The sequence below is a fragment of the Phalacrocorax aristotelis genome, chromosome 5 (assembly GCF_949628215.1).
Source record: "Phalacrocorax aristotelis chromosome 5, bGulAri2.1, whole genome shotgun sequence".
Lineage (NCBI taxonomy): Eukaryota > Metazoa > Chordata > Aves > Suliformes > Phalacrocoracidae > Phalacrocorax > Phalacrocorax aristotelis.
The window spans coordinates 68,593,794-68,663,893 of record NC_134280.1 but is presented as its reverse complement, the minus strand read 5'-3'; the positions used below and the strand labels follow the sequence as shown (position 1 = coordinate 68,663,893).

General features: G+C 43.9%; 3 protein-coding genes and 2 long non-coding RNA genes across 11 annotated transcripts; 4 read left to right on the top strand and 1 right to left on the bottom strand.

The window, feature by feature from the left end:
- Positions 1-10,864: 10,864 nt before the first annotated feature.
- LOC142058002 (uncharacterized) lies at positions 10,865-17,043 on the bottom strand. Of its 6 annotated transcripts, none has more exons than XR_012660835.1 (4): positions 14,972-17,043; positions 14,617-14,767; positions 12,418-12,477; positions 10,865-12,130 (listed from the first exon to the last, which is right to left on the bottom strand). It is a non-coding gene; the product is annotated as an uncharacterized LOC142058002 (long non-coding RNA). The 6 variants fall into 6 exon arrangements; XR_012660833.1 differs by lacking the exon at positions 12,418-12,477 and having other exon boundaries at positions 14,972-15,033; positions 15,237-17,043; XR_012660836.1 differs by lacking the exon at positions 12,418-12,477 and having other exon boundaries at positions 14,972-15,300; positions 15,402-17,043.
- On the top strand, positions 12,806-20,951 carry LMO2 (LIM domain only 2). The gene is made up of 4 exons (XM_075095026.1): positions 12,806-13,100; positions 13,224-13,401; positions 17,037-17,252; positions 19,949-20,951. Exons 1-4 carry the CDS (start codon positions 13,094-13,096, stop codon positions 20,166-20,168), a joined length of 621 nt encoding a protein of 206 aa, XP_074951127.1. The 5' UTR covers positions 12,806-13,093; the 3' UTR covers positions 20,169-20,951.
- A 1,118-nt stretch (positions 20,952-22,069) lies between these two features.
- Positions 22,070-26,171, top strand: LOC142058003 (uncharacterized). Its single transcript, XR_012660837.1, has 3 exons — positions 22,070-23,330; positions 23,947-24,040; positions 24,447-26,171. It is a non-coding gene; the product is annotated as an uncharacterized LOC142058003 (long non-coding RNA).
- A 9,077-nt stretch (positions 26,172-35,248) lies between these two features.
- On the top strand, positions 35,249-56,551 carry FBXO3 (F-box protein 3). The gene is made up of 11 exons (XM_075095025.1): positions 35,249-35,446; positions 38,722-38,811; positions 42,021-42,184; positions 44,638-44,752; positions 47,372-47,576; positions 49,181-49,226; positions 51,417-51,501; positions 52,357-52,479; positions 52,928-53,043; positions 53,433-53,623; positions 55,431-56,551. Exons 1-11 carry the CDS (start codon positions 35,340-35,342, stop codon positions 55,554-55,556), a joined length of 1,368 nt encoding a protein of 455 aa, XP_074951126.1. The 5' UTR covers positions 35,249-35,339; the 3' UTR covers positions 55,557-56,551.
- A 1,331-nt stretch (positions 56,552-57,882) lies between these two features.
- Positions 57,883-65,390, top strand: CD59 (CD59 molecule (CD59 blood group)). Of its 2 annotated transcripts, none has more exons than XM_075095029.1 (4): positions 57,883-58,577; positions 60,926-60,998; positions 61,692-61,793; positions 63,775-65,390. In XM_075095029.1, the coding sequence occupies exons 2-4, from the start codon at positions 60,935-60,937 to the stop codon at positions 63,966-63,968; spliced, it is 360 nt and encodes a 119-aa protein (XP_074951130.1). In that variant the 5' UTR covers positions 57,883-58,577; positions 60,926-60,934; the 3' UTR covers positions 63,969-65,390. The 2 variants fall into 2 exon arrangements, with proteins under 2 accessions (XP_074951130.1, XP_074951128.1); XM_075095027.1 differs by having other exon boundaries at positions 57,885-58,577; positions 60,923-60,998.
- The last annotated feature ends 4,710 nt before the right edge of the window (positions 65,391-70,100 follow it).

Below are 70,100 nucleotides of genomic sequence, written 5' to 3'. Positions count from 1 at the left end.
TAGCTCTACATTCAGTGCTTATCTATTTCAGTTCTCAACTGGGGGTGGTCATCCTACTGTAATCATTCCTCTTTGTGATTTTCTACATCCATCTGTACTGCCACATTCTCCTGGGATGTATGCATTCATAGAATCACAGAATGGTTTGGGTTGGAAGGGACCTTTAGAGGCCATCTAGGCCAACCCCCCTGCAGTGAGCAGGGACACCTTCAGCTAGACCAGGTTGCTCAGAGCCCCGTCCAGCCTGAACTTGAGTGTTTCCAGGGTTGGGGCATCTACAGTCAGTCTCTCCCACTTCACTGCAGCTGAGGTGAAAAGCAGCCTGGGAATCTTAAACCTGGTCAGGTCACTGATGCTGGGAAGCAAATGGTCAAGCTCTCACCCAGAGCAGAAACAGAACTGTGTCTTCTACATTTACATTTTATTTCAGCAAATAAAATCTTTGTGGGAAGACTAATCATGTAAAAATTCAATGGGAGCAAAAGACTTGTAGCCCTAAACATCTACGGTCAGGTATTAAGCAAGTTTCCACGCCCTGCCTATGTGCCCTGTTCACCCTCCTTTGGCCACAGCAGGAAGCCTGTACCTTACCTCAATCTGCAGGATATCAAGACCAGGTATTGCTTGCAGCATTTAGAAACCTGATTTCCCCACCTGGAGAGTGGTTGATGAAGCTGGAGGCTGGGAAGGGTCCGTAGAAGAAACAGCAGAAGCATTGACAAGGAAACCCAGGTATCTAGATCTGAGCAGCACAGCATGGACTGCGTGGCATGGAAAGGTGGTTTTACAATCTCCGCTGCATTTTGTGTTGCTGTGGGGTCCAAACTTGCCCTCGTTATAATTTTAGTCGTCTTCATATTTTGTGATAGAGACATTTTTCCTGCTTCCAGCCCGTCCCAGGAGTAGTGCAGAACAGCTCGTGTTGTTGCAAAGAGAGAGTTTGTACTGTTAAGTGATGAAGGAATTGCCTTATGTCTGATTGTGATGCTTATGTTACAACAGCAAACAGGTCCCACTCTGCATTTCCTTGGGCTTGGAAAGCAACAGGAACATGAGGAGGGAAGAAACTCAGGGAGTAAAGATATGAAGACTTGTGACACCTGAAATGGTAAAGGTAAGGGGCTGTGTTTTGCCAGGAAAGCAGTGGAAATTAAAAATATAAGCTGTTGGCTACCACATCACACTGAGTCACATAGTTCACAGCCCACCTCTGCTCATACAGCCCCTGGGACAAAGTACTCAGGTGCTCCATACCTCAGTTTACTGCTTTGTATCCATCCTGTGTAAATACAGAAGACTGAGGTTTAAACCATTAACCCTTCTTTGCTGCAAGAAATCAAGGAAAGGCACGGGCAAATATTTCATCCATTTTCTGATACGGGTCCAAGAAGCCTGAATGACCCAACCGCAGCCCTAGCCCGCAGATGTTTTAGAGCCATCAAACCTTCGCTGCTGATATATGTGAGCACCCAGCAAGCTGTGGTGCCCGGGAAGAGCTATCGCAGGAAGCCATCTGTGCAAAGGCAGCCTTTGCAGGAAACCCAGCCAGACCAGCAGCCATTTTTTATTATTATTTGTCTCCCTGACAGCTTTCTCCTTGACACTTTCCCTAAACGACACCGGGGAGGAAGTAAGTTGTCAATTGAAAATCATCACTTATTATTAGCCGCGAATGCAAAGTACTTTAGTTAAGAAACTGATGCGTAACAGATTTGCATTTATTTCCTGTAGGCGTAGTTAACAGGAAATCTATCTGAAATAGAAATAATTAGAAAACTACAGTGGGCGCTTTTAGAATTGTAGAATCACTGAGGTTGGAAAAGACCTTTAAGATCACAGAGTCCAGCTGTCCGACTTTTCCTGAGAAGAGTAATTTTTGTCTGGCCAGAAATTCATGCTCATTGTTTTGGTGAATTCTTGAAAACACAGAAGGGTTAGCAAAAGGGCTGTAAAGAATAGGAAAAAAAAAATAAATTAGTGGACAAAGTCTGATAAAAACTAAACAAGTCATGGAAAAGCAATAGAGCAGAATGCACCTGTAGGATCTCAGCGGATGCTCTCCTAAGAAAGCAAAGCCGATCCCACCTTCCAAATTAAAATTATGTCTTTCCCATGGCTAAATAATGACTGAAATGGCCATTAATTCTCCAACACCCACAGGGTGGTGGGAAGAAAATACAGAAAATTATGCTGATCCCACAAACTATCATATTGTTCGTAACCGTCGTTGAAATATTATGGGGGTTATCCTGCCTTGGAAATATTTTCCCTCTGCCCAGGCCACTGGCTACGTAATTGTTATATTTCCTATTATGTAAAATAACCAAAATGTCTTTTGGATATTCCCTGAGCCATCGCTATTCATAAAAATCTTCCTAGATTGAAACTGTAAATCTCTAAAACAAATCAAAATCTAAAAAAACCCTAAATCTATAAAATCAGGTGTATCAGTTACAGCCTACGTTACAAGTTTTGGCTGGCTCAGACAGAGGTGGAGGCAGAAATGATGCCTGATCAACATAGAAGTGTTGGCAAAAGCTCCTAGCACAGAATAATCCATCGCAGCAAAATGGCACTTTCGCCAACAGAGCGTGTTTCACCCAAGTAAGGCTGGAGGAAGCTCCTCCAGAAGACGCTTAAGGTTTAAGCTATGGCTACAAAACCAGTATTTTGCTGGTATGGTATAATAGCGTAGGCGAATAGTCCCCATTTAGGTCTGTCCCAGGTTTCCTACTCAGCAGGTAGTAAAGGAAATAGGAAATGAGATGTCAGGAAGGCAGTGAAGAAATCTCTGAGTCTAAAGGGGAATCTCCCAAAGCAGTGATCCCTCCAGTAAACAGGAACGTTGGGTCCCTTCCTGCCCTGCAACAGCACCCACAGCCCTTGCAGGCTGCAAAATAACCCAGCTGCAGGGCAGGGGGGGGAGAAATTGTGCAATAAGCTCAATTGGCACTGAAATGAGGAAGGAAATAATGTGTTAAATGATTTAATTTTCTAAGTTTACTTTGTTCCTTACAGATAGACCTAGAATCGGAGCTGATTACAGTGCCTTGTTTTGATTAACGGAGAGAGATATAAGACGGAGACATTTCTATCAGTTTCAAAGCGTTTCCACATCTTGTATTTCATTTTCATGGTGCGGTCAGGAATCCAAAGGAGACTTATCTGTTATTCTTTATAGCTAAAAAATGATTCTCAACGATGCTAGTTTAATGCTAGTCAACTCCACTGACCTTACATTTCCTATACTTCGGTGGAATTACTCCAGATTTACACCGGTGGAAGTAGGTACACTTCGTCTGACGCTAAGTGAATTTACAAGCTTTAAGTAGTCTGTACATGCTTATGCCACTTCTTGGGGAGTTAGATGGAATTTATAGGTAATCAATTATTTTAGTGGCGTTTCAGCTCTACATATTCCATCAGTCAGGTTTACTGGGTAATGCAGCCAGAATTTGGAAGTTAATGGGCCAAGTGCAGTCTCAGAGGCACCCTGGGATGCTGTCGAGATCTGGTCCCCCCCAGACCATCACTCCTTCTGCCAGTGCCTGACAAATCCCAGCACCTCTGTACTGCCACAGGAGATTAAAGCAACATTTCTTTTGTACTACCCAGTAATCTTTATGCTTGGTGGTAAAGTTAATGTACGGGATTGTCATTCAACTCATTTCACACTGGCTGCCAAAGAGCCTTCAGAGCACAATGAGGTTCTGCTGCTGCCAGCCTGGAGCAGATCTGAGCCAGCGATCTAGAGGTAAAAGCGTCGCACACCCATCCGTTCCTCAGTTTCAGAGGATACGCACTGCAGAAAACAATCACTGGAGAGCGAATGCAATCGTGATCCCTTCCAAATGAGTCATTAAAAAGAATCTAGGATTCCTGGTGCTCAGCCTTGTTGTAACTACTAGAAAGGACCTCCACCCTCCGAAGTCTCTAATTCTCAGGAACTGCAACTCTCTTGAGGCTTGGTGAAAGGGGAAACGGGAGAGAAATGTGTATTAGACAGCTCTGTTCGTTAGAGAGTGTGTTCCTTTCCTTTTAATAAGGAATGAAGACAGGCTTACAGAGCCTATTAGTTGTTGCACATACACATTCACTGGGAAGGGGAATTAGTTTCTGGCTAGCACACAGCCGCTGGTAATACAAAGGCAAGACTCCTTTAATCTTCTGCAGTAGTATAGCGGTGTCCAGGCTTGTCAGAAACTGCAGGAGGAGTGATGGCCTTGTCACTGACAGCCTTCTAATTGGGTAGTAGAAAGCAGCTCTAAAGGAGGTGTTTGTGCCAACAAGTGTGGCTCGACACCAAGAGAGATCTGATGAGGAACGGAGAGGGGGAGTACAGCGGTACCGCAGTGCTGGATGCTGTCCGAGCCTCGCAGGGCTTGGGTTTCACAGCCAGAACAGCTTGATCATGCTGAGGTTACCTCTAGCTGGTGGAAAGCTATGGCAGAGAAGTTGTTTGACTGGAACCAGAAGCAATTGGATGTGGATGGCATGGCTGTTCGGCCAAAAAGAGGCCTCGGTGTCTTGGCAATGGGACTTGAGCTCACAAATTGCTTAGAAGATGGGAGATGCAAGAGCTGCAAGCACTGGAAAGCTAATGCCCTCCACGGGTTTGTCCACTGGTCCTCCAGTCCTCTTGCTCCATCCCACATAGCCACCAGCACTCCCACTGCTACCTGCTGCATCGCTGGGATCCAACCACCTACATTCACCCGGACCTCCTGTGTTGGCCCCTGCTCTCCAAAGACACTACAAAGCAGCAGCAGAGCTGACAGAAACTTCACGCTGGAAAACACAGGCAACTTTCTAATACTGCTTTCACTTAACTAGTAACAGGAGATGCTGAATAATTCCACCCTGACACCTTGGTGGAAGTTGTCAAGCTGACCAAGTCGGTCAAGGCCAGCTGATACGTATGTGGTGTGCGCTTAGTTGCTTCACCTACACATTGCTGAGCTTAGTTAACTCTAGAACTGAGTCAATAAGGAATTGAAACCACAGTTCAATCTGAAAATGCTCAGCCCCTGTGGTTGTGGAATGAAATGACTGCTCTAAATATAAATAAAGGCTGAAGAACTCACTGCCTAAAATATCTGGAGTAGAGTGCTGTAGCGCAGGCAGGACGAGAGAGGCACCTGGCCTCAGGTGGAGCCTCTGGCTGGAGCAGAAAACACAGGCAAGCATGCCCAGACTTTGTCAGGCTTTGCTGTTGTTCCTGCTGACCAAGAAGAGGAGCCGCAGCTTCATGGTGATGATTTGAGTAGGTGACATCAGAGTCTAAAGTTTCCAAAAGGAGCTAAGAAACTCGAAAAGGGCGCTCCAGGGAAGGGCGCACTCCAGAGCAGAACATCTATTGTTCTTCTTCTGGGCATATTTCCAAACTGAGGGCGGCCCTGACCGTGCTTCCAGGTGCACCAAGTCCATACAGAGCTGCTGTCGGTAACAGCAGAGAGGCAAAAATCCGCAGCGGATGGTGGTGGCCAGGCGGGGTGGGAAAGGGCCGAAGAGTCTGCCAGCAAGCCTCTCAGCATCCCAGCTCTCCTCCTTTGGCATGCACCTGACTTCTCCACGTCCTGTCAGAGCAAGGAGGTGGCACTGCTAATCGCTCCAGGGACGGGCCAGGAGCTTCAGAGCTGTAGCCGGTGCAGAGGGCGAGGAGGCAGGACGACGGGCAGCTGCCGGCAGCTGATTCCCCCATGGGTCACACGCTGCAACCCAGCGAAGGCAAAAGGGTCGCACCAGGATAACTTCAACCCTCATGGGCAAGATCACAAAGGGCTGTGAGGGCCATGTATTTTAAAAAAGGGTCAGGATTGATGAATACTCCGACAAATAGGAGAGTCTGATAGGGCCACTGTAAACAGGAGATGTAGCAACAGCATGGAAAGGTACCAGTTGTGCTGCAACCAACGCTGTTTTCTCATTTAAAAGATGCTTACCCACAGACTTGTGCGCGTGGAGGGAAAGCCAGACAATTCATACGCATAGCATTTAGAGGTAGCTAATAATTTGGTCCATGGTGGAGTGCAGCACGTTTTACTAACATCTGTGGTAACTGGAAATTTACCCATCCAATTTTCTCTTCTACCCCAGCCACAAAGGGAGATCACTCCAATTATTTTTCAGACAGAATTAAGGCTGATGTTTACCATTATCTCCCTGGTAACCCTCTTCTCATGACTACATTATGCAATGTAATTGTAAAGCTGCCTCAGCTTGCTGGGGTTGTTATTAAATGCTTCTTTTTTTCCCAAGGTCTAGGTTAATAATTAGGTGGCTGGTATGCCTGTGACAGAGCCTTGTCATGTAGGGAAAAAAGAAGCCGTTTAAAGGATGCAGCAGACATTCCCAAGTGATGAAATTTCTGCGGAGTGTTAGAAGATGTGCTGAAGGTGGGCCGGTGAAGTGGGGTGAATTAGCAAGTATGAAGTGGTCCGGCACGCCGGCCTATGGATGAAGCTCAGACAGACTCGCAGTATGAAGCGCGTTAGATGAATTTCTGTAGGGAACGTGGGAAAGTGAGTGATGAGATTTGAAGATGATCTCCAGCTTCTGAAATGAAGAGGTGAACTTGGCTCCTCTACGCTGCAGTTTTTATTTGAGCTGGTGTAACAATATTGAATTGAGCTGTTTGTATTTCTTCCAGCCATTTTTTTGCCCAAGGTCCATGGTACTTGCACACAGCGTGTAAGCGCACCATGCAGCTCCCAGGCCATGTATTTTTGGGGGTATGCACATGCATTGGGGTGGGACAGCCACTGAGCAGGAGGTGGCTGTTTCCACGGCCAGTCAACGGTACATCCAGCAATGCCAGACAAATGCGGTGATTTGCCTGGTTGAAGTTTAGAGGCTGGAAAAGGAGGACGCAGCCAGGAACAGAGAAACTGAGGCACAGAGTCTTGCCCAAGTGAGTTCTCTACTTGGTGGCAGAGCGAGAAGCAAAACTCACCTCTCCTACCTGCTACCTGCTGCCCATTAGACCATCCTGCCTCCCTGGTGGCACCAGGTGAACTAGATGATGCCAGACCTACTCATTAGAACTGCCTCCTATTACACTTAATTTGAGAAGATGGCTTTGTCGCATGTTAAAGCCCCAGATGGAATTAAAAGCAGAAATAATAACATTACATAGGGGAACAAAAGGACTGATACATTCCTGGAATGATGTTAGGCTTTCTGCTGTATTGCCAGCTCATGCCAAGGTTCCTACATCTACGCGGCGACTCTCTGAGACGATAACATCAAGTAGTGTGTCGGCTAGAGCCCGCAGTAATCTTGAAAAGCCACTTTTGTTTGGGAAACAGCTTGGAAAGCAGCAAACGACGAAACTACAGGACATGTAAGTCTATGTGTCTCTGTGTGGTTACATATACATGCACACGCACACAAATGTTTAATTATATACACATTACATAGACACGCACGTACAAATGTGTATGTACATATAAATACATAAACATAAATATATAACACGTATGTGTATGTATAAACAGGGGAGCCTGAGCTGCAGTTTCTGGTTGGTCCCTCTGAAGGTTTCCCTGAGGGAATTGCTTTCCCAGTCACCGGTTATTTTCTAAACTAAAAGCATTTGCGGGTCCGACTGAAAGCCCATTTCGGTTCAGATGTGTCTCTCCTCTGATGTGTATGGGTTGGGATGAGATATTTAATACCAAAGTAAAATCTATCCCCAGATCCCTACTGGGGTGATTCCCATGCAGAAGCACAGGAGAGTACTTACCACCGAAAAAGGTTGAAAGGACTATGCTGTAGAGCAGTAGCCTTATGAACACCACGTCAGGGTAATTGGATCTGGCTTGTGTGCAAGGCAGCAAGGGCTTGATGGGAGCAAGAGGAATCAATAAAAGAAGAGAGAGGGGAAATGGGGAGGGGGAACCTTTCACATTTTGTAGTGAAATATCCCTTCATCTGACTGCCTGTAACTTACTTTTCATCATCTGTGGTGTGACCTGCAGTCGAAGATATCTCTCAGCTATAAACACAGACTTGGCAGGGTTTGGGGTTTTTCTTTTTTTCATCTTTGTTGCTTGATGAAGAAAGTAAGGCAAAACAAAACAAAACTTTGTAACTGCTCAAACTTCTTTATGTGCCAGGCTTCTTATCTAACGTCTGGACCTCACAATCCCAGGGCAAACCTCACCCTGAGTGTGGTTTTTATTGTTCTGGTTTGTTTTCTTCCAGTTCAAAGGAAAGGTTAACCCCCAAAAAGAGAAGTGTGCCCTTGGTCGGGAGTCTTTAAGTCCTCTGAATCACACTTTACCAAAAGCCTCCAAAGTACATTCAAGTTACTGCATGTGGTCATCACTCAAGGATAAGTCCTTAGCCTTGCTATTATCACTTCTATCCCCAGGGAAGTTAGGAAATATGCTAGCTATGGGAATGATGTGGAGTCTTCAGTATGGAAAAAAAAAAAAACCCAAAACCAGTACTTGTGGAGACTGCACAGACCGGAATGGAAATTACTGGCTAAAAAAAGACATTTCCAGATATATGAAATGGCAACACCTATTTTTTTATTTGAATTATGTGGTGGGTGCCTTTCATGCTGTTAATATTTCATAGTGGTGATATGAGTAACTATTGACACGGCACTGATTCTCCAGTGGCGTAGTCAAATGTCCTTAGCAATAGCTGGTCTATAGTTCTCCTCAAGTATTCTGTGTTCTTTAACAGAGACCAAAACCCCAACTTGTTCTGCAGTGTCAAAGCAGTGTTTAAAAAACCCAGACTAACCCAAATTTTCCATTTCTTTAGAGCATCATCCAAAGGGCTGGCGTGTCAAAGCTTCAGTCCAGCGTGCGGTGGGAAGGAGGATCCTTCCATTTGCAAATAGGTAAACTGAGGAACGGAGCGGAGCCGTGATTATTCTAACATCAAGGTGGGTCAGTGGCAGAACACAGCCCTGGTTACAGAAATCCTTATTCCTCTTTGCCACCTTTCACGTTAATCATTCAACTTTACTCATGGTCTTGACTTTTGTATCCCACAGAAAGCGTTACGAGAAAATCTAGGCCACGGTCACCAAGATTTAATTCTTGTATCTATGCAGAGACTTCAGTCTTCATAAAATGCATTTTAGGCAACCAGCATTTCTGGCTATTAAGGGCAGCAAAGTTAATCATGCTGAACACAGACTCCTCTAAATGAAGGTGATCTGAAACAGTTCAATAGTATCCATAAGCTCTAGGGGGAATAAAGCTAGGAAATACTAAAGAAATAAAGGTAGGATCAACCTGAGATTGAATGGTGGTGATGATGATGATGATCCTGTGGCCTTCCAAAACCAAGCTGAAAATACTCACTGAGTCCCAAAGAGCCTGTTCATTTGGAAACAGGCACGTTGAGCTAATTCTTTAGATGACCCCACTCATCGAAACAATGCAGTTTTACATCAAATGTTCTATTAAGAAACATCTAGAAAAGTGCAGCCGACTTATTCATGGCACGTTATTCCAAGCACTGAATCCTAATTGCAGTTACTAAGATCGGATTTGATCTCAGCCATGCTCCAAGAATTAGTCTGTAGCGCGATCTTTATTAATAAAAGTTATTTGAAACCAAAACTCATCCCTCAGGATTTTCAATCAATGAACACAAAAAAAGCCGCACTAAAAAGCACTGGAAAATACAGCTTCACAGAGAAAGGGACAATGGAAAGAAAAGCCCTCGCTAAAAATAGTGCTAGTCTTTTTGTCCCTGCGCAGGAAATGTCGGCACCACCAATTCTAGCACTGAATAACGCTTTGTCTTTGGGAACGTTATTCAGCGGGAGGCAAAAGTAAATCAACAGCCAATTCTGCTGAGGGAAGTAAACATTTGCAGATGGGAAAATTGAGGCAAAGAGGTATTAAGGGACTTGCTCAAGGTGAAAAAAAGAAGTCGCTCTTGATTACCAGTCATCTGTTCTGGTGGGACACAAGAGTCCTCAGCTGCAAATGCTGAATTTCACTGTCCAGAGCAAGAGTTTATTATATGAAAATTGAATTGTCCCCCAAAAAAGTACATGTCTTTGTTCCTCAAAGGTATTAGAAGATGCAACTCCTGGCTGGCGTACTGAGGACCTTCCTGCTGGGTGTTTCGCTGCAAATCCAGTGGAAACTGGCACTAAACGCCAGCACAAATGTGAAGAAAAGGGGCTTCCAGAAATGCCACTGGGACAAAACACCCCCAGGTTTTTGGCAGACACCTATCAGGCCACAACGCTGCTTCTCGGCAGCTTCTGCTTACCTCCTGCCACCCTTGCTCCTGCAAAGCCATGGTTTGGTTTAGTTTGAAACCCAACCTGATGCATCGTGTTGCCTGGTGCCTTCGCTGTGCGATTTATTCAAGATACCCTGACAAACTTCAACCCTCACCCCGCATTTTCTGATCACTCTTTGTCTAAGCAGATCGAGTCCCATTAAACACGGTGGAGCAACACGTTTATTATGTTACGTCCCAGCCAACTGACTGCTTTTTTCACGTCTCTTAGCTCACAGCTTTGCCTAGCATCTCTCCTTCACAGGAAAGAGAGAAAACAAGAAATAACCTCGCGGGTTTGATTACAATTCTTTTTAGACAAGGAGACAGGTGGCGTCTGCAGGACCATGGAGCGATGCCAGCGCTATCACAAGTACTGTGCTTCAAGATCTGCCTTTTTCTAAGAAGTTTGTTCTGGATCTGACTGAAAAAGATGACAATTAAACGCATACGAACCGTCCTCTTCGGCGCCTTCACTGCACGCCGTTTCACTGGTTTCATGCAGAAGAAGCTTTCTGCAGGTTAAGGGATTGCTCTTGCAAAGCGGAGAGTGTTCTTGGTCCGCCCAGCAATGCAGGTGCTCAACTATGAACATGAGAAACCTCTCATTAGCTTCAGGGAGGGTATCTGCTAGACCTGTGGCAGTCTGAGCAAAGCAAGGAACACAGGCGTTGCAAAAGCTTACAAACTGGGTTTTCCAATAATCACTGGCCACTGTTGCCTCATTTTAATGTTGCTTTTCTAAGGAATGAAGTAACTCCTTACATGCCGATGTCGATGTTTTTGTCGCTCACCAAAACCTTTGAACCAGCTGATCTCTTTTAGATAGACGAAGGGACAGAGGTCTTAAAGTTCTTCATTTCCTGTGAATTTTGGGCCAATAAATAGAAGAGAGGCAGCATGCCAGTATGTCCGTAGTGTATGCACAACTTGTCATCTGAAACCAGAACATTTGCCTGGCGTTGTGGAATTGTTCACATTATTGCGTCAGGAGCTATTCACAGTCTGAATACCCCAATCGTCAGGGAAAGTTTGACTCAGAGTTTATACTTTTTCAAACTGCGAGACACAGAGCCAGGAGAAACCAAGCTTATAGAAATGTCTTAAATAACGTGTTTGAAGTCCTTATGCATGTTTTTGATCCACCTTTAAATTCAATTTCTGATTATTTTAAACCAACATAATAAAGTTCTGAGAAGATTGGGGGGGGGGGTGTCTTGCAATAGTTTAATTATTCAGCCTTCTGGAGAGGTTTACATTTTACTTTTCTGATCACAGTGTAAATAAGTCAGAAATTAAATAGCCATCACATAATTCGGTCCTGTCTATGAAAACCTAACAAAAGAGCCTTTTCCTTTAACAGAAATAAGAGTGACTGTCGTACTGTAGTAGCTTAAAATACATCAGAGATAATGTTTTTAAAGAATAAGAAAGATGTGTTCTAATGACTAGTGACGGCTCTGAAGCGTTGCGAGAGCGTGGTTCAAAGCCCCTTGAAATGAATAACAGTCCTTCTGCTGACATCACTAATCTTTGAATCGGGATCATTAATGTATTGCAGATATTATATCCCCAGCTGCCAAAAAGCTGGAAAAATTGGAATGTCGTCATAAAAATAGACATCAAACGCATTTCTCTTCTGGGGTTTAATATAGAAGCGAAGTATTTCTACTAGTATTCACTAGAGCTTGATTACAGATATTTTCTTCCTGTTTTTAAAGGAATTAACAGGGCAAGCAGTTCGTCTCCTCCAGAACTCTGCCTCCAGCAACGGCCAGTATCTACCGCCACGGAGACTGGGAAACGCTCGAATTGCTGTAATAGTTTTCTCCCTGGTGCTGTAAATCAGTCCTTTCCGGGATGTGCTGTGCTGATGGAGAGGAGGAAGGGTGGGAGGGGAAGTAGAGATATTCAGGCAAGACTTTCCCATCTTTAGCTTCTCTGTGATTAATTACAGATCGATACTTTGTACTCTCTGGCTTTTATAGCTCATTAACATCAAACGGTGTCAAGGTATAAATTTGTTATATTGCTTGCCAAGAACTAGAGCATGTCTAGAAGCAGACACTGTAAATGTTCACCAGGGGATATAAATGAGACAGAATTTAGTCGGCCAATTTGAATCGTAGGTAGAAAAATAATACGAGGGTTCTTTACCTGTGGGTCTCAAAGTACGGTGGAAAAAATATGTGTGTGTGTGGGCACGGGCATATATATCTGTAAGGGAAGGAGAGGGAGAGGAGGAGAGAGAGGGTGACACTCGCTTTGGTCCTGTCTGGAGCAGAGGAGACGCCAGTGATACGGAACCAGGTGCTTATTTTTTTCCAGCCCTTGGGATCGTTTGCAGGTCGCCCACCTCCCCGAGCACCCCTTCTCCGCCCAGAAAGTGTTATTAAATACCCTTGTAAGGTGAAGCTGCGACGTCGGTTCCCAGCCCCGGCTCTGGGGAGCCCCGGCTCTGTCTCTTTAAGAAACCCAGCGAGTCGTGATGCTGCTGGTCGTATTGCTAAATCCCCAGGAGTCCAGTTAAGAAATGGGCAGCTGTCTCTTTAAGTGTGATTTCCTTCTATTGTATTTGAATCGTGATCAGGAAAAAGGAAATGAAACCAGAGACCCGGGGCTGAGCCACGGAGTAATAATAATAATCCTAGCGATGCCGATCTGCCTCTTTGCAGCGCAGCCAGCCGGCTCCGGAGCATGGTCGGAGGGGGCCGGGCAGACAGCCTGAGCCGAGCCCGGGGAGCTCCGGGCTGAGGCAGGGGTGGCAGCCGAGGCAGCCGCTGCGCCCCCCCCGCCGCCCCGGCCCCGGCCCCGCAGGAGGAGCGCGGCGGGGATGGGAGGTTAGAGGCGGCCGTGGTGCGGGGCGGCCGTGCGGGGCGGCCGTGCGGGGGCACAGCCCGGCGGCCCCAGCCCATATTTCTCTCTCTCTCTCTCTCTCTCTCTCTTTCTCTTTGGTGTTGCAGGAGGAAATCCTGTGAATGTCATTGGGGGGCGGAGGGGGAACTCAGCTGGTGAAAAGGCTCCGAGAGCAGACAGCCTCTGCGGGGGCAGCGGGGGCAGATCCCACCACAGGCACGCTACAAAGGAACAATCCCTGCCAATGTCATCGGCCATCGAGAGGAAAAGCCTCGATCCTTCCGAGTAAGTGGCCTCTTTTTCTCCCCCCCCCCCCTCCCCGGGAGCCCTCCGGTGGCCACCCGTCCTCCCCACCGGGGCGGCTTGGCCGGCCCCGCCGCCACCGGCATTGTGTGGCCGGCAGAGCCCTTCCCGGCGGCGGGCAGGGGGCTCACCGGCACCCCCCCTCCCCATGCCACACACACCCCCCCCCCGCCCCGCCTGGCCGTGCCGGCGGAGCCACCGGGGGCAGCGGGCACCGGCGGGCGGGCTGCCCCGGCCCCCGCGCCTCCCCCTGCTGCGGGGGCAGGTTGCGGGGTGTGGTGGAGGTCGGTGAGAGCCCCCCCGAGTTCTGGGACAGACCAGCCGGGAGCAGCTTGCGGGGGCAGAGAGGCGGCAGCCCCCCCCGTCCACACAACCCCCCCCCCCGACCACCCCGCTCATCCCAGCCCAGGGTGCTGGGACCGGCTCGGGGGGACGCAGAGCATCACGCTTTGCAAATCAGAAGGTGTTTTTTCCCTTTGGAGGGACCCTCTGTGCCCCATCTTTGATCTGCCCAGCTCGCTGTAGCCGATTGTAGTGAAAAGGTCAGAGCTGTTATCTGTGGGTGCTCGACTTCCACATTTTCATAATGCAACTTTCGAGAGCTTCTATAAACTGCTTGGGTGGGGGCAGGGTGTTTTGCAAAGGGCACGCAGAAAGACTTGATTGAGGGGATGTAGAAGATGAGAATTTCCCTGCCTGGGTTTCCCACTCCGGTGTCCCAATCCAGGCTTTCGGGCTGCGCTCCGCAGCTGTCCCGTCCCTCCCGCGCACACCGGCATCCCGCTGGCCACAGGCACGGAAACCCCGCAGAAAAACAGAGTCATCTCAGCCCCGTACATGCTAATAACTGCAGTTACGCTTGTCTGGAATCACGATAAGAGAGAAGAAGAAGAAAAAAATTATAAAACCTCCCTTTTCAGATAACGCTTAAAACATTGCTCTCAGTAAACTTGAGTCATTTGTGGCTTGTTTCCTGTGAGATACTAAAAATGCCATTGCTTGAAGCCCAGAGTGAACGCATGGGAACTGCTTCTTTTGGGGATAAAATCCATTTCTTCCGTGTCACATCTGATGTTTTATGTGTTACGTTTTCTCCCATTTTATACTGGTTTTTAAGAAACGATACTCCAACCTCCGAGGTATATGTTGTCCAGGTTTCAATTACAAAGTTTTAGTAATCTTTATTTATTTACCTACCTTGTGTTTTAGCGACTTAGTGCCAGCTTAGAAATCTATGGACATCAGAAAGCTAATGCATAAACCAGCAGTTCTGTTCTGAGTAAACATCCGCCGGGCTGTTCCGGAGTTTAAGGCTTTCAGAGAGACCTGGCTTGTGATTCCTGAACACCTGTAAGATGAAATATTTCGGGGTACATCTGAAGTTTCAAATAATGGGTGATAAAGGATAATAATGCGCATTTCCTTCTATTGGAAGGCTCTCAGACCCTGTCAGAGTGGAGCCCATGAGTTAGGAAAGGGAGTAGGGGGCCCAAAAGAATAAACTGGGGCCTAATCACATACAGAGTTCCCCATGATTTTAACAAAAACTCACAGGACGGAGAGCTGGTAGGAGAGCGATGTTATGACACAACTTGCAGGGTGCAGCAGTTTGAACTTAGAAGAGTAAAAACCAGAAGAGAATATGATCAGATAATATCTTAGGGCTCAGCTTGCCTAAATAAAAAACTGCAGGATCAGTTTCTCAGCATAGAAGTTGTTGACCAGTGGTCACTTCTCCCTGCTGAAGAAAGTAATTTTTGCCCAGAAATCTGCTGACCCAGTAAATAAGCAGTAGTAATATAATTTTTAGCTCTTGCCTGCTGGAAACCGGGAGCAGCCTGATCCTTCTCCATCAGTGTCAGTCTCCTCTGCCCCACCAGCCTAAGGGAGGACAGGCCAGCGACAGAAACAAAGCGTTGAGGGACTCGGAGCTAAAGAAAGAAACCCAATAATGTATGAAAAAATGTGGGGTTCCACTCTACCAGATATTGAGCACCTCGGTCACGATCCAGCGAAGCATAAATGTGCGGATACACACCTTCCTTGCCGCTAGCCACAAGTTTAAAATTAAGCAAGTGCTTAAAGGATGGATCCAATAGTTTTTTATTAACTCCCCTGGGATGTGGATGAGGCCCTCAGTGGCAGCACCGGGTTGCTGCAAACCTTGCAGAACTGAGCTTTCTTTTCATTTTTTTTGCCTTTTTTTTTTTTTTTTGGCAGAACTTGTAAAATTACACAAAAGGGCAAAGAAAATAATTCCTTACGAAAGTAGCTTTGAAGAAAATTCTTGCTTTATCCCCAGAACCATCCTGGATTTGAGAGCTTTTTTAAAAGGGAAAAAACATTGTGCGTGAGTAGTCAGCGCTGCTACACAATAAAGATTTGTGCCTGTTTTCACAGCGGGATGTGTAAATCCCAAATAATTGTTTGAGCTATGTTGGCATAGGCCCATCCCAGGGGATTCATGTCCTTAGCTGAAGGAAGAAACAGAAGTCCTGCAGTCATATCAGGTAAAATTCTGGCTCTCTTAAAACCAGCAGCAAAATGTAAACCAGTTGGGCAACATCCTCCTCTCTTGTATGTATTCATTTCATGCTGTTCCGAGAAATGACATCCCCAGTCTTCGTCTTCAAATTTACGTTTCCCAACGGAAAGCTGACTGCATGCAAAATCCCTCAGGTGCCTTTTCTAGTCCTTCTTGCCCTTGGCGAGACAGAAATTCCCTTTGCCTCTGGCGACACTAACAGTCAAAGTTTGCAAGCTCAGGGTTACATCATGGGCTCATATATTTTTGGGTTCATGTGCAGATGCTTTATGGTATTGCTGGGATTGTTTGGTAAGTTAAAGGTAAATCCAGAGGTTATCTGTGTTGGTGAGGTCACTTAGAGTTGTTTATAGGTAATTCTTTAAAAATCTTGTTGGGAAAAAAGGCATTTTTTAAATGCAAATGAAAGCATTGCTGTGTGTTGTGGACAAACCATAATTATTTGAAAATGAGCAGAATTCAGTAAGAACCCTTTGGACTTTGGGGTTGTTGGCACCCGTCAGTCTGCACAGGCACAACCAGCATTTCTACGAAACGGTGGATCCAGGCAGCTTTTTGACTGTACTTTTGAAAAAGCACGATCTTTAATTATGGAAGAATCATGTTATGGGAGAGGTATTTCTTTTATAAGAACTGCATGGATTGCGACACCTGACTGAGCAATTCATGTTCTGTCCAGTAGAAGAAAAATGATAAATCTACAGAGACACCGATGTCCGAGTAAGGTAGTAGATGCCTTTACAGTAATGAATACACACGGGTGATATAGAGATTGTCATGTCTATGCATTATTCTTTGAAGAAAAATAAAAAAAAATAGCAAATGTTTGGATACTTGTATTAACTCCTTACAATTCAAGCTGTTCTTTTTTTTAAAGCAAAAGAAGAGTGAAGTCCTGCTCCCTCTCATGTCAGAAGGAGATAAATCATTTACTCAGCTGGCAGAAAAAATGAGGATGTAACCCCTGTTCTAACTTGACCACTCCTGTGTTTTGTTTTTCCTTCTCCTTCTTCTCATGTGGACGCTTTCAGAGTACATTTTCCTTCTCCAATGATTCTTTCATCCCCCCCAGGGAGCCAGTGGATGAAGTCCTCCAGATTCCCCCTTCGCTGCTGACATGCGGCGGTTGCCAGCAGAACATCGGGGACCGCTATTTCCTGAAAGCCATCGATCAGTACTGGCACGAAGACTGCCTCAGCTGCGACCTGTGCGGGTGCAGGCTCGGAGAAGTGGGGAGGCGTCTGTATTACAAACTGGGCAGGAAGCTCTGCAGAAGGGACTATCTCAGGTACAAACCCACTCGTTCCACCCTTGCTCCCCTTCCTTCGATCGTTTCAGCTTTGCTTTGTCATTTAATCGGTACAGCTAGTGAGCAAAGATTCATAAAGAATTCATTTTTGATTACTCCGAGAAGCCTGACAGCAGTCACAGCTGTAACGCAGCACCATTTGCGAGCACAGGTTTACAACAGGGGCTCATCTATTTTGGGGGTTCATGCACAGATGCTTTCTGGTACTGCTGGGGTTCTTCAGTAAGTTGCAGGTAAATCCAGAGGTTATCTGGGTTGATTAGGTCACTTACAGTTGTTTATCGGTTAACTCTTAAAAATCTTGTTGGGAAAAATGCATTTTTTAAAGGAAAATGAAATCATTGCTACATGTTGTGGACTAAAGAGAATTATTTGAAAATGTGCAGAATACAGTAAGCGCTCCTGGGCTTTTGGGGTTGTTGGCATCCGTCAGCCTGCACAGACATAACCTGCTAGCTCCGGGCGAGCCGTGCAGTGCCAGCGCGGGATTCTGGCAAGTAGAAATCGGGAAAAAGGTGATGAATTTCAGCAAGCTCCCCCTGAGCTGACGATGAACCGGTTCCCCTGAATGGTTTTAAGGAGTTCTGTGCTTCTCCAAGCATCGCCTTGGAGCTGAAAGGTATATAAACCCAAGTGCCAAGATCGGTGACTGATGAAAGATCATTTAGTTCTCTCATTTAAGAACACGGTATCCAAGGTAACTGAATCCAATTCATTCTCCTGATGCAGTAATATCAGCTATGTAAGAGATGCTTGATTCCCCCAGCCAGCAGGGCTGCTGTACCTGCTCCGTGTCTGAAGCCGCTGCCTTTCGTACAACGATCAATCCCTCTCTTTTTTTCTGCATCACTGGCAAAGTTCTCTGGGACACCTCAAGCAGAAAGGTGCCATGTGCTGTATGTTTATTGCAAAGCTACAGCCAGTACAGGAAAGTTTGATGGCACTAATATTTGTATCCAGTGGATTTTTAGTGTTCTTAAGCCTGGTCCTAAATAGGCAAGAATTTACCCATTCTGCCAAATCAGGTACTTGGTACAGGTATTTTCTCTGCCTCTCTGTTTTGCCAAAATTTGAAAGTAGGAGGATTAAACTGAGATGAATATATTTCACAAAAATTGATAATAAAGGATCTTTATATTCTAGATTACAATTGAAGTGTATTGATCTTTGCTGTGCTGGCTGTGACCATTTCCTCTAATGGATCCCTAACGTTACAGGACGTCTGTGGAACAGAATACTGGTCTTTGCTATTTTTTCAGCTACCTACTGAAGGCTAATTTACCTGCCAATAAAAACTAAACCCCAGTCTCAGTGGAGTTCCTAATTACGGTGTCCCTGAGCTTTACCGACGGGGATTTTGCTAAGCAGAGACTAAGCACTGAGTTCTGCTAATGGGGCCACTCGTAAATACTCCACATACACCACAGTCCAGCAGTGATCCAGCATTAGTTACGCTGTCCAAATACTTTTAATCTTAAAATGGAAGCAACAGAAGGTATGGCAATACAATTCATGTATTTTCGTGCAGTGAAATTCAATTTTTTTCTCTATTTAATAATGCAACATATAATATCTTTCCTCATTAATGAAGAATTTGGCAACCTTTGTGTAACCTTAGTATTACTTTCATTGGGCGGAAGTAAACACTGACATCTCCTGGTAGGCGAAAGAAATGGTGTCTTTTCCCCTTAAAGATCTCACTTAATTTAGTGGGCATTCTTCTTCCAGTTCAGAAGCTGACGTGGAGCAGGCACGAGCATGTGTAGGAGAAGTGTGAGAGGTGGAAAAACTCTTTCCAGAATTAGCATGGAAACTTAGAAGTCAAACTCAATAGGTGTATACTTTGAAAAGTAAGGAAAAAAAAAAAGTATATATATCTGCTTATTTATTAAAGATTCGACTTACAGACTCTGTAGCCAGCAGACTGCATGAAAGGCTGGCCGGCACAGGTAGCTGACCGTGTCGCACTGCGCCAGGTGGACGGCGGTGCATGCTGTGAGGGGAACACATCCCTCGCGCATCCCTTAGGGGCTCCTTTTAATAGACAGTACCATCGTGATCTCAGCAGGGTTTTTCAAGGCAGGTTGAAGAGCGGTCCAGATCATGAAATTGTTTGGGCTAGCGTAAGTATCTAGAAGGTCTTAGCACGAATCCATTTGAAACCCAGCAGGAGTGACTTAATGGATTTAGAAATGTTTGGGTTTGAAAGGATCTCCAGTGTGGAGGCAACGACAAGACAGGAGTCTTAAACCGTGGCTCGTGTTGACTCCTTTCTGTAAACTACGATAGAAACAGCTGAAGATAGGTAACATTTATCAACAGAAAGGTAATTTCTACCAATCCCAGAAGTGGGAGTATTAGCATGGCACAACTTCATGCTATGATCTGGGGAGCCTTTGCTCCTCCTGAAGCTGCTCAGCGATTCAGGATGAAGTAATCGATCAGAGAAGTCAATTATATTGAAAAAAGGTGAGGACCTTGGACTTTCTGCCACAATTTTCGGTATTGCAAAGTTTAGATTTCTCCCCGGCAGCTTTCCCTGTGACCTCTGTCTAACGTGGCAATGCTATGACTAATGGACCAAGGCACTGATGTTGTGTTCTTGTTTCGATTTGGTTTTTTCCCATCTCCCCAGCAAAGGAACGCTGCTTACTTCTCTGCTGTTGTTGTTTTAGGCTCTTTGGCCAAGACGGCCTCTGCGCCTCCTGCGACAAGAGAATCCGGGCTTACGAGATGACCATGCGGGTGAAGGACAAAGTGTATCACCTTGAATGCTTCAAATGTGCTGCCTGCCAGAAACATTTCTGTGTTGGGGACAGATACCTCCTCATCAACTCAGATATAGTATGTGAACAGGACATCTACGAGTGGACTAAGTTAAATGGAATGATCTAGCAAAGACACGCCTCACAGTCCATAAGAGACATCTCACGGGCGACACCGATGCATAGCTGCAGCGAGGAGATCATCACTTGAGCTATGGGCTTTGTCTAAAATGGGGGGAAAATACCACGGAGTCGGCCCTTTGCAGGCAGTGCTACGTAGAATCTAAACTACTTATAGGTGAAGAAGGGAGACCGAAGCAATGGTAGATAGACTGACTTCTGTTAACAAAGGCATACGGACAGTAACTGACATCAGCCACGTAGGCGAGAGTGGGGGAACAAACACAACGCAATAACGAATTCTCGTAACTGGAAAAAGAGTAGGGACTCCTGTAAAGAGATGTTATGACTTTGTCACCTGCAGACTAGGATTGTGCAATTGAATTTTCTCTTTGTCATGTTTTAGTTACTGAGTTTAGACGACAGCTCCTAACGTAGACATGAGGAAGAACACTGGAAGAAAGGGCCACCAGTTAGGTGGTCATTCCATACAGCCTTACACTTTGGGTAGGAGAGAAGGCAGGAAGAGGGTGGGGGTTATTTCTGCATGGATTTTTTTTTTTTCTTTGAGAATGAACAGTGCATCCTCTAGTCCCAAACTCTTCTTTAAAAAAAATCCTGCTGAATAGTCATTTTCGGGCACTGCTGTTTCAAGATGAGATGTTCCACAGATCATTTCTATACAAATATAAATCTAAAGAATTGTTCAACTATTTTATTAACTTAGATTATATCGAGAAAGTATTTGTTGTGTGTAGTAAGACTCTGCAGCTTTAATAAAAATAACAGAAGATTTGAGTGTTCTTATTTCTTTTTTTTTTTTTTTTTTTTTGAGCTGGGCTGGATTCCTTGTATTATTTATTTTTTGTAGCAGGGTTCCTACACTTTGTCTACAGCTGATGCCTGCTGGATCCACTTAAGGCTGTGTTTCAAAGCAGTAAAGTGAGAACACTGAGATCTCAGTAAGCCTTTTAGAGTACTTCATGGTAAGGACGAATTAGGTAGTGTTGTAGGAGAAATTGGATAGTGTTGTGTGACACTGGGGCTCTTTGGTGTTTCTGAGCATGTTTTGAGGCTGGCGGCCCAGAGAGAAATACATTTGGGTGCTACTTCTCAACAACGACAGAGCCTATCTGATCTCAGAGGAGACCATGTGAGATTAGGGTCCCTAGACCTAGCTTGTCCTGATTTTGTTTTGGATTATTGAATCCAGTATAAATATCACTAGAGCTGATCAACACTTGCCAGTATTTAGAAAGACTTCAGTTTGGAGCCTTTCCTGCAAAGACTGTTGTCACTTGCTTCTTAAGCAAAAGGAAGTTTCTTAGTGTTGTAGTAACAGTAAGAGCACGAGAAGCATACCTGCTGAGGCAAAAGCGGGTGGTATCTTACCCCCACAGAGACAAGCAGCAGGTGCTGAGGCAGGCAGGGAGTGAGTGACAGCGACTGAAGCCTTCCCAGCTTGCAGGAAGGTCCAGTGAGCGTTGTGTGAGCTGGCCTTCAGGCCCCTCTGCCTAACACCAGCCCACTCCCTGCGTTTGCCTAGTCCCTTTTTTTTTGACTCTTTGGTCTCCATAAAGTCCCAAAGCAACGATTTTCACAGTTTAATTCTGTGCTATGTTTATTTCAAAACCCGTTGCCTGATAACGTCATTGGTTGACAACCATATTGTGAGAGATAAGGAATAGTCATTTCCTATCATCTTTTTTTCACTGTTCTTGCCTTTAAAGACCTATATCATATTCCCTCCAACTTTTTTTTTTCCCGAGATGAATAGTCTAAGTTCCTTCTTGCATGAAAGGTGTTTCACACCTCTGATAATCTCTGCTTCTCATCTCTGGATGTTTTCTGGTTCTACCTTATCCTTTTTGAGAGTGTCACTAGAACAGCACATCGCGTTCAAAAGGACTAAAAAGATAAAGCATATAGCACAGCCGAACAGGCCTGGCAGTCCTCTCAGAAGACAGTCGGCATGTCCATGCGTCCCAGCAGTACTAACATGTGAGGAATAGCTCCTAAGTGTATGGGTAGCTATTCATCTGATTATTTGCACTGAACTTGTCACCTAAACGATCCCACATCCAAGTGGCAGTGCTGACCAATGACAATATTTTGCATCTTACAATGGAGATTCTGAGACCATTTTTTTCTTTTCTTACTTTTATTGTCACAACTAGCATTGGGGACAAAACCTTTAAATCTTATTACCAGTGAGGCTGGAAACTATACAGAGGACATAATGAGACCATGCCTGAAGAGTAGGGTTTGAGGGCTCTGTGATTTAGCTCTTCTCAAGTGATATGCTGACCTCTGGAGGCCACAGGCAGCTGGTATAATTTTAATTCTTCGTCTAAAATGTATCCCTGCCAGCACAGGCAAGAAAGCTACGTACCCAAGGAAACTATAGCTATCACCTCTCTACACCCTCAGTGGCTCCTTGCAAATATTCTGTCTAGCTAGAAATGGAGTCTCGATGTCCCTGTTAGTTTACAGAGCTTGGTGGGTGTAACCAGGGCGCTAACACAGGGTGGAGGAGCACAACTGTTCTTCAGCTCGGTGCGTGGGAGCACATACACGCAGCGAGCTGTGCATCACCAGACAAGGCAGCACCAGCAGCTTTGTGGCAGGTGCCTGTAAAGCTTTCCAGGTCATCGTGCCCTGCCATGTCATCGCAATGTCCCTCTCAGAGCCCCTCTTCTTTCGCCCCCCACTCCTTTCCCTGAAAAAAATATACCTCGATAGCACTATTGTGCTTCATGAGCATCTACCAGTTCATGGAAAGAAAATTTTGCAGATGATTGCAATCAGCGATAAAGCTGATTTTTCTGTAGTCACACGCAAATGATGGAGGTGAACAAGTATCAAAGGGAGAGTCGTGCACTGGGGAGACTGGGACTCCGCTCCATCCCGAGGTGCTGCCAGCTGAAGGGTCTCTGAAGGAAGACCACGTTTCAGATCACAGGTAGCCACAGGTAGTCCTGACTATGTGAGGGGCAGCGGGAGATAAAATGAGCTTTACCTTTTACAAAGTAAACTATGAGCCATGATTTTGACTTTTCAGAATTGCCATGAAGAGGTTTTGAACCACATCCTGATCTCATACTGCAATCACGGAGTTACACCAACATAACGATAGCATCGATGTGGTCAGAAGCAACGCGTATCGTTATAGGTAAGAATTTTGACACTTGTTCCCTAAACCCTTTCCAGTGTAATTTTAAACCTTATTCAGGCATGTTGCAGAGCTGATTTCCATGATTCCAGCTCACAGAGAGGTTAGACTGAAAATTTAGTGTAAGGGGCCCCATAAACATCTGGGTTGAGATTAGGTAAGAGTGTCAATAGTTCAGGGAGGCTTTGCGGTTTTGCACTAATGAGAGCAAGATCCGTGCTTTGTTCCCACTTCAGAAAGTATTTCCTGTGTGACTTTTATCAAGGTAGTTAAATATTCTGCTTCTCAGTTGCTGTCCTGTAAAATGGAGATGTTATCCCTTGTTCTGTAAAATAGCATTTGAAGCTTCCTAATAGAAATACACTCATGATTTTGTCTAAGGTATAATTTGCACAGGAAAATACATTTAAAAACCTAAATGAATGTATTTGTAAAGGAAGGATTCTGCAGGGTCTTCTTAATTCGTTATAAGACCACCAGTTTTATCTAGTCTGTGTAACTTCAGAAAGGCCTTAAGCGGACCTGGAAGATGACAGAAGAAGAGCCTCCGCTTGAGCAGTGGTATTACTCTACCTGTATAATTACACCAGTCTGTTGGTGGACTTTTCCCCGCCAGGTTCATAACTCTGGCTCTCCGGATCCAGGAGGAGAGAGAACAGATTCCTCTTGGGATTAGTGTAACCAACGCTCCACCTCTGTCCTCCTCTCAGGTATGTAAGGACTCTCTCCTGAAAACACAAGAAAATCAAATGTTCCAAAAACAATGGCAAAAATAAAAGCAAAGATGATTTAAAGGCATAGGCAAAAAGCATAATAATCTGAATATGACTTCATCAGCTGATATTCAAATGCATTGTCCTTTATATGTTTTCAATATCAGCAGTATTTTAAAAGGCATATCATCCTTCAACATTTCCCTTCTTTGTCCCCATTATTCAATGTCATGGTAGGAAGATGAGAGCATTACCATCGATATCACTTTTTTAATTCCATGCCCTTGAATAAGGGCAATAAGAACCCCGCATAATAGAGTTTTCAGCGGTGAGAGTAAATGGGAATCGGTTGTTAATTCAATACAGGATACAGAAGCTGTCTCTCCCATCTCTTTTTCTCAAGGTAATACCGTGCCTTCAATTGTCATTATACCCAAGAATCAAATTATTTGAATTCTGGACACATCAGCACAAAACCGAAGACTCCCTGCCAATTTCATAGCCTGCTTGGAAGAGAACATCAGAGAGCATCACTCATTTATACGACTGCCAGCCTGAGACTGTAAATTCAGAAAACAAGAAGGCCTCAGGTGCTGCACTTTAACATCTTTCTGCTCCTGAATCACACACACACACACACCCCCAAACCACCCCCATTACATCCAAGGTAACATTTTATCTCTGAAAGGCAAAGCTTTCAGCGTCTGCCAGGGTGAGCATAGACTCTGTTTGGCTTGAATGCGACTTGAAAATGAGACGATTAAGTATATTAATTGATAACAGTCACTTGTGACTTTGAAGGAGATTCATGACACTTGGAAAAATAATCTATAAAGATTGCTGTTGCTCTAAAAAGACAGTGCAGCATCAGCTTATTTCACTTGCAGCAGGTTCATCTCTTTTATAGAGCATACTGCACTGCAGGCAAAGGGAATTTTAATGGACACTGGAAAAAATGATCTATCCCTCTGTCCCACGACAAAAAAGAAACCATAAAAAGACATAGCACAGAGAGATTGAGATACGATATCAGGAAACATTTAAGGAACTATAATTAAATTTAGATTCAGAAGTCTGCCAATGAGATGAAGATCAAACTGGCAGAAAGTTGAACCTTGTTTGAAGCAACTTGTTCCCTCCTGCTGTGGGTTGTTTTGTACCAGGCTAATGAGAAGGCACATCTCTGAAAGGTTCCTAATAAACCAGCAGATCTCTGACGGTTAATTAATAAACATATTTTGCAGCAGTATACCATGTTCTGTTTAATGCTTTTCAAGTGCCTTGCATGCGTTAATGCATTAATGCATTACTCTTTCCTTTTTTAAGCTACAAGCCCCACTTCATAGGTGGGGAAACTGAGGCACAAAATGAACATGACCCGCTTAAAAATCACCCAGTAACTCAGCCAAACTTCTGTGAGAGCAGAAGTTAGATCTTGAGTGTGACCATTCAGCCATGAGCCATTTGGCAACGGCTGACAAAGCAGGTATGGGTACCGCATGGCCTGACCTATCTGGCAGTGGGGGTCTCAAATACACTCTGAACGTCGGAAAGCAGCCTCAAATGGCATTTTATATGGATACTTTCTATGAATTATTCCTGCCAGCGAGGCACGTACCGCCCTGCACGACAGACAATAGGTGTATAAAGCTCAGGCGTGTTTGTGGAATCAGGAGTTAACAGCCTGACGGGGACATTTGGGCATGGGTGATAAAAACCCATGAACTTCAGCTGAAATAAATGCATTTGATGGCATGTATGGCTTATTCTTCAAATACAGAGAGCAAGCCCCCGTTTCACTCTCTGTAGCAACACTCAAGCAATGCTTGAAGCACCCTTAAGCCCCCTTATCTGGGTTCGTCACCAACAGCAAAGGAATGATCAAAAAGCTCCTGTTTGTCTGTTAAAAATTCCGTTTTTGAATATTTAATTTCTGGGGGTGAAAAACAGATCATGCATGAAAAACCCAGTTAAGGTTTTCAGGGAAGAGGTTTTCCTTTTTTAATGAGAAGATTGAACACACTTTTTGCTGAATGCTTCCTGACCATCTCTGCTTTCTCTCTGGCATATTCTGGTTATATTCATACATCAGCATAATGCAGTGAAACCTGTAACCAGCTGCAAGAAGTCTGATTTCTGTGGAGGTGCTGGAATGGGAGAGCAAGGAGGGATGCTGTGACAGTAGTGACTGGTGTAGTGGAAGGTAGCTGTTGCTCTGCAGCGTTGAGAGAGGAATAACCTTTCAAAGCCGTGACCCAAGAGAACTAACTCCTTTTGTAGTCCAGTAGCTCTGTGCCAGCTACCTTTCACACAATTGCTGAGATGTTTCTTCTTCTGGGCTGCATCTTTTTGGGTTGGTTGGTAAAAGCTTGCCCTAAGAAGGCTGTGAAAGAAGCCTGAAAAGCGAGGCAGGCTTTTGTTTTATTGTTTTGCTTAACCATTGCAGCCCTCTGTCTAAAAGACTGAAAAGCCAAAGCATTTCTCTTGCACTAAAGCTACCACAAATGTTTGCCAGGCTACTCATGGCAAAAAAAAGATCTGGAAGCAGTGGTGCAGCAGACCAGCAAACCAGCATCTGAGCTACAAGCAATGAGGCAAAAGCCCCTGGATGTAACAGCTGAGACTTTAGAAGAGTTTATTCATAAGCGACTGCTGATCCTCCTATTAGTGAAATATTGTATAATGACTCCTGCTCTCCGTGTGTAGGTTCCACAACGTACGATGTCAGCAACAAGATGTATTTGCCCTTTCTGTGGCAGCAGATTTGGACGCTTGTTAGTACAGGGGGTGGCTTTTCAACCATGACAGCTGAGCCCTTGACTTTATTCTCCAGCCTTCTGACTTCTTTAGACCTTTGATTCTGGGCTGGAATTAGGGGTTTGGTTTTCTTCTCTCCTCAGATATGTGCCTTGCATCTCATATCAGGTAACTTTGCCAGTGTATTTCACAACACCTGCAAACTGGTTTTGAGATACAGACGATTTACTTACATTTATTTTAAAGAGACAATCACAATATAACTGAAATTCTTCTACAATAAGACACGCAGTCTTCAGTCTGACAATATCCCAAAGCATCTTGACAGCTACCCAAACCAGTGCTTAGATATCGTGTTGACATCTCATTAAAAAGATCTAAGACCTGCAATCATTAACCTAAGGATGCATTGCAACACCGGGAAATTCTCAGTCGGTTCGTAAGACACACAATGGGGTCATGGTTTTTTGGCAGTCAATAGGTGCAAGTGAGCGCAGAACGAGCTGTGGTGCCGTCGCCGTGGAATTCTTGGAGCTGGACCAGCAGCGAGTTTGACCCAACATGCACAAGAAGCGTGTTGTTCAGCTGATAAGGAAACTGAGAACGTGCATCAGCAAATACAGTTTGCTTATCCCATAATAACTGTTTTTGAGTAGTACAAGCAAAAAGAGGCCGGATCTGCACTAGACAGATAAGAGCTCTGACCGAAAGGACGACCAAAGGTTGCACCGGGCTTCCTGGAAACTTCAGAAGAGAAGCCTTCAGTGGGAATGGATGACTAAGGGAATTGCAAAAGGCTTCTGGAGTCTTTTATCTTTGTGCTACCTCTTCAAATCCAGCTCAACACTTCAGTCATTTATGGTTGCCGTCGTCTGATGACTGTACACTGTGCTCAGCCTTGTTCCTACTGCACACGTGTCTGTAGCCAAAACAACCCCACCGCTGTGGCCGTGGGTAACTGGCCGCCTCATTAACAATCTCAGCTAATAACCTAAAGAAAGTGTGTGGAGCTGAAAAGCGAGCTGCTATTTACTTTGTACAGATGGAGTTTTTAGGTCAGGAAAGACTCAACAGCAGCAGAATTTTCTCTAGGGGTGCCCTGTTATTCTCTGTGTTCCTCAAGTAAAGAAAGACCCTCTGAGCTCCCACACAGAACAAGCAGGGTCCCAGCACTTTCCACGAGATCATGAAATATTCCTTCAATTCCTTCAATGCTTGCTTTCAGCAGGGTCTTTCACATATCCCTCAGGCTGTGACTCATGCCATTGCATCAGGAATCACACAGAGACATGAAATTATAAGTATTCCCGAGACCTTATTACTGCCCTTTTGACCAAGTTAAGTTTGAAAGAAACAATCTTAGTCTCCTCTGAGCTTTGTCAGTGCTATTCTCTGTCAATATTAATCTAGCACGCACAACTGTGTATGTACAAAACCTGAAAGCAGGTATTAACATTGCTGGCCTGTGATGACACACCTACTGATTATTCACTGCACTGAATCGCTCTTCTACACTATCTGCTTAATTTAACGTGTCAGCTCCTGGATGCAAGAATCATGCCTTTCTATGCTATTCATGCTCTGCAAAGTAAGTAAACTTTATTGTTGATACTTTCACAGGTTAATGTTTACATTTGTAGCAGTATCTTATATTTGATTTATGTGAATGAGGGTGATATGAAAGGAAAACCAACTCTGCGCTAAGCAACCCTGGGAAAGAATAAAACTTAGGTATGACAGTTTCTGTCAACACAGAATCTTTCATCTGAAGAAAAAAACCCAGTCTATTAAAATTAGCCTCTACGTGGGATTCCAAACCCTGCAAATGTAGATTAATATTTTAGACCCATTTCAGAGCTAAGAATCTGAGACAAAAAGATTCGCTAATCAAAAAAGACAAGCCTGAAGTCACGGAGCACCTTGACTCAGAGCTGTGCTGGACAAGACAGAGGGGGACCAGAGGTGGCTTTTTGACAACCTTAGGCAACCGATGTAGACAAGAGCATCCATGTAAGGCCGCCTGACAATTCCAGATGGACCACACACGACTATATTGCCACAGTACTCCTTCCCTGGCTCATCTCTGCATCAGGACCCACAGGGGTCAGAGGCACAAGGAAACAAGGCTCAAATTCAGCTTGCAACCTTCTGCACTAAGGGACCTGCCTGGATTACCGCACGTGGCCTACCTTGTAGGGTCCAGAAGGAAGCAAGCTGGGAGTAGACTCCAGTTAAGGTTACTTCGAGTCTGTCACTGTAACCACAAATTAAGGTCCATTGGCTGAATTATTGGTGATTCCTTTGACCTCAGAGCTGTCAAGGCTAATTCACCATCATGTGAGGGACATTCAAGAGGGGTGTAGTCGTTGGCTGTGTCTGTGTGGCAGTAATGAGGAAGGGATCTTTTTTAAACCGCTGTTCCATCCTGTCAGAAGGTAGCCTGAAGCTGTGCTCTGACGGATATCCCATTTGTTACTAAAATGTCCGACATGCTCCTGTTTAATACTTTATTACACATTTTAGTACACATTTCACTGACGTTCTGGCTCCGATCCCTCTAGCTACTTCCCTCTGTCTTTCCAATCTCATCTGAGATTCACTCCTGTGAAGCCTGAACAAGTGATTCAGTTATCAGTTCATATATAGATCCCCCGCCTTTTAAAGGACTCCTGAACTATCTTTATGTGACTCATTGGAGTCACGGCATGATGGTACAGCTCCCATTTTTAGTTTTCTTACCTTACCCGTTCCGTGCTCTTTATTACAGCCACTCATTGTGTTCTGGTTAATTTTAAATGACCAGATTTCCAAGCAAAGGTCATAGCCGAGTTGTTCCTATGAAGCCCTGACCTTATTGCATCTCGGCTACAGCAAAGAACACACACAATAATAATAATATAACAACAACACGAAATTTCTGGACCTCAGCCTATTTCTTACTACCAGTTCCCCAAGCTGTCTTCTCCCCTTAAAGTCTCAGTTTTGCCCATTTATTATTGTCCATTCAGAGCACTGAGAAGCCGGTGTTGTGAAACGCAGACCATCCCCTGACCAAAACTCTTTGTGCTTTAGGAAAATTTCAAGAGATGCTCAGCACCCGCTGGTAAAGATCTGTAGTGTGTCGTTTCATTAGATTTTCAATAAGTAAAAATAAATGAAGGGTACTAAAAGCCTCATCATCTTTCAAAGATTACACATAGGATGTGCGAAGCAATCTGGAAATTTTCAGCCTGAGGAATACGTCCGATATATTTAGCCATTTGGGCTCTAAGACTGGTGGTAATGGGAGAAAAACTAGGCTTCACTATTAAAATGGAAAAGACCCTTTATGTCTAGACTGAGCTGGAAAAATGCCACGAAAAAAACTGTGCCCCCAGTTTGTGCAGCTGTCAGTTATTTGATGGAGAATGCAAAGCCTGCTGTGGGAAAAGCATTTAAATACTACAAGTTTAGTAGTTTTATGTATGCCTTTGGTTTCTGGGGTGTTGGTTGTTTGTTTTTTGCAAATTTTTTGTTCGGCTTCAGGAACAGGTATTTCTCTTTCACCATGTGTTCTTTGCAATTTTTAGGGTATCCATTAGAAAAGTGAAACGACAGCTCGATGCACGCTTGAGGAGCCCCTGGCCTAAGCAGCGTGGCTAATTAATTTTTACGACTAACTCCTACAGAGCTATCGGCCACTCCAGCTCCACCTTCACCGCTGCCTAAACCCCCGACTGACATTGGTCCTGGCTACGTTTACCCATGCTGCAATCACACCTCTGGCTGCTGGAAAGGCTTCCCGTTGACTGGCAGCCCATCTCCGAAAGGAAACAAGGATCGAGAAGCGCTGGGAGCTGGGGATTCGGAGCTGTCCTCATCCACTCACTGCGGTGTTAGCGGTGGTGGGAATTTAAACGCGAACCCGCTTTCCAGACAGTTTAAGCTAATACGCTTATTTTGGAAGGGCAATAGGTAAGAACGAGTATGTAATCGCTGCAGTTCAGACGAACAGCAGATTCCCCATTCTTTAATCCCCTCGTTTCCTTGGTGTTGTGACTATTTGGAGGCATTTATGCTCACTGGCCATTTTGTGCAGGTATAGTTACAAATTATGAACTTTTGAAAGGCGATGTTACAACTCGCCCCTTTTTGAAATAGAAGATGATCATTGAAATATGTGACTGTCAGACTTGATAACCTCATGAATTGTTATGCATTTTCTGCTTCCTTAGCAAGATCATGAAGACACATTTCTTTTTGTATTTCCTTCCGTTACAGTTTCGACTTTGCTAGCAAATCTTGATTGTTTCTTTTTCACCCACTGAATTATTTTAATTTCTATTTCCAAAATTCCAGAAGCGTTTTTATCATTCAAGGTAACACACGATTATGTTATGCATAAAGGATACCATACACAGGAAGCATATGACATATGAATACTTTTTAGTCTGTCTGCTGTTGGTTTTCTAATTTTTTTTCAGTCTGTATGATGTTTCATACTGCTCTGACAGGCCCATGTCATTTAATGCTGTGGGCTGTCATTTGGGATGCAAAGGAAAATTCAGACCGCGACACGGCATTATACCAATAATAGAGGGATTTAAACACTAAAATAGGAGCAAAGAGCAAATGAGAAAGAAAGGCAAAGAAGGAATTGGAGAAAGAAAGAAACATAGAGGGTAGTTTGTACCATCTAATGAAATATCTAACTTGGCCGTTCGAGGGACGAAATCCTCTGCAAAACACACACGCACTACATGGAAGTCACCTCATGTCAGTTTATGTGGGATAAAGTCAAACAGAGCACAACAGGAGCGGAGTAAGATGGATTCAGCCATTGAAACAACATGGAAGGGTTCAAGTCGGTTTTCAGAATGAAAACTGGAAGTGTCACAAAGGAAAAGAAGCCCCCTCAGGACAAGATTAGAAAATTAAACAGTAGATGACAACCAATGCATGCCGTAGAACTATGCAAGTACTAGAAGCTATACCACCCAGGCTTCGGACCCATCTTGTCACAAAACCTGACAGAAATAATTATGTAGCTTCTCTTAGCTCCACGCTGTTAGATTTTCATGGACCACAAACCCAAGAACAAACACAAATACGAGTAATAGCATTTTAGTAACATTTTAAATACACTTTTACTATTGTATTTACTCCTCTGCAGGGAACTTGACAGCTATACAAATTATAAAGGACAAAAATCTCCCCAACAGCTAGCAAAAACGCAGTCATCTAACCACTAGCTTGTTCCCTTTCAGTTCTTATTTCGAGTGATGTTGCTAGGACAATCAACTGTTTCAGTAACATACTACTGGTACCTGAAAAAGAAGAGAGAAAAAAGGATTACTAGTGTAAAAACATGGAGTAAAAGCAATTCCTTCTGTCAAAAAAAGAATATTTAACTCGGCAAAGGTGAGGGACATAAAAAGAATAGTTTCTATTTTTTTCTGCAGCTGTCACATATCATCTGAGTTTTTCCATATAAAATGTGATCTATTTATCTACCTCAGAGGATGCTTGTGAAGCTTAATTCACTGTTTGCGGAATGCTTTGGGATTCTTAGTTTTACGGGACTATACCGTTATCAATTAATTACTTTTGTGACTATATTATCTACTAGTTACTTTTGCTGAGCAAACAGATTTTGCTTGTTGAGCTTGAAATGTTTCACCTCAGCATCTGGGGTTTAACCCCCTTTGGCTCAACTCAAGATTTTTGCGGACTAGCTGAGGGCTGGAAGCCTGTGGGTCTGTGGCTCGGGAGAGGACGGGGTCAGGGGTTTGGGTTCCAGAGGTTCCAGCAGCTACAACGCTTGGCGATGGAGCCGTGTCCAAGACACTGGGCTTCTTCACGCAGACCTGGGAGCAGCACAACACCTGAGGTTTGCAAAAATTTCCACATTCCTATTGCAAAGCCAGGACCTAGAATCCGCCTTGAAGGTCTTAGAGGAAATCAGTTCTAGGGACTGTGCTCTGCAAAAGATGTTTTCCTGAAATGAATTAAAATGTGGAAGAAGGATTAAAAAATCCTGGATATTTGCATATACTGTTAAGATGCAACACATTTTTCTGTTTTAACGAAATTCATCTCAGTACGTTTATTTTCCCATCTATATGTACCATTACCTTTTTAATTTCAGTCCTAGTGGATTCTAATCATCCATTAAAATCAGCCTGTAGAGGCTGATGATATAAGCAGGTTTGTTTTGGTCTCGTCAGTGCTATTCTAACATTAATTCTTGTTCCTTTGATAAGCAGAAGACTACAGAGCAATTGCAAGTGGTCTTGGAAGTAGTCAGTACACTCATCTTCCAGGGATGTCCACGGTCTGATCCTACCAGCATGACGATTCAGTGGTCCAAGTACTCCAGCTGAACGCAAATGATTTTTCTGTTTGCAGAAAGCAAATTAAGAAGCTTGATCTCTTAATATTCTTTAAAAGGAAAATATAGCTTTGTGTGCATGTCCAAGTCCCAGACTGCCTGAAATGTTGACAAGCTGGGCACCGGAGAGTTGCCTGAGCACAGGAGTGAGATGCTGTCTGGGATGCTGTAGGGTAAGGGGGACACGGGCCCAGGGCTTGGTCTGGGCTATACTGGGAGCCTGAGAGCTGGTGGCCTGATATAGTCACAAAAGTAATTAATTTGGTATGAATTTTGGGGTTGTCCTATGCAGGGACAGGAGCTGGACTCGATGATCCTTGTAGGTCCCTTCCAACTCAGAACATTCTATGATAATAGAACATCTTCATAAGTGATCTGGATAACAGGATCGAGTGTAGCCTGATGAAGTTTGCAGGTGACACCAAATCGAGTGGGGAAGCAGACACTCCAGAAGGGAGGGCTGCTCTGCAGGAGGATCTGGATGGGCTGGAGGAGTGGGCCAGCAAGAACCTTTTGAAGTTCAACAAGGACAAGTGCAAGGTCATGCACCTGGGAAAACATAATCTGGGGGTGCAGCACAGACTGGGATCCCCCTGGCTGGAGAGCAGCTCTGTGGAAAGGGACCTGGGGGTCCTGGTGGACAGGAAGCTCAACATGAGCGAACAGTGGCTGCTGCGGCCAAGAAGGCCAGCAGGGTGCTGGGTTGCATCAAAAAGGGCATCGCCAGCAGAGATGAAGTCATCATCCTGCTCTACTCAGCACTTTTCAGGACACACCTGGAGCGCTGTGTGCCGTTCTGGTCCCCGCTGTACAAAAAGGATGTGGCCAGGCTGGAAGGGGTCCAGAGAAGGGCCACCAAGATGATCAAAGGACTGGGAAGCTGCCATATGAGGCTAGGCTGGGAGAGCTGGGTTTGTTCAGCCTTGAGAAAAGGAGGCTCAGAGGGGATCTCATCCCCACGTACCAGTACTTAAGGGGTAGCTGCGAAGAAGACGGAGACCCCCTTTTTACAAGGAGTCACATGGAGAGGACAAGGGGAACGGACACAAGTTGCTCTTTGGGGAGATTCCGATTGGACACGAGAGGGAAATTTTTCACAGTGAGGACAGTCACCACTGGAATAATCTCCCCAGGGAAGGGGTTGGCTTGGCCACGTTGGACACCTTCAAGGTTAGGCTGGACAGGGTGCTGGGCCACCTTGTCTAGGCTGTGCTCTGCCTAGAAAGGTTGGGCTAGATGGTCTCTGAGGTCCCTTCCAGCCTGGGATTCTGGGATTCTGGGATTCTGTGAATATGATTCTATGATAATTTATCATCACAGAATCCCAGACTGGCAGGGGTTGGAAGGGCCCTCTGGAGCTCACCCCGTCCCACCCCCTGCGTGAGCAGGCACCCCCAGAGCAGGGGCACAGGGCCGCGTCCAGGCGGGGGGTGAATGTCTCCAGGGAAGGGACCCCACAGCCTCCCTGGGCAGCCTGTGCCCCTGCTCTGGCACCCGCACAGGGAAGGGGTTCGTCCTTATGTTCACGTGGAACTTCTCGTGTTCCAGCTTGTGCCCATCACCCCTTGGCCTGGCGTTGGGCACCACTGAAAAGAGTCCAGCCCCATCCTCCTGACACCCGCCCTTCAGATATTTATAAGTATTGATGAGATCCCCCTCAGTCTTCTCTTCTCCAGGCTGAACAACCTCAAGCCTTTCCTCACAAAATAATGCTATAGTCCCGTGAAACTAAGGCGTGGGGCGCCTCTCCTGGTGCGGGACCTCCACCTCATGGCCTCCTGCGACAAGCGTCTCTATGGGGCACGTTTAACCGCCGAGATGGCACCGGGCGTAGGAGACGGGGTTCGTCAGCCCCGAAGCCCGCCGCTGCGAGGGACACACACACATTTCCATAGGGTGGGCAGCGTGCGGGACGCGGGACGCGGGACACGGCCCGCCCCGGGGGCCTAGCGCTGAAGCGGGGCGTGGCGGCGGGAGGCGGCCCCTCTCCCCGCCGCTCCCCCGGGAGGAGGCGGGCGGCCCGGCGGCCGGCAGGGGGCGCTGCGGGCCCGCCGCCGCCTCCCCGCTCTCCGCCCCCCCCCCCACCCCCCCCGCCCCTGACAACGGCCCGGCGCGAGGGGCGGGCGCGTCGCCGGCAGCGGGTGGCGGAGCCGCGGGACGTCTCGCAAGATGGCGGCGCCCCTGGACATGGAGCCCTCAGCCCTCAGCTTGGAGCTGCTGCCGACCGACCCGCTGCTGCTCATCCTCAGCTTCCTCGACTACCGGGATCTGATGAGGTACGGGCCGGGCCCGGGGCTCCGCCGGATCCCTCCCGCCCCAGCAGCGCGGCTCGGGGTGGGGGGGGAAGGGCCGAGCCCGGCCCTGGCGGCGGGGGGGGGGAGGCAGCGCCGGGCCGCGGGGCGGGGCGGGGCGGGGGCAGGCGGGAGGCCCGGGGTGGGCTTGTGGGGTGAGCCGGGGCCGGCTGCTGGGGGCGGCGGGGCGGGCAGGCGGGTGAAGCCCGCCGGTGCGGGGCTGGGGAGGAGGCGGCCCGCCGGTGCGGGGCTGGGGAGGAGGCGGCCCGCCGGTGCGGGGCTCGGGGTTCCACAACTTTTCGGTGCGTGGATGGCTGTGGCAGCGAGCGGGGTCGGGGAGGCGCCGGGGAGGGCTGTCAGAGCGCTGCCGAAGGGGTGGCCGAGGCTTTGGAGAGGAAAGGAGAAGGCTTTGGCTTGTTCTGGAGGAGCTGCCGTGGGGAGGACATGTGCTGAAGCACCGTTCCTTTCCAGAACAGTGGTGGTCTTAGGGTTTTTGCCTATTTTTTCTTTTAAGCCAAAGGGAATTTTCTCTCTTTTTCTCTCCCCCGTTACATGTTGGTTTTGTTTGTAGCTAAATTACAATTTAGACGTGAACCAGTAACTGAATTTGTGGAATCGGTGATTCTCAGGAACTGTTGCATATCTGCGGGCAAACAAAAGGGTGGTCTTGTTGCCAGTGAATATACCGAATTGTTTGAGCTAGCTGTCGTTTGAGGAGTACCAAACGAAATGAAATAGGACGACTTTTCAGGCAGAAAAACATGAAAGAAAGTTGTAAGCTCCTCTTGGATAGTGTACTAGATGGCTGAAGAGTTAGGAGTCACAGAATGAAGATGCGAGCATGTTTTTTAGCCAAAACCTTACCGATGAAGTACAAGGAGTGACAGTGATTGAAATCACAGTATTTCATCAAAGAGGGAGGAACAGGTGTGAATAAAATAGAATATTAGCAAAATGGTTACTGTTTGGTTTTTCCCTCCCCCTTACATATTAGTTAAGAAAGCTAAAGATATCAGGGAGAGTTCTCTTAGGATAACAGCAAAAAAAGAGCTTAAGCAAAAATTATAACAATTTTTACAAGTCCAGTATGGATGATTTAGTAGTAGTTGCTAAGGGTTAAGTGAAGGTACTACCTATTTTTTTATGTATTTGACAAAATGAGATAGGTTTTGCTGTGCAAGGACAATTAAGTACTGTGTAGGTTTCTTATTTGTAAGGTCAGTAATAGCAGTTTTGCATAACTGGCTGTTTGTAGTACTCAAGGTGTTTATTGAGGAAATCTACAGCTTGCTTACATTTATTTTAGTGACATGTATGTCCTCTGACCATTACAAACATTACAGTTTCCCTAGTATTCCACAGTTTGGTTAGCCTGGTGGTAGCCCTTAAATAATGGAAAAGCTGACAGGTGACCAAATATTTATGTAATTAATGGGAATGGCTTTAATTGCATCTTTGATCATGTTTGATGCCACGGTGACGTCTTTCCTACCAGAAATTACAGGCTTGATTGATGCACACCAGTGTAATAGATTTCTGCAAGGACTTTAACTTTGGGATATTTCTGTTCCACACACTCCCCCTCAAAAAACTAATTAAAAAATCACCATTGTCATGGATTAAGTTCTTACATGGCTAAGTGTCAAGCCTGAAATGAATGCGTTTATGTCTTTGCCTCACTGTGGGGGGCAAGGGTAATGGCAGGTCATACAGGAGAATCACTTCACTACTTTGAGGTTGGTTTTGAAATACTAATACAATATACAATTCTAGTCTAAGCAGCTTATAATGGATATTGGGGAGGGAAAAAAAAGATTTAATTTAAAAGATAAATAGGAGTCATTCCGTAGTCTCAGTGCAAGATGTTTTCTCCAGCCCTGGCTTTTGACTGATTTTACTTACTAAAGGCAAGATTGAGGGGCATCTTTATTTTAGTGGGCAACTACATCCATTTACACTGTTGGTCTTCCTGACTTAAGAATTTCCGAACTACACTGGAAAAAAAAACCCCAAAAAGCAGTAACTGGAAGCTTAAATTTTGTAATGTCATTTGGGGTATTTAGATGTTAATTGCAGCCATTAAAACACACACATCAGCTGTTAGAACAAGCTACCAGAGGAAGTGATGTTGCCACATCTAAATTGGTGGTATCTTTTGGGGGATTTCTTCAAAACATAACTGATAATTCAGCTCAACCACAGAGGGAAAAATGTTTACTGTCTGGTGTTCAGGTTAGATTAATGTGATAATAATTTCCTTAAAATTCTATGAATTTTTGAACAACAATCGTTCCCTATATTACTGCTCTGTATGTTGCTGAAACTTTGCCACACATTCTCTTATTTATGTAAATACACTGAAATGTTTTGCTGTCGATATCACTTGTACATTCCAGAAAGGCTCTATAACTGTAGGAGTAAATATGGGAACAGACTGTGATGGCACCTCCATCAGTGCTTTTAAAGAGCAATTTAGCATGCATCGGGAATGTAGGTTAGCTTTTGCTATCTCCTTTAGGATCAACTTAAATGATTTGTGAGGACGGTTTTAGACCTATATCCTACAGGTTTTTAATACTGCATTGGCAGTAATGCTGCATAGTGCAGGATATGATTCTTTTAACTCCCTGAAGTAGCAAGGCTACCTGTAATGCAATGGCAAGAGCTTATATATGGTCTTCGTTAGAGTCAGCTTGCAGTACTTATTTCCAGGTCTATCATACTTTGTATTTTTCCTGTGTCTGTCTGTGTTGCTGGTCATGGAGTTTATTATTTAAACAACTCAAAGTGGAAAGTAATGTCGTAATACTCAAAACTGTATAGTTTCTGTAGCTTACAGTTTGAGCTTTCAGTAGTATGGCAACTGTGGGAAAGATAAGGTAGAGACTGACAAGATAAGAAAGCAATTTAAATTATAATAACTAGCCTGTGCTACTGGAATGCTTACAGATGGTGGAGAGGAGTCGCGCCTGACTCTTTCAGGCAATGTTTACAGTGGCGTAGGTCTACAGGATGGCCTGCTTTACAAAATTACTTAATTGCTGACAGTCTCAAAGTGGGTAGAAAAGTAGTTCATGACTTACAAGGCTATAATGAAGACTTTTAACCATTGTAAGCACAACTCTAAGAAGGACAGCCAACTAACTTTCAAACTCTGCATTTATTTCATGAGAATGCAATGTGTAATATACTGGTCAGTATTTATCCCTGCTTATTGTACTATTCTTCTGCAACCAAATTTAATGATTTTATATTTATAGCTGCTGCTATTTAAGTCGAAGATTAAATCAACTATCAAGCCATGATCCATTGTGGAAAAGACACTGCAAGAAATACTGGCTTATTTCAGAGTAAGTGGTGTTGTTCTAAGCCTTTTTTTTTCTATGAAAATGAGACTTTTATGTTACTGTGCTGTCAGGTTATGTCCACATTGCTTCCAGTAACTAAAACTGAACAGGTATTCACCAGCTGCAGACTGATGGTTAGAGGCATCAAAAATGTTGATTTCCTAAAAGAAGTTTCATGAATGTACAAGCGTTAAAGCTTTATGGATGCGTAGAGAAGAGATGCCCTGTTAATGCTTGGATGGGTAGAGAAGAGGTGCCTTCTTAAAGCCTAGGCTGAAGGAGAAGCTGCAGCTTGACCTTATCAGACACCAAATATTCTACAGAGTAAAGTAATATCCTGTGTGCTGTAATTATGAGGGGTACAACTGGATGGGTGTGTCAAGGACAGCCGTGACTGGAATCATAGAGTAGCTGAGGTTGGAAGGGAGATCCTGTAGTCCCAACTCCCCCGCTTACGTAGGGTCACTTAGAGGAGGTTGTCCAGGACTGTCTCCTATCAGTGGGCACTGCTGAGACGACTCCGGCTTCATCTTTACTCCTTCCTATCGGGTAATTGTACACATTGGTGAGATATCCCTGAGCCTTCTCAGCCTCTCCTCATGTGGAAGATGCTCCGGTCCCATAATGATCTTTGAGGCCCTGCGCTGGACTTGTTCCAGTATGCCCATGTCTTTCTTGTAATGGGAAGCCCAGAACTGGACACAGTGTTGCAGATGTGTCCTCACCAGTGCTGACTAGAGAGAAAGGATCACCTCCCTTGCACCTGCTGGCAACACTCTTCGTGTTGCAGCCTAGGATACTAGTGGTCGTTTTTGCTGCAAGGGCTTATCATCAGCCTGGCATCAACCAAGATCCCAGGGCTTATTCTTCCCCAGGTGCATTTCCCTTTGTTCAACAGGAGATTCTTCTCTGCCTGTTGAGGTCTCTCTGGCTGCACAACCATCAGCTGTATCAGCCGCTCCTCGCAGTTTTGTAGCATCTGCAAACTTGCTGAGCGTGTACTCTGTCCCATCATCCAGGTCATTAATGAAGCTATTAAAGAGTATTGGCCCCAGTATTGAGCCCTGGGGTGTACCACAAGTGACTTGCCTTCAACTGGTAGCCCTTTGGGCCTGGTGGTTCAACCAATTTTCGGTCCACCTCACTATCTACTTATCAAACACATATTCAGTCACCTTCTCTATGATGCTATTAACAGACAGTGTCAATGGCTTCACTGAATTTGAGGTGAACAACATCTGCTGCTCTCCCCTTGTCCATCAAGTGAGTCACCTCCTTGTAGAAGGCTATCAGGTTGGTCAAGCATTATGTCGTAAATCTATGCTGACTGCTCCTGATCACCTTCTTGTCTTTCATGTGTTTGGAAATGCTTTCCAAGAGGATTTTCTCCATCCTTTTCGCAGGGAAGTCACATTGGGCTGTGTAAAAAGTTTTACATATGTGGTTCATGAGGTGGTGGTGTGTTGTTTGTTTTTGTTTTTAAAAAAACTCGCTTTCTCTTCTGCTTGCTTGCATTGAACTTGGGATGTCTGTTAAGTGGAAGCTAACTATAAATGTATCAATCCATATCTTTGCTAAGAAACCATAGTTTTCTCAAGAGCTGATAAAGCTAGTGGAGATGACGGAAGTGAATTAGCAACCAGTTTTGTTACTGATTATCCCCTCTGTGTCCTGTTTTCTAGACAGTATCTATCTTTTTAGATTGTAAATTTTGAGGAGTATCAACTACTTATGACTTCACTGATCAGTTCCATATATTTTTCCATTATTCAGGGAGTCCTTGTATTACACAAATAGCCTAAGATGGCAGAACTTGATAAGGAGTTAATTTATTATGCACAAGTGGCTCAAGGAGGTAATGTAGGAAACCCTTTCTGAGCTTGTAATTTGTAATCTATATTATATCATATGGACTGTATTAAAAATTATCAGCAAACAAAATTTAATCCACAAAGATAAGCATACTTTGCATATTCTAATTATATGCAGCTTATGAACAGGTAACACAACTTGTAAAATTTTACCTTGAGATTCTCTGCATAAAAAACCTAAGCGATATTCTTATTAGAATCCACACTAGAAAGGAAAATCTGGTGGGGGTCAGGTAAAGAAGGTAAGGAATTGGGAAGTTCAAACTGAGCACCTGATGCTTTAGAAGGGTAACTTGGTGTGTGTATGGGGGAAGAGGAAGGTGAAGGTGTTACGGGGCTTTACTAAGGAGAAATGACTCTGGGGTTGGTTTCTGAGATGCTGGCTTCCCCATAGCCAAGAAAAACTGAGTTTTTCTCAGGCTGTAGGTAATTTCTACGAAGAGGATTTGGAGGGTAAAAATATGCTAAAACCTCTCAGCTGCTGAAACGTAAATCACTTTGGCGTTTTTACTTTTACCTCTTTGGTTTGACATTAGTTTATCTAACTTCCCAGATTAAACTTAATTTACTTTTTTTCCCCCTTCAACTCTTCAAGAGGGAAGGTTCTTCACTCCTTTTTAGAGCTAAAGAGATCTTAAAGGTGATGTCAAGACTTCTCAATTGTTACATTTTTATTTAGGTGTAGGAAGCTGTACTAAATCTTTTAGATTGAGCATGCTGATGGGAGTTTGAGGAGCTGGAATATATCCCAACACAAAAATGCAAGGGCTGCTACCATTTGGAGGCAAGCATCCTTTGTCATATGTTAGTCAGCACTTTTTTTGGCAGCCTGTCTTCCCGTAGCCTCCTGTTGTGCCTGCGAGGGGAACTGAATATACAGTAACTCCTTAAGAAACGGAGTTACCAGATCAGTGCACAGAGTTATCATTTAACTCTCTGGTTTACTCCTTAATCATCCTTATTGGCTAAATAAAGGAGTTTGTGGCTAATGCAGTGGATCAAAAAATGTGATTTTTTTTTTTTTAAGGCCTTCTCTGTAAATGTGTGAAACGGGATCTCAATTAGCTCTTCACCAGTTCTAAGACTTAATAATGAACAGGACTCTGTTTAAAGGAATATTTTTTCCAAATTCTCCCCTCATACTAGTACCTCAGATGTTTCCGAGTTGCTGTTGAATACATGCCAGAATTAAGTGAGTTTGTGTAGCTTCAGGTGGCTCAAGGTGTTCCTGGCTTAATATTTGCACAATGGTCCTGCCAAATAACAAATATTAACTTCTTTGTTTTAGAAGTCAAGCTTTTTAGGCTGGTATTTGAACTTATTTTCTTCATGTCCACTTAGGGAGGAAAAAAGTCAACGAAACCAGAGCTGGAAAGCCATCTTCATCAGTACCTACTCTGACCTAGGAAGATACATCCGGTACTATGCTACATTGAAAAAAGCCTGGGATGACCTAGAGAAATACTTAGGACAGCGGTGTCCTCGGATGATTGGTTCTTTGAAAGGTACAGTGTAATACCTGCTTTCTCTAGTAGGCTGGCTAACACCGATGTCTGTTGTTAAGTTTCATACTGCTTTCATCCTAGGTGTGTGCCTCAATTACTGGAGCCCTGAAAGTCAAGTAGATGTGCTTTCCCTTCCCCTCCAGGAAATAAGTAAATCAGACCACATGTGTAGTCCTTGCCCAGTTACTAGTGATCGTAGATCCTCTGAAGATTTCTTTTCAGAGAGGAAATCAGGGTTACTTTTTTTCTAGTGACCAGTCTATCATCTTTATCTGTGGATAATCAGGAAATGAATATACTTTTACTGCTTTTGTCTTTGGTTGCTATGACTGGTTTTTTCTGTTTGTTTATTATTATTTTTAGTTTAATAATTCCCTTACTTCAAGGACCTGGGGCCTGTTGGTGTGATTTTGTTTCTGAGATTTTTCTTAAGACCTAATTAAAACACTTTCACATGAAAACAGGCATTTTAAACTAAAGCCAAACAAAAAGGAAGTATTTTTTCTCTTCTGTAGGTCTTACGGCATTCCTGTGGCTTAACAAGAATTTTTACACACCCCCCCACCCTCCCCCCCAATATTGTCTTTTCAAATTAGGTTTGTGTTTTACTTGAAGGACTTCCAGTGTTCTGGTTCATGTGTCTTACACAGCAAGATATACAGCAAGTTTGGGCTTTTCTGGAATAGGGACAAAATAGCTCTTATATTTTCAACTGTATTTCAGTCTTCTGTATGAATCTGACTGTTAGACCAAGATATTTGATTTAACATGATCTGTGAAATGAAATCTACAGACAATGATCTCTTTCCTACTTAAATCTTGCATGTTTTTTTTCTTGCTGGTAGTGCAGGATTCTCAAGTTTTGCTAAGTATTTGTGAATAACAGAACATGATTAGAACTTAATACTTGCTGTTTTCTTTAAAAATTTTTTGTGTTGTTAGTTCTAAGTGTTAGTGAAGGAATGCCTTTTTAGGAAAAGGCCAAAAGGGTCCTATGTAGCCTGAACTGTTGTGTACGCAGACTGTAGTACTTTATGTAGGTATCCACGCCTTGATTTCTGTGGCTTTCATGCTGCTCTAGCAAAAAAACAGGATTCACTCAGGTGTACAGAACCACTGTTGCACGTTTTGTTAATAAAATGCAAAGTATCTCTGTTGTGGGTGTTGAAATGAGCAGATTTTGCCACAGTTTTACTTTCAAAATCCTCCCAAGGAATTTGGTGCAATAAAGCTTCTCTTTGTCTACAGAAAGACCAAAACAAATTTTAAAATTATTAATTTCCAAACATGTATAGTGATGGCAGGTCTTAGCAGGAGCTTTTCCATAACGTAGACCTTTTTAATACTGTTTGTACAAGACCTTGTTTCAATGAGTTAATTTACGCCATATAAATGAAACTGATGATTAAACTCTCTTCATATTTTTTAAAAAACATAAATCACTAAAACCCCTCGATTGGAACAGATCACAGGCGGAAGCCCCCTGAAGTGTGTGTGGAGGTGTCAGAGTAGTTACTCCCCACCTTCTTCTGTTGATGATGATAGGAAAATCCCCTTGTTACAACCCATTTATTGCTTCAGATTCCAGGTGAACGGTGGTTCTTTGTTATTGATTGGACTGGAAACTGAAAGAAGCAACCCTTAGAATGGTGAAAGGTTAAAATCAATATTGCTTAGAAGTTTTAACTGGGACTCAGCTAATAACAATATTGTGGGGAAAAGGTTCATTTCACTTTATGAATACTTTCTGCTTAAGTCAGGCCTGTTGAGATTTTGTTGGATGGAGATCAGTGCTGCATTAAGTAATTGGTTAATGTAATCAGCTTCCTTTCAAATTTATGTAGTATTCATTCTGTGCCACCTAGCATACAATAAAGTCACCAAATACTGACTTGGGTCCATGCTCATTTGATCAAGGCACTTACAGATTCCATGCTTTGTATCTGAAATTCTCGATTTTTAGTGATTCTGGACATTAACATGAATTTAATCAGTAGAAGATTCTTGAGACCATGCTAGTAGGCAGCTGCATCCCAAAGTTGTACTGAATTTATCTTGCTTGTGTATGTCTTGGTTCACTTCCTCTGAATTATAAGTGGCAAAATACTTGGAAATATATATTACTTTTGTGATAACATAAAAAAAAATCCATAATCCTAAGGTTGCTGGGCTACTTAACATTCTCTTTGGCTGCTGAATACATGCCGTCATGTCTAGAACGTAGCTCATTTTTGCCTTATTTCTAGCCACACAGTTCTGAAGTGATGTGAAATAAAATTTAAAGGAAAAGTCTTAACACAAATTCTAATATTCCCCTTTGTCAGGAAGAGCATACTGGGCACTTGAGGGCAGAGTAGTGAATCAGCATGAAATCTGAGTTGGGCAGGAGCAGGGGTTCTTGATTTCCCCCTCCAAAACTGTCACTTAATACTCTTGTTTCTTTTTGTACACAGAGAGTGTGCGGGAGGAAGATCTGGATGCTGTGGAAGCACAAATAGGTTGCAAACTCCCTGATGACTATCGATGTTCATTTCGTATTCATAATGGACAGAAGCTAGTTGTTCCTGGGTAAGGAGCGAAAACTACCTACCAAGTTATTAATTCTTTTTATATTTCTTGGATAGTTTATTTAAAAGATCAAATGTCTGCCAAACAGGACAGATGCAGCATTTGAATGTATTGTAACTGAGTGGCTGCTTGAAGTGACGCTTCTAGAATTGGCTATCTTCTACTCTCAGAAGTAATTGAAAACACAGTGTAGATTTCTGATTGCCCAAATTATTCTTAAAATTCCATCATTTCTCCTTGTGAGAACCTTTTTTTGTTGTTTTTCTAATAACAAAAAATACTATTAGACTTCTAATCATACTGCTGCAAGTTGCTCCCCTGAAGTTTTGCATTGTATTATGTAAGTAAATTAGCCTCTTGGACTCTAAGGTTTCATTATTTAATAACTTCTTTCTTTAAAATGGTTAGGGATTAACTTTCAAGCCGGGTAGTCCTTTTGAGTAGAATCAAAATGTCAGTTCTGCAAATTAAGTTTCCTTAGTAGAAGATTTTAGAATTTTATGTAGTTTCAGCAATTAAAATCTCCTTTTACATCGAGGTTAGAAGGCAGGTGACCAAACGTAGTTTCTTATCTTCCAGCTGTAGAAAAAGTTAGCAGGTCAGCGCTTGATGAAGTGCTGCAAACATCAGCAAAAGATGGAAAGCTAGGGCAAATCATTGCAGTGTCTGTAGGGGGCAATGCATTCATGTTGCTCTACCAGAACCTTCACTAGTTAAGAAGGTGCACCTTCCTGCAATTCTAGTGCAGAACAAATACGAGAAAGTTTTATGCAACCGTAAGGATGGCTTCTAGTTCTGTTTCTTTTTCAGAAGACTTTTTTTAGAGGAGATGGGTGCCCTAGTTCTGTAGTTTCAAACGGAGCTCTGCAGCTTGTGTGCTTCCTGCTCTTCCCACTACTTTTTTACTCCCACAGAGCCCCTGCTGTGATGACGTGCCTGTGGAAGGGCTGTAGGAGCAGACGTGTGCCTTTGGGCGTGCCTTTCAGCTTGAGAAACTGCCAGTGGGCTGTGGTCCCTTGCTCTGCCCTCAAAGTGAGGGCCTGAGCATTACACACAGGTTCACAAACCTTGCTGGTGGAGCGCTGACTGGGGGGACTAGTTAGGTCTGACGTGTGGGACTCTGGAGCAAGAAAGGCTGCCACCCTGCGAGTGGAAGGCCTGGTCTTACTGTTGAGGACAGGCTTGCTTCTTGTGGGAGATATGTGTAGGTAGCGGAAGTCTATGCAGCAGGTTGTTGGCATGCTAGGTCAGAAATGGAGGAGACTCAGGACTAGTTGTCATTGCTAGGTGCTTCAGGTTTCTGTGTTTGGATGTTAGCATCGATTTTTAAACTGTAGAACGTGCTAATTCCAGGCAAGACTACGTAAGGAAAAAGAGGAATGGAACCTGTTGCCCAGGATGGGAGCAGCTTATATCATGTTGACATGTGGCAGCTTGTGCCTGAGTCACTGCTTTCATAACACCTGGAAAAGCTTACCATCTGCAAGAGTTTACATCTGAGAGTGTCAGTGAAAGGCAAATTAAAAGGGAGTACGGGTGGGGAGGTGTCCATTACAGGTTTGTGTACTCCTCTTATTGCTAGACGCACTGCTGTACTGTGTGCTCTTGTAGTTTGTTACTTTGATCATGTTACCCCTCTTTATTGTTCTTGCATTGTCTGCCCCTTTACATTGAATGTAGGTTGCCTGTTTTTTTTTTTATTTTCACCCTAGCTTTCATCTAGCCCAACATTCATATCAATGTTAACTTTAGCTTCCGATGCTTACCTCCGTTCCTAATGTTACATGTTTCAGGTTAATGCTACTTTTTTCTGACCATATATATTCTTATGTATAGAGAGGCTCCTTGTACTGTCTTCAGTGTCACTTCGTTATTGTCAAAACCAAAGAAAAAACCACCCCCTTCCTTTGCTGTGATGCTTACAAAAAGCTAGAGGAAAAAATTAGAAAGACAGTTGATGGTCTTGCCATGGCATGCTGATGTATATTGTCTCATTCTTCCCTTGTATGTCTGTTTGCTTGTGTGTGTCTGCCTTAGTTTTTATACTGAGACTGTAATCTCTCTGACTCAATAGTTAATTTCCTTGTTTACTTCTCAACCTCTTCTCCAAAGCACAGAGCACCTTGCTCACTGTAGTTTTGATCAATGACTGATCCTATAGATTCTATGATTCTTTGATGCTATAGCAGCTTTGTACTCCAATTGAAAAATCATGGATGCTTTGGTAGTATTGAAATGAACTCACAAAAAACTTGAGATATGGAGCACTGGTTACTATTACATTATATTGCTATAGGAAGCTGCGTCAGCTGTGAATGGCTTTGCTGAAGTAGTTGCAGACATGATGGGAGTCACCAACAGCAGTTTAAAACGGTGCTTTGGGATGCACAAAATATACAAGGAAGTGTTCACCTCAGAACCATCAAGGCTCCCTTTGTGAAGGTTGATGTTGCGGACTAATAACCTAGTCCAGCACCTGGGTATTAGAGTACTTCACCCAGGTCTAATATGTATCTAAAACATTGATAGAATCAATGCTTAGAAAAGATTTAAAGCTGTCTTTGTCTTGTGAGTGGTATCTTTGGTTTATCTTTCCCTTTTTTGTTGTTGTCTGTTAAGTTTGATGGGAAGCATGGCACTGTCGAACCACTACCGTTCTGAAGACCTGTTGGATATCGACACTGCAGCTGGAGGTTTTCAGCAGAGGCTAGGTCTGAAACAATGCCTTCCTCTTACTTTTTGCATTCACACTGGCCTGAGTCAATACATGGCCCTGGAGAGTGTGGAGGGACGAAATAAGTACGAGATCTTCTATCAATGTCCAGTAAGGAAGATATGTTTATACTTGTGAATGTACTTTTCTAATGATTGATGGTGTCCCTTTTGCATGTTACCAGATACCTGAAATATTTTGCATAGCATAAGGTGAATACTAAGAGATCATATTAGTGTGTTACTTGCCCCTGAGTTGCCATCTGGTTTTCATCAAAGCCCGTAAGTGGGAGGGTTAGTAAGTGAAAGAAATTTACAGGAAGTTGTTAATGGCTGTAGCAATTTCTATAGCTTCATGATAGTGGACAACATTCATCCTTATTGGGAAGTATGAATTTAATTTGTTCAAACTCTGGCAGGTATATGCCCTTGTCCCTGTTTCTATAAGGGAGAAAAGCTTCTCCATTATGGAAGATCAGCATCTGCATATATCTCCTCCCCCAGATATGTTAAATGTAAATTTACCACAATAAATTATACCCTCTGGTTTGTAGGCAAAACTTTCCAGTGAAGGAACAAATTGCTCATGAGCAGCTGCGTTGTAGAACATAATTAAGTATTTTTCATAGTTCTTACAGCTGTAGCATTTTAAGATAGGCATATTGTTGCTGGTGAAGCTTAAGGATATTGTACCTGACAAGATTTTAGTCTTCCCTCTCCTTTCCTATGCCCTGACAACCTCCCCACCCCAAAAAGAAAGGGGGCAAGTAAAGGGTGTTTCTTGTAAAAGAGGTGGGGATCTTCATCCTGCTGTCCTTGGCTGCTTGTTTTCAAAGCGCTTAGCAATGAGATTTCTAGGGAATGGCCTTGATAATGGATCACCTGAAGGACATTAAGATTCCCCTTTGTCTTATGCTGGGTGTTTAAACCTTCTGGATAATGCTTGGGAACTTGGAAGGTTACTTACATATTTTGGTTGATCTGTGGACAGCCCTGCTTGTTTCGGTGGAGAAGACGGTAGGACAGCAGCTGGGATTGTTTACCCTGGAGAAGAGAAGGCTCAGGGGATTCTTATCAATGTTTCTAAATATCTGGTAGCAGGGCATAAAGAAGCCAGAGCTAGACTCTTCTCAGTGATGCCTGCCCAGTGACAGAAGAGGAGGCAACAGGCACAAGTTGAAACACAGGAAACTTGGTCTGGACATAAACAAAAACATTCTTACTGTGAGTGTGGTTGGGCACAGAACAGGTCACTCAGAGAGATTGTGTAGTCTCTGTCCCTGGAGAGAGTCAGAACCCAGCCGAACTTGATCCTGGCCAACCTGCTCTAGCTAACCCTGCCGCAGGCAGAGGGATTGGACTGATGATCTCCAGAGGTCTCTTCCAACCTCAGCTGTTCTGTGCTTCTGTTCTAAGGCAGTATTTTTGGGGCCTTGTTTCTGGAATGATGAGTTCAACCTGATTTTTATACGCATGAGCCTTAGTGGAATGTTCAAGCTGTATATTCAGCAATTGTGTGAGCGCTCATGGGGACAGGCCTGTGTGTTATGTATCTGAATACCTGACTGGGAGTATCACGATGTATTAAGCAGCCAGGTTTTAGGTTTAGCGAATATAGGGAAAGTGTTCCTTATATTCTATTTCAGGTGCTGAATTATAACCTTGAAAGTCTAATGTTGTCCTTCTAATACATCCATAACCTTCTTTCCATTTTAGGACCAAATGGCTCGCAATCCATCTGCTATTGATATGTTCATTACAGGTAACACTTTAAATAAAATACTCTGCAAAATGTTTTAATTCCACTGTTTAGAAAATGCATGTCAGTATGACTTGACCAAAGCAAGCACTCTAAATTTTCTGTGTCACTTGTGAGACTCTAACCGACTTTAAAACATCAGCAGTTACTTGAAATGGGATGCAAGTTTTCTCCATTAAGGCTTGTCCTTCTGTGTGTCTTGTATACAAATCATCCAGCGTACCGACCTGTTTAACGAGATGAGCAAAACCTTTAACTTGGCCATTATGGCAGTGATGTAAGCAGTTATTAAATACAACACCCAAGTGGACAGAAAGATTTCCCCCCCCCAGTAGTTTTTGCAACCATGTTAGAAGTTGAAAATATTTTGTGTCCCTTAATGAAATCTACTTAATTATAAACACAGCTGCAGAAGAAAACCGTTCTGGATTTTTGATTTGCTTGATTGCTTTGCTCAAAAGATGAAGGAAGGGGAAAAATGCATAATTGTTGTTTGGTTATGTAGTAATCTGTTGTGATCGTCTGTCTGACATGTACATTGACTGGAATAGTGTTTTGATTATTTCTTTTTGTTCATCCACCAGAATCTGGTAGTTGTGGCTACGTCTAAATTAATTTACTCAGTGGGAAAGCAGATGTGTAATAAAAGGCACCAAAATTAATATTTATATTTAGCCTTGCACATTTCTTAGGAAATGTGTATTAATATTACAGTGAGAAACCACATTGGGCAATGCTATACCATTGCTAGTTTGGGTTGAAGGTAGTCAAACGCTCAGCCACGCTAATTTTAGGAAACCTTTCTAGGTACTGATTGTATGAACTGATTTCAGTGTGAAGTAGTCAACCTGCTACCTGTTTTCCAAAGGCCATTGTGCGCTTTAAGAACTATCGTGGGAAAGGTACAGCAAAAGCTCAAGAGTTTGGTTACTTGCTTGTCTCCATGTAATACTTTAAAGCGACGCTATGGTGACTTGGTGTTGCTGCTTTTATGGAACTGAGTCAGTGGTGAGGTGATCTGACATCATACTTAGATGTATTCCACTTGGCTGAAAGGGTTAACCTTGGTTTATTGCAGAGTGGAGGGGAAGTTTCATGTACAGCATTTATCTTGTCTTTTTGAACGTGGCAGGGTAAATTGGTCCACTTTTTCCATTCGGAGTTACTTTACACGAGGTTTGCATTTTGTGGATTAGTGATAGAAAGGAGGATAATAAACTTGGAGTTCCTTAGGCTTCCAGAAGGTCAAAGGACAGCACACATAGCCCTTGTTCAAAGAAAGAAGTGGTAAGTATGCTTAATCTAACAGGAGTAGTAGTACTTGATAACATGTCAGTGAAGGTGAGGATAATGATTTCTTAGTATTTCAGCTTAAATCCAGTTTTCTCTCAGTAATATTGACAAACAGTTGAATAACTCTGTGATTGGACTCTATATTGCAAGGCTTGGAAGATTTATGGCTGAGAAATTCTGTTACGGAGAGCCAGTATCTCTTGTCTGAAACTCTCTTCTTTGAGAGTTAAATGTGACAGCCTGACTGCCTACTTAGAAATCAAGCTGTTCCTAAATAATAGCTGTAGGTGTATGAAAAGCTGTTCTCAGACAATGGCTGTAAGTGTATGAAAATCCCAGGTTCTCTGGAGTGACATACAGCCTTAGTCTTTGGGTTTGTAGCAGAAGTGTCGAGTATGTTTACGGCTTATCCCTGTTTTGAAGGAGAAATTCTGTGACTTGCTAGCATGTTTCTTAGAAACTCTGTTAGTATGGAAACCTGTATATCGAAACTAAGTTCATAAGTCCACCAGCGGGCTTGCATGCCTCTTGTATAGCTATTTCCAATTATTCTACCTGCAAGTAATACAGGCCACTGTACTTGTCATCGTTCCCAGTCCTAGCAGAGGAGTTGTGAGACACACGCATTTGAAGACCATGATTATAATGTGAAATACTTAGCTAAGAGATTCTTCATTTGCTGTGTCGTTTCTGCACCCTTAACTCGTAGTTCTTGGTTGGCTTCTCCAAATGATCTTTGTTGTTAGAACAGGCTGGAATTTTGACCAACTCTTCTAAGTCAGTCAGAGTTTATAATAAAAATATTAAAAGCTTTAAACTGTTTCCTTGAAGTGTTTAATGTAATGCGCTTAGTGGTAAACTTGCCTGTCCTTATGAATACTTTTCTTCTTTGGCATTTAGGTACATCTTACTTGGAATGGTTTACATCCTATGTAAACAAAGTCGTAACTGGTGGCTATCCTATCATCAGAGACCAGATTTTCAGGTATCGTGACTGGACGTTATAACCTCACTGCAAGGTTTAGATGCTTCTTTTAGAATGCTGACCTCTTCCCAAGTAGGTATGGATATCGGATACAAAAGCTGATGGTGGAGAGAGGAGTAAGCACATGAAACTTATTGAAGATAAAGCTGTAACACCGAATGCTTAAAGAAACGTGTGGTTTTTTTACCAGAAGCTTCAGAGTTTATAACTTTGCATTAATGGGACCAGAATTTTGCATTATAACAGATCTGAAGCTTAGCTAACAGCGTAATACTTGCTCTGCTTGCTGTGAGTGTGCTGCTGCTACAGGACTGTTCTGAGTTATTAAAAAAGCAATTGTTTCAGCAAGCTGGTCTCTACAATAACACTGTTGAATATGTAAATAAACAGAACTTGTTCTGGTGTTTGAAACTTAACGCACTTCTAATTTTTTGTAAATAATCAGCAAGAACCTTAATTCTGTCAAACTGGGCGGCTGTAGGGCCAAGTTCCTGATCTGTTAATGAATTTGCTGTAGGAGTTGCTAGGTTTTGTGTTTTAAATAGCATAATGGCACATCCTTATTAGACAAGTGTGTCTTGACTGACTTCAGAACAAATTATGCACCCAGCTTAACAGAAGCATTAATGGGGGTACAAAATGATCCGTAGCTGTATGAGTTTAGGTGACGGGGAAGTATACATCATAAAGACACTGCATACATCCTCTATTTAACTGCTGAATGAGAAATTAAGAATTACTTCTGACCTAGCGCCACAGTGCTCTTTTAAGCGATCAGTTAAGTACTGTGTGTGTTTAGCTTTCCATATTGAATGTGCAGAGCTATTTGCAGAGTTAATGTTTTTCTTTCTGTAGGTACGTGCATGATAAAGAATGTGTTGCTACCACAGGAGATATTACTGTTTCTGTGTCCACATCCTTTCTACCTGAACTCAGTTCTGTGCATCCACCGCATTATTTCTTCACTTACAGAATCAGGTAAGAATAACAATGAATTAACTCTTACAACACAGGATAGACCTGTGTAATGTTCAAAGGATCAGTTGTTGCAAATTTACGCACAGCATTCAAGAACGTACTAAAATGAATAGGAGGTGCACAACACGCTGTACTTTTTAATAAAAAAAAAATACGAAATCGTTACCTGGTCAGCAAAGTACCAGTCAAGTTGGTAACTGGTGTAAAGTACAGGGATGGGTGGGGAAGGAAGTTACGAGTAGCTCTTGTGGTTTAGAAAGGGGCAAATAACAACAGGCAGTGAAACAGATGCATGGAGACGGATCCCGACAACTGATTCAGTGTACTTTACCTTAGTGGGTTTTTTTTTTGCCCAGTCTACTTTAAGAGAAATCCCAGGGATGTAAAGCATTTCTTAAAATGTAGGAAGGTAGTTGCGCAACCATTAAGGACGCTGTTTGGCTTCTAGGATTGAAATGTCCAAAGATGCTCTTCCTGAGAAGGCTTGTCAGCTGGACAGTCGATATTGGAGAATAACAAATGCCAAAGGTGATGTAGAAGAAGTTCAGGGTCCTGGAGTAGTTGGTAAGTAAAAGATGGCTTTTATGAACCCAATAGAGAGTGGTTTTGTATTTAATGTATACATTATGAAAATTAAATTTTTCCCGTTCATCATGGTGACCGAGGGTAGTAGTTGTATGGTTTTTGTCAAAATCATCTTGTTGCTTGAAAAAGTGAGCTGTGTATCCGTCTGTTTTTGTCTTTAAAGTTGTTTTGCAAGGGATGTCTGAACGTCTTGATAGTTAAATGCTCCTCAGACAGTTTAACGTCAGTAGTTACTGAGAGTCATTTATGCATCCACTGGAATGTAAAATGATCTGCCTGAATGTTGTGGAGTGCAAGCGCTTTAGCAAACGGCTAAATTGTAGTTCTACTTCAGTCCTTACTATTGCGATCTAATATTTCACCAACAGGGGAGTTTCCAATTATCAGTCCAGGAAGAGTCTATGAATATACCAGCTGTACGACGTTTTCCACAACATCTGGATATATGGAGGGCTATTACACCTTCCATTGCCTCTACTACAAGGACAAATTCTTTAACGTCACAATTCCCAGATTTCATATGGTCTGTCCAACGTTCAAGGTGTCTACGGCACGAATGGTAAGCAGAGACGCAGTTGTGCTTATCGTAGGTTTTTTATCTTCCTCTGACCTCCTGTTTTCAGGGGACACTTGGACTAGTTTCAATAGGACAGTGTAACTGTGTGTTTAAACTCCAATCTCATGTCACTTTTCAGTGTTGATTCTTTTCTTGAAAATCTCTCACTTTCAGAACAATTTCTCAGGAAAAAAAAAAGTCTAGAAGTATCACTCAGTCTGAGACTTGGCAATTCCCCGTTATATGAACTCTTCTCAGCTTCTGGAATCTTTATTGATAAGAAAACACTTCCGATGCAAAAATTACAATACTGAACAGTATTCAGATCGATAACTCCATACAAAGCGTGATGCAGTTAAGGCTAAGTCTAGCAACTGTAGTAATCTTTGTAGGCAGTTTGTACCTTGGTAAAGCCATGTGCCCTCACTGCTTTGACGTGTGATGCTACCAGTTGAATCCAAGACCCTCGGCCCCAGCTTTCCTAAGGCGTGAAAAGGGTGCCGTACGTGGCTGTGGATCTTCTGCCTCATGTCCTCGCCTCTGGTATCAAGGTCAAAGCTGATTCTGTTGGTGAGATCAGGGGCCCTGCGGGTCCTCGACAGAGGTAGAATGTGACCATTCTGCTGTCCTGTGTCAGAACACAAGGGCCCCTCAGGAGGTGCAGAAATACGTATGTGTATATCTGTGCCTGTTGAGGACACGTTTCAGACATATGTCTGATTATGCAGACTACAGCAGTGTCAAGTTTTGCTTGTTTTGTTTTAAGGAGCTATCTCATGTCTAGGTACAAATTTACCTAGAAATGTGGCATGGCATTAGCTGTTTGGATTTTATAGTTCTTTTAAATATTCCATCTTGGTGTGACCCCACCATCGTCTGTCTTAGCCATAACAGCATATCTGCTTTCTTCAACAAGAAAAGTTGTAGTTAATGACAATTTAAAAATTATAGCGGTCTGTCCGATGTTCATTAGTCCTCACTGAACATCCATCCCATAAAGTCACTTAATGACTTCCCAAATCGGTAAGATATTTAGCTTACTGTTCATCATAATGCAGTTTTAGTTTGGAGATTGCAGGTGAACTATATAATTTGCTTTGGCACATTTCCAGAAGAATGCTTTATATATTTTATCACTAGCACAGCCCTTACTTGTGACCAGTACAGTGACTAATTCTGGTAGAACTTGACAGCTTTTGTGTGAGCATCGCGTGTTTCCTCGGGGGGCAGACATCTGCTTTCTCACATTTTTCAAGGGATTTGAGACACTCTCGTTACCAGTAGTTCTAACAGTAAGTGCCAGCAGGTGTCGTGCTTCTAACAGATAATGGTGCCTCTTAACTCGTGCTCACGTTTACGGGAGTCGTAACGTCATTCAGCTGACTGTAAAAATAATTTGCTTTTCTCTTTTGCTCTACCTCTGTTTTAAAGGTAGTCGTGACCCTTTGTTTTTAAACTACTTTTATTAAAGACAATTTATTAATTTATTAATTTATTAAAAGACAAGCCACCAAGAAAATGGGTACAGCTAAAGTACCAAATTGTGGCTTTACATAGTTGTACACATGAAATAACAAAGGCTAATGAATATTTACTGAGTTAAAGGTCCAGCACTTTGGCAAAATGGTCTCTACTGCAAACGAAACTTTGTAAGAGTAAGGAGCTGGTGTTAGGATGTAGAGCACAATGTCTGGTTCGGCTAATTGACATGATAATGCAGGCTTCAGATTTTTCCAGGCAGTTGTTCGTGATTTCTTATTACTAGCTGGAATACAAGATTTAAATTAAGTGTAGCTATGTTTTGTATTAGGAAACAAATCATAATGAATATGCAGTGGATGAAGACGAAGATTCCACAGACACCGATGAATATGAAGATCGACGTAGAGTGTTGGACATTCCTGCACCTTCTGGACGCTGCCCACGTCATACCTGATGGGATTTTTTGCTTTTTCAAAACAAAGACTGTTTCCAGAAGCTGAACTCTTTGGGGCTAGTGCATAAGAATATTTCTGACTATCGTAAATGAACTTTCTGTTGCACATCAGGGCAACTAGCATGAATGTTGGTGCCAGTTCTAATATTCATCAGAGTATAACTTTTGGTTTTTTTCCCAGGTTTGGAAGTGGAGCGGGGGCTTGAAGGGGCAGGGGGCGGGAGGGAGAGGAAGAGATTGGTGTTTGGGCTTTGTTCACTTTTTTCTGAAGTGCAGAACAGCTTGATAGTCCGAGGTAAGCCTCTCTTACATTTTTAAACTATTGCCTATTTATGATCATATTGCAAATATGGTGTGGGGACTTGTTTTTATACAAGCATTTAAAATTAGCAATAGACAAGATGGCAAAAAGGGTGTATACTATTGTCCTTTCTCGGGAGTTTCTACTCTTGATAACTCCTGCTAAGAATGAAACTTGCAGTTTGTGTATCCCATTTGGGTGACATCAGGTGCTCTTCAGCTCTTTTTTTTTTTTAGTTAACATAGCAGTATCAGAAAATTCTGGTCATCAAATGCATAAATTAGGAATGAAACTGGCCTTATTTTTAGACAATCTGTCTTTCAGCTTAATTTTACGCGAAGTCACTCTGGATAATGCCTTTTGGAATGCAGTGTACATGGATCACCTGCCATTTGGTAACCCAGAAATTTCTCACTGACTACAGAGTATGAATTGTAAATATATTTTGAGTTTTTTTCTTTATATGATGTTTGCTGTTCAGACTTCGTCATAGATGATAAATTTATGTTAAAGTATCATGTTTCCCTAAATCCTCTATGGATTTTTGTATCTATGCCTGAATTAAAAAAAAAAGAAAAAAGGGGAGCCTGACAGAACACCAGATGACTAGAAACTTTATATTTAAAGACGTATCTGTTTGCTATATCACTTTTTTATTTTGTTTCCATTGTCATTAATAAACAACTTAACTGCCTCCTTTGCTCTGAAGTGCTACATGGGACTCTACTTGCCAAGACTTGAGCAATAATTGTGCGACCGGTGTCGCTGTAGTCAGTTCCTCTTTTTGATGTGCAGAATTGGTTCTTCTCATAGGAGCTACCAGTATGTTGTGGTTCCAAGTGAACGTTTCGATCGCTGTCTAGGTACTGCTTATACGGAAAGCCTGGGTTTTTTACAATTCATAGTATTAGATTCTCCATGTGCTCATCTTTCTCTAGTGCCACGCAGCATTTGGATCGTCCACAGTAGTACAGGGTAGAAAAACAAATTCTGAGTGTGATCCTTCCGCGGTCGCTCAGGTGAAACGTCTAGAGAAGCAAAAAAATGTCTGTTGTCCCTCACAGAAGTCTGAAGAGTGGCATGAATCGCTGGAGTGGTTTAAAATCACTTCCCTTTTGAGGATTCCTCAGCATTACCTGGGAGGGGAAGATGCGGTGTTTGTGGCATAATGCTTTTTCTTCACAGAAATTTCATCATCTGTTAAACGGATTGGTGAAAAAAGGATTTAGTGGAACTAGAACTTATTCCAGTGCTGTAAGGCTGTTGTGCGTTCTTAAGGGCAGATAACTGTAGTGGCTGGAGGCTTGCTTGGTGCTTTACCAGGATCTGCATGTTCTAGTTAAGTGGTAGCAGCTGAAGGTCATAAGGCTCTACAGAAACGCTTGAACTCTTGGCAATTTTGCTGTTCTCAGGGAATGGTTCTCCCTGGGTTGTTAAGGAAGAACTATAATTATTGTTTACTGTAGAAGAAGCCAAGGTGCAGAACAATGCTATTCTGTCAACTTCTGAGCACTGTGATGTGAGGGTTGGAGGCCTCTGGTCCCAGCACGAATGCTGGTCAGGGGTCTCCTGTGAGCTGCACGTCTGTGTAAGGGAGAAGGTAGCCGGGTAGGGGGAATGACATGTCGCTGTTGTTGTACCAAATGTGTGTTTGTTACAGGATAAAGGTTATTCCACTGCTTCCAGCGGCTATTTTAGCACATGGCATATTGCCTGAGGTTACCGGATGCACTGTTACTCCAAGTGTTTGTAACTCTTTATTACATGCATTTGAAGTAGGTCTTATGCCTGTGGTTCTCCTCACCCCACCCAAAACTCCGAAGCTTCTGCCAGATTGGTTTGATGAGAAGTGGCCAAGTTTGTTGGAGAAAACCCGGGCTCGTTTGTGTCTGCCAGCACTGCTGGAGTGTAGAAATCTGCGCTGAGACAGCGGGAGGGAATTCAGTCGAGCAGGTGTTGGGTAGGTAACTGCCCCTAGAGCGCTCCCAACTGCCAAACGGTTGGCGTTACCCACACGCAGATTCCAAGACGTACCATACATATATAATGTCCTCCCCTTTGGCCACTGTCCCTCAGCACCCGCCTGATGTTCTGTCAGCTTCTCCTGCCTCAGATGCTGTTTGAGATCGATGCTTGGTTAGGACTTCTCCTGTCAAGGTAAAATAAGCCTTGTTGAACATCTATACGGTTAAAAACCTAACACACCCAACGGCAATATAATAAAGTCCTTTTGGTCTTGGAAAATGGTTACGCTCTGTGCAGAAGGAAGTGCAGTGGGTGCAAAATGCAGCTTGGGTAGGAATTAAACTTAGGCGAGCTATGTTTAATGAAGGGTGGGAAGAACCTCCCTTGTCAGCCATCAAGCCCTGTGACAAAAGCTTAGAGCTGGTACTACGCAGCATTACACAGGTAGGTACGTGGTGTGCACGGCTGTATGTAGGAGGGGTGCCTTCGTAAAAGTTTTTGTGGCCCGTGGAAGCATTGCGCGGGTAAGGCTCGGTCACCGTCCCTGCAGGAGGGCTCCTGCCCCGGCCTCACCTCCCGGGGGGCGCTCGGCCGAGCCTAGCCCTAGGCCGGGCCGTGAGCCGAGCCGGGCCGCGGGCCGAGCCGGGGCTGGCGCTCCGCCCCCGGGGCGGCGCAGTGATGAGGCGGCGCCGCTTCCCCCGTCCCCGCCGGCAGCTTACGGTGCGCGGCTGGGCGGTGGCGGCGGTCCGCGACAGGTGAGGGCCGGGCGGGGGCATCCCCTCGCCCCGTCGGGACCCTGCTGAGGGGCACGGGCGGGATGGCGGGCGAGGGGGCAAAAAGGCGGGTCCTCGGCGGTGCGGCTGGGGAGGGAAGGGCTTTTCCTAGGAATTGCGGGGAGGTGGGAAGGTTTTGGGTGAAAATCTGTATTTATGCGTATTAACCGGGGGTGAGGGGCGCGGACCTGTGTGGGGTTTTTTAGGTTGCCCGGCCCTGAGTCATGCCGGGGGTGGGGGGGGGGGGGGCGGCGGCGGCACCGCAGTGCGCTGAGCGGGGCGGGCTGCGGGGCGCCGGGAGCGGGTCCTGCGGGGGGAAGAACCCCCCGGAACGACGGCTGGACGCAGCTAAGAGCCCGGGCAGTGCTGCAGTGAGCTTAAAAAAATAGGTGGGAGGGAGCCAGGCTGCTGCTTTCAGTGAGTTGCGGACTATGAGACAGCTCGGCGGGCCAAGTGGCGCAACCCTGAGCGGCTGCTGAAATGCCCTGGTCCCCGCAGGGATGGGGCTCGTAGTCCTCGTTACCCTCTTCTTGCTGCTTTTCTGCTCTGAGGTTACGGTGACAGCAGCAGCCTAGTCCTGTACGTGTGCTCTCCCAGGTGGGACTGCAGAGGAATCCTGTTCCACAACCGAGGCAATAAGCCTTTCTTGCTATTCGCAGTTTGTTCCCTGTTATTTCTTGGTACCCAGATGGGTCGGATGCTTCAGCTAAAATAGCGGTTTTGAAAATACAGTTTAGGAAATGTTTTTTGGCTTTGTTGCTTTTAAGCCACATTGTGAATTGCTGTCTGTAATTTATCTTTTTTTTTAATCTAAAATTTTCGTGTTGGCTCATCTCTTTGTAGTTCAGGAGTACAGGGAAAAAACTGCTCATTTTCACAAAAATAGATTGGTTGAATGACTACTGTCAAAGCTATTATGCTGTCTCGGACGGTTTTTATGAATCTGCCTTATATTTATATAAGGTTTACATAAAGCCTTATATAAAGCTTAGGACTTACATATTCTGGTCATGCCTTGGTTTTGCTAAAAGGCAAAACTGTTCTACTCTGCGGACACTGGTGGGTGACTGAGGGCTCCTGGAAGATGGAGAGGTTTCCAGGGAGGTTCCTTTTGCTGTCCAGAATGGCTCTGGCTTTAACCACCAGACTAACAGATTCACATTGCTGTGGGATGAGCCTCTGGTCTTGGAAGGCTTCTCACCAAGTTATTTACCCCAGAAAATCATCTCATCTTCCACATTATGTTTTTTTTTTTTTCTTAATTTTTCCTGTTCAACAATAGGTCATGCAGACAGGAAAAAAAAGTGGTTTTTTTTTTGTTGGGTGGGGTTTTTTTTGTCAGTGGAAAAAATAACTAGACTTAAGGTTGAGAAATAGTAAACCAATATTGAAATCTGAACCCGTTTTTTCAAATCCACAGTCTTCTGGGAGGAAAAAACTCCATTCAATTGTGATTATGGTCTACCATGCTAGACTCTTAGCTGCACATAGAAATAGCTTCAAGCATTATTAACAGGGTGAAAAAGCAGTAACGTGACTGGCACTGCAGTCTTATCATAAGTGAAACTTGTTGTCTGGATGCCTTGAATTCTTTGGGACTTCAAATCCTACTCGGGCTTTGAAGACAAACATGAAATCGCACCCTCCTCGCACAAGTACGGTCCCTCTCTCCCCTCATGTCTGCTTGATACCTAGTCTGAGTAGCCTGCTGTCTGCAATAGCAGAGATTTTTCAGTAGTAGATATTATTGTTTGTGGTTCAGACTCCGTGTGCAGAATCTCATAAATCCTGCTTTGGAGTTGCCTACTTTAAAATGATCCTGACCTTCCCATGTCACTTACGGATTACCGTAATCGTGGAGGGCTCGAGCCATCACTGCAGTCACTTGGTGGGTTGTGGCATGTGTTGGTGAGAGGGAGAAATTTGGGGAGAGGATGGGCAAAGGCCCCTTATTGCAGATGGATCTCTTGCAACCCGGTGAGAGAGAAGAAAGGAGCAGAGTCTGGCTCCCGGGTTATTGAGGAATTGCTGTCAAAGAAAGCACATTCCAGACCTAAGTGGCCCCTCTCTTTGTTAGGCGCATTTGTAGCTGCAAGGAACTGGGAGACCTGTTGAATCGTGTAATCAGAGGGGAGGAAGGAAACCCATCTACAGCTCAAATCTCTGTTCTGGGAATAAAAATCCTCTCTCAGAAAGTGCGGAATTACTTTTCTCTTTCACTGCCTTTCCTGGCCAAGTCTTGAAACCTCAATTCCTCACCATGTATTTTGCTAGTTCCCTGTAGCTTTTAAATAGAATAAGCTTGTAACATCTGTTTGTCTTCAAAGTAGGGAAGAAGCATGATCAAGATGAACTGCTTCCTGTTAACCGCCTCCCTTGTTCTGGTTGCTTTTTGTAGTTGTGGTGAGTAAAAGGGAGGTACTTCCCTGATGCAGTTTTACGACAGGGGCTGGGGAAATCATGGAACAAATATCAGAGAAAGAACGATAACAAAAACACCTGCGTTATTAAATACCACTTTGGGGAATGACAGTAACCACCGAAGTAAGGCTTAGTTTCTGTTGCTGTCTTTGGTCGGAAGAGAGAATTGGGAGCAGAACATGATGCTGCTTAATGACACAACAGACTGTTCTGTTCTGCCGCTAGAAGAGTGGATTTCAGTTGTGTAAATTAGCAACTAGGTGCGTAGTGCAAGAGAGAAATGAGATTAAATAAAAATGGGATAGAATAGAATTCTGCTAGAAGTGTCTCTTCTCATCAGTCTTTTGGAAGAGGCAATCTTTAAGAGTAGGGCAAAGAAGCAAACATTTAATCCATTATTCTGCAGGGACATAAAGGTGTTTTTACAGGTGTTTGTACAGGGGCATAAGTGTTTTTTTAAAATGTCGTACATCCATGCTTCGAAATATTCCTTTCAAAATTGCCAGTCTCAATTTGTACACTAAAAAAAGCTTGTAAATTTGAGCTTGAGTCTAATAACCAGACATATGTTTCAGGTCAGTTAGATGCAGATAGTGATTATTTTTTTCCCCCTATTAATGCTGCTCCTGTTTCAGTACTTTATTATTCCGTAAAGATAAACCTCTGTCTTCGTAGGTTATACCTTAAGGTGTTACCACTGTGAGAACAGCCCTTCCTTGTGCAAGACCAACAGTACTTGCTTGGCAAATGAAGACACGTGCTTGCAGATGAAATTTGGTATGTATACTGTCCTACAGACCTAAAATAAACACGGTTATATCAGTTTTCATTGCCTGTACACTTCTGATCTGGCCTCAGCATGCATTTCTTAGCCTCATTCAAAAGAAGGTTGCGAATACTTTTGAAGGTCATGCTTATAGTAAATTGATATATTTTGACTTCCAAGGGGCTGATACAGGTAATGATCATTTAGATAGGTGATTTGTACTTGTACAAGCATATACACAGATATCTGTATGTCCAGATTTAAAAAAAAAAAAAAAAAAATCAAAAAACAGAAACAGCAAAAGACCTACTACCTAAGGGAGTTGGAAAAAAATAGGAGACAGCAATGACTTTGAGACACAAAACCCTTACCCTGAACTTGTTACACTTTAAAAACAGATAAAGCATGTGTGACCCGCAAAATAAACCTGTAAATGAAGAGTCATTTATGAATTGACACTATTAAAATAAATTATCCTGAGGATGAAGTCACCTGCATCTCAGAAATATGGTCAAGGATATTCAGGGCACAGAGTCAGTGTTCTAGTTGTTAAATAATATTTAAGTAACTCTTCTACTATGAGTGACAAGAGTTTCATTGGAAAACCAGAAGTACCGAGTCAACTGAAATAATAGAGCTACAAAGGTGATCAGGGGCTGGAGCATCTCCCTTGTGAGGAAAGGCTGAGAGACCTGGGTCTGTTCAGCCTGGAGAAGGGAAGGCTGAGGGGGAATCTCATCAATGCTTATAAATATCTGAAGGGTGGGTGTCAGGAGGATGGGGCTGGGCTCTTTTCAGTGGTGCCCAACGCCAGGCCAAGGGGCCACGGGCACAAGCTGGAACACGGGAAGTTCCACCTGAACATGAGGACAAACCCCTTCCCTGTGCGGGTGCCAGGGCAGGGGCACAGGCTGCCCAGGGAGGCTGTGGGGTCCCTTCCCTGGAGACATTCACACCCTGCCTGGACGCGGCCCTGTGCCCCTGCTCTGGGGGTGCCTGCTCACGCAGGGGGTGGGACGGGGTGAGCTCCAGAGGGCCCTTCCAACCCCCACCGTTCTGTGATCCTGTGATAATCTGCTTTCCCCGCTGGTTCCCTCTGCTCTAGGAAGACTGTTGGGCTGGCTTTGGACAGCGGGAACCAGGATGGGATGGGGCTTCCTTGTTTCTTGGGGTGGTCCCTGCCAAAGCCCATGACTTGGCATCGAGGAAGGAAAGCTTCTAATGCTGCTGGACCAGGACGCTGCTCTGTGCTGCTTGCATCCTAAGGAATTTTCTCTTTTGCTATTTCCCTTGAGCCTAAACCTTCACGAGCACAAACTGTAGGCTTTCTAGCATGCAGCCCATGGTGGTTGTCCATTGTCAGAGTCAGAAATTGAGTACTTGAGGTGTCAAGCAAGGGAGGGTGGAAGAGGAGTTGTTTGATCTCTGGTGTCCAGGGGAACAAGCGAGAAAAGGGGAAGACTCTTCTGCTCTTCAACCTCTGTCTTCTGCATGGTACTTCTGGAAATGAAGCTGGTCAGATCCGATGGGACTTGTCTTCAGCGCAAAAACTAGCTTGAGTTACTGGATTCGCTCTGAGCTTTGTGGAGGGAGAATGCCCGTGCTGTAGGACAGTGCAAGGGCATTGCAAGCTGGGCGAGACAGCGATGCGCTGTCTCCATCAGGGGTCTCAAAGCAGGTATCGAGCTCCACCCTGTATCTCCCAGTGGGTCATTTGGACTCAATTGGAAGCATTGGTTAGCTGGAGTTAGAGATATTCCTTAACCTTTGGCTAAGAACCACAAGAGAGTGCTGCGGAGGCAAGACCATGGCTTGCTATCACTATTTGCACTGCTAAACTCCTAGTGAAGGCAAATTTGGAAACTTCTAAACACTTGAAAAGAAGCTAAAAAAGCAGTATGTGGCAGTCTAGGCAGTGATTCTCTCTCCGCACCAAAAATGGTATTCCTTTCATTATTCACTTAATTTGTTTAATTTCTTTTTTCTTCTTAGGTAAATTGAGAACCTCCTCCTGCTGGAAGGCATCCCACTGCACTATGAATGAAATTGCTGAATTCTTCCAGTTGGATAATTTTGAATTCTTTTGCTGCCAACGCGACTTGTGCAATGAGAGCGCAATTACTCGGGTTAACAAAGCGGCCTTCAGTATTGCCTCTGTAATGACCATGTTATGGATGCTTCTGTAATAATCCTGATTTGTATGCCGTGCTTTCAAGCTGAAACTTCACAAACTCATTAACTCTTTTCTGAATTGTACTTCTTGCGTTTTCAGTTCCTAACTGTGGGCTGAAACCTTACCTCTTAATTTTAAATTCTGCTTCCTAAGGTTCCATCTGTTAAGTCGCTGTCTCTGTTTGTGGGAAGGAGATCTATACTGTTACCAGTTAGAGGGAATTCGGGTATTTTGGCCTGCCATATTCATGGGGAAAACAACTTGTTATGACGTAGCGTTATCTTCTGGAGAACCCGGGCAAACTTCAGTGGGTGATGTGAAAAGAAAGGAATGCTATAGGTTTTATGCTGGAAAACTATCATTTCTTACCGCCCCAAAAGTTAGTTGGGATTTCTGGGGTTTGGTTAGGTTTTTTTTGGGTGCTACCTTGTCATACACCAAGCAGTGCATTTGCCCTCAGCACAAGAATTGTTGGATCCTAACTATAAACTTGCTGCAGTCTTTGTGAGTATGGAAATAATTTCAAGTGATACAGGCTCTGTTCCTGTCACTGTAACATTTTTTTTTTTCTTTATACAAATGGATAATACAACCCTGTAAGTACCATTATTTTAGGAGGAAACATTTGCATTTCTTAAACCAAAACCAAAATAATGCTGTAAGTGAGAAACACTTTTCTCTCTTTTTATATGTCTGTGAGCATGCGGACAACACGCGCTAGCTTCTTTTTTTTCTTATACTTTTTTCATGTCTAGGATTTTAACTGAGCGTGTGCTTCACACTGAGTATTTACTGGTGTACTGGAAATTGTTTATAAAATGCTAAGGAATTGAAATGGCACATCTAGTTAATTTTCCAACATAGTTAGCTGTTGTTTTTGGTGGGTACAGTGACATGTAAACTTAACCCTTCAAGCTTCCACGTAAGAGTATTAAACAAAACCTCGCAGAACTTTATATTTGGCTTTTATGCAACTCTATAAATGCCAGTACAAAATATACGTGTATTCATATAGCATGAACAAAAACCGCTCAGTTTGTACGCGTAAGAGGTCTGAGGCTGAAATACTGTTGCTCTGCCTCAGTGGTGGAGACAGACCTTTGATACTTCTCTGGTGCTTAGGGACCCTCTCAGTTCAATACAATGTCAAATTCTCCTTTTTCTGTCCTGGAGCTCTTGGCATGTCCCTGCAAGAGCCGTGGTCCATTGCTAATGGCATATTCTCTTTCCGGGGACCCTCGCTTGTGCTATGCAGGGTGCCAGTGACACCGGTTCACCCAGTCATAACCAGGGTGTAGCTCCAAATCCACGCTGTATTCTGCAATGTAGCTTTTGGTTAAGCTAAGCTTAGCTCTGAAAGCATCCTGGGATCTTTCTGATCACTTGAAATATGGAAGTCATCCTCTCTTTGATTAATAAAAATGTCGAAAACGTGGAGAGTGTGGTTATTTATCAGCGCACTGTTTACAGCTGGATGTAACTAGTCTTTTTTGTACAAGATGCATCCGTGGTTCCCATCCGGAGACTCAAGAAGTTGCCGGCAGACTCCTTTTGCTTCTGCATTGGAGATGGGTGCTACGTGTCGTCGGTTAGTTTTGGCCGAGTGGTTATTTGGTTTAGGGAGCTGTTTGATAGGACAAGGGGTGATGGTTTTAAACTGAAAGAGGGTAGATGCAGACTAGATATAAGAAAGAAATTTTTTACTATGAGGGTGGTGAAACACAGGAACAGCTGCTCCCCCCGCCGTAGTTCTTAGCTCTAGTTAACTTCTGATACCTGTTTCAGGAGGGGAAATGGTTACATGTGATACTCCCTAAGTTTTAAGTGCTCTTAAGAGGAACTGTTGGCTTGAAGCGTGTGGCCAAGTTGAATAGAAAGCATTTTAGTTGGTATTTGTGAACCTGGACAACTGGGAAACAGTATTTTCCTCCCATCTCACAGGCTAATTGTACTTTGAACCTTTTGTGTCCATTCTCGATCCAGCAAGTACTGTAAGTGGTGATTTGATGATGTGCTAGGAAGAAGAAAACAGTCCTTGAATTCCAACTCTCTTGCCCTTCTTTTTATTTCCCATCCAAATAACAAAAGCAGACACTTAAATGACTAATTCCTGCACGGTGACTTTTTCCACTGGTGCACCACCACATGTCAGGCTCTTGCTCATTTTAGACGAAGAAGTGGTATCAAAGCACTGACTCAATAGACAGCTGGGGGAAAGTTTGTAGCAGAGAAGGTGTCTTGTGTTAAGCCAAGCTGCTAGATTCCTTATGCTTAAACCATCTTGGCTGCAGCATTTTTGCTCTACTATATTGTCAATGTCTCTATTTTGATGGTTGGCACTTTTAAACCCGTTTGATTGCTGTATGGTCTGCCTGTGTAAAATATTCTTTTATTTTTTTTTCCAGTAAGTGCAAAAAGAAGCTCAGTATTTTGTCTGTCTGATAATACTTTGAACAATCATTTTTAATATTTGTTTTTTGGTAGCCTTGAATACTTTCTTGTCTAATCTATCATATTTCTCCTTCCTTTCTCTTCTAGAAGCAGCTTGAGCAACGAGTCCTTGTGTTTTGCACTCTAGAAGGCCACTTCTTTTGTAAAGATCAACAGAGGCGTTGTTTAATTCTTGTGGTGAGAAGGCATGTAGCAAAGTAAGAGAATTTGCTGTGAAAGCAAACAACTTTAAAAAAAAATTACTAGATTTCAAGTGGAAAGCATCCCTTTTGTCCTTCTCCAGGGAACGGTACATTAGTTACTGTTTTGGAATAAGTTTTTTTCACACTGTTTTGGTCTAGCAGCGATTTAGGATTTATTAGTCGTTTTGAGATAGATCACAAAATTCGGTTGTATAATTCTTAAGCATCAGCCAGTTTAACAGATTGGTTCAATGAAATTTGTTACGATCAAAATAGCAACTTATTTAAAGACTTGAGAATGGCAAGGGTCACCCGAAACTTACAGCAGGGTTATAAGCACAGATGGGGTTTAAATCAAATCGCACACGTACACAGACAGACCAACAAACAGCTCTAAATCCAATCGCACACGTACACACAGACAGGCACCTAAACAGTTTAAATCAAATTGTGTGCGCGCGCACACGCACACAGAGGTTAACCTGTGATTAAAATTTCCCTTTTTTAGAGTTTGAATTACTCACCATTATATGCCAGCATTCATCAACAGACCGACAGTGAACCTCATAAACTCAGGCCTTTGAGTCCTCGCAAAATCATCAATGGACAATCCTTCAATCCTCGCAAAACCTACCCAGCGAGGCATCCCAGCCCAGGGGGAGACAGCGGGTCGCACAGTCCGCTGCGGTCCCAGAGAGCTCCAAAGGTCTCGCTTTTGGATCGCTATTTATAGGATCTCGAGATGATTGGGTTTGGTCAGTGTTTCTCATCCTGGCCACATTCTGGTGCTGAGTCATTCTGGTATGGAATTTAGGCAGCAGATGGCCCAGGTGTGGGCCTGACACGCAAGTCACTGCACTTGTGACTAAGATAACAGGAAAATGAGAATTTTTTCCCAAAACATGCTTATCCTGAGATCTCAGAATGCCCTGCAGGGCTGTACCACCACAGTTACATAGGCTGATTCTCAGCTCATGCCACTCACAAGCTAAACGATGATGCAAACGTTCCATGTTTTGACATATATTTGCATCTTCTAAGCCTGCATGGTCCGACGGGTGAGCTGTCTCCTGCAGAAGTTGTTGAACTGCTGCCTGAACATTGGCACTTCTCCCACTGCTGCTGTATTATGCCCAGATTTGATGGCCAGCCCTCAAAGATGGGTAACCAGAGCCATCACAACCTGAGATCGAACACAATTCCGCTTAGTGATAGTAAGACGATATAGTACAGGGTGCCAGCGATCAATTCTGCGTACAGGTATCGCATCAGTGCAAACAATCGGTTTTGCTTTAGGTTTGCATGCACTTTAAAGACAGCTCCATCTTTGCTCTGAGCTACAGAGCAAACAACCCTCATTAGGTTGTTACAACATTTTCCGTAGCTATAATTGGTCATTTGTGAGTACAGCCTTGGTACGGTCTTGTGACTCTTCGCTTTTACATACGTCCCTATTCTTAAGTCTGTGACATTTTCACTCTGTGTAACAGTAGAATTAAAGTGTATGATAATTTCTTGACTATTATTTATATCTAGTTATGGCACCGTTATTGGATGGACTGGAATTTAGCTCTTTTCTGGTTATAATAGCTAATTACAAGGAACTGAAGGGCTGGTGGACAGAGAATCACAGAATGGCTGACGCTGGAGGGACCTCTAGAGGTATCTGGTCCAACTCCCTGCTCAAGCAGGGCCATCTAAAGCCAATTGTCTGGGACCATGTCCAGACAGCTTTTGAATATCCCCAAGGATGGAGAATCTACCACCTCTCTGGGCAACCTGAGTTAGTGCTCGGTCACCCTCACAGCAAAAGTGTTTCCTGATGTTCAGAGGGAACCTCCTGTGTTTCAATTTGTGCTCATTGCCTCTGGGCCTGGCATGGGACACCTCTGGAAAGAGCTTGGCTCCATCTGCTTTGCACCCTCCCTTCAGGTACTTATTGATAAGGTCTTCCCTGAACCTTCTCTAGGATGAACAGTCCCAGCTCTCTCAGCCTTTCCCCATAGGAGAGCTGCTCCAGTCCCTTCATCATCTTGGCAGCCCTTTGCCGTACTCTCTCCGGTATGTCCATGTCTCTCTTGTACTGGGGAGCCCAGAACTGGGCACAGTAATGCTGCTCTGGTCTCACCAGTGCTGAGCAGAGGGGAAGGACCACATCCTCTGAGCTGCTGGTAATACTTTGCCTAATGCAGCCCAGGCTACCATTTGCCGCCTTTGCAGCTAGGGCACATCACTGGCTCACGCTTAGCTTGGTGTCCACCAGGACCCCCAAGTCCTCTTCTGCTAAGCTGCTTTCCAGCTGGTCAGTCCCCAGCATGTCCTGGTGCCTGGGGCTGTTCCCAGTCTTTGGGGTGGGTGTCACAAAATGGGCCTTGAACCACAGGGAGCCCTAAGTTTAAAGCTCAGCGGGAAGTGGAGGTACTAGGCAGTTTGTGTGACTTGGCTGTGTCCTGTAAGATACAGGATAATGCAGACTATATTCAGGGTGAACTGCTCTATTACCGTGCAAACGTGCCTGTTGCTCTCTGCAGTGAGTGCTGGCTATCAAGCCACTACTCTCTGGGTTTCTTTTTGGATTTGTTTTGTAATTCTCTAAATGGTTTGCTCTGTTCTGAATGAGTGGCATGACTAAACCCTCATCTTTAGCTGTTTACCTCTGAGCATGCTTTTTTCACCAGTACACATAATTTTTATACTAATGGCCATCCAGCCATCAAAGAGTATTCTTCCCTGCATCTACTTCTCAATATTGATTGCTCTCATAACCATTAGTCCCCTTTTTCTGGGGCACAAGTTCACGAAGGAGTTATTTTTCCCTACAGGCGTATGAAGAAGGAGCTAGCAAATGGAAGCTGAAGCAGTAGCAGCAAGCGGTATGTGCAGAAATTTGTTCTTGTGATCTGCCTTTGCCATTAATTCCTCCTACAATCCCTCCTGCGAGTTTCTGCCTTCTGCATGGTGGTGACTAGCTGTCCTTTCACTTGAACATGGGCATGGAGAGCATGGAAGCCCCATAGTACTGGTGGGACGGTGGGGCTGATATACCTGGTTGATAGGGATTTTGCTTTACCCTGTCTGAAGTCCTTCTCTAGTTTTACCATCACTCATCAAAGAGAAGGTGGGATGTCTCCGTGCTATTTCAGGATGCAGGAAATTGTGAAAAGAAGCAGATGCATGGGAAAAAACAGGTAGGCAGAGCAAGCAATTTCCTCCCACTGCTTGTTGGAGTGAGAGGAATGAGGAGGCTGACCAGCGAGGAGTTTTTATTTTGTAAAAAGGAGGAGGACTTGCTAAGATAATAAAGTAGTCCCAACTGCACATTAAGTAACTTGCTGTTGTGCTAACTGGGACAGCTGGCTATTGCCATTATATAAATATGAAATGCATTTAATAACAGTGGTGTTGCTCCAGCTGGAAGAGAGTTTAATGTGGCTGAATCTCTACATGTCTCCAAGGGGCTTCCATCTTCCTGGTAAATAGTCAGTCCTAGGGTTGGCATCATAACAGCTTGG

Excerpts from the sequence above, each read along its gene's own strand:
- FBXO3 (XM_075095025.1), top strand. The coding sequence starts at position 35,340 with ATGGCGGCGCCCCTGGACATGGAGCCCTCAGCCCTCAGCTTGGAGCTG. Across the intron at positions 42,185-44,637 it reads GATGATTGGTTCTTTGAAAG|AGAGTGTGCGGGAGGAAGAT; the intron begins GTACAGTGTAAT and ends TTTTGTACACAG. Across the intron at positions 44,753-47,371 it reads CAGAAGCTAGTTGTTCCTGG|TTTGATGGGAAGCATGGCAC; the intron begins GTAAGGAGCGAA and ends TTGTCTGTTAAG.
- LMO2 (XM_075095026.1), top strand. Across the intron at positions 13,402-17,036 it reads AAAAGCCTCGATCCTTCCGA|GGAGCCAGTGGATGAAGTCC; the intron begins GTAAGTGGCCTC and ends CATCCCCCCCAG. Across the intron at positions 17,253-19,948 it reads TGCAGAAGGGACTATCTCAG|GCTCTTTGGCCAAGACGGCC; the intron begins GTACAAACCCAC and ends TTGTTGTTTTAG.
- CD59 (XM_075095029.1), top strand. The coding sequence starts at position 60,935 with ATGATCAAGATGAACTGCTTCCTGTTAACCGCCTCCCTTGTTCTGGTT. Across the intron at positions 60,999-61,691 it reads GGTTGCTTTTTGTAGTTGTG|GTTATACCTTAAGGTGTTAC; the intron begins GTGAGTAAAAGG and ends CTGTCTTCGTAG. Across the intron at positions 61,794-63,774 it reads GTGCTTGCAGATGAAATTTG|GTAAATTGAGAACCTCCTCC; the intron begins GTATGTATACTG and ends TTTTCTTCTTAG.